The sequence below is a fragment of the Malus sylvestris genome, chromosome 1, assembly GCF_916048215.2.
Source record: "Malus sylvestris chromosome 1, drMalSylv7.2, whole genome shotgun sequence".
Lineage (NCBI taxonomy): Eukaryota > Viridiplantae > Streptophyta > Magnoliopsida > Rosales > Rosaceae > Malus > Malus sylvestris.
In genome coordinates this window covers 9,205,275-9,277,363 of record NC_062260.1, presented here as the reverse complement: position 1 = coordinate 9,277,363, position 72,089 = coordinate 9,205,275, and the positions used below count along the sequence as shown (strand labels likewise).

Below are 72,089 nucleotides of genomic sequence, written 5' to 3'. Positions count from 1 at the left end.
ATGTGGCATCTTAAACTTGGACATGTGAACCTTGATAAGATTCACAAGATGTCGAAAGACGGATATATCCGCCCATTAGGTAATGACCAGATGGGTACTTGTGAATGTTGCTTGAAAGGGAAGATGACCAAATCTCCATTTACTGGAAAAGGAGAGCGTGCCACTGAAATTCTAGGGTTGATCCACACTGACGTATATGGACCTATGTCTACTACGTCGAGAGGAGGCTTCTCATACTATATCACATTCACCGACGATCACTCTCGGTTTGGCTATGTGTATCTTATGAAGTACAAGTCAGAATCCTTTGAAAGGTTCAAGGAATTCAAGAATGAAGTTGAGAAGCAAACTGGGAAACAGATAAAGATCCTAAGATCGGATTGAGGGGGTGAATATCTGAGTAATGAGTTCCTAGATTATCTCAAAGAGTGTGGAATAATATCACAGTGGACTCCACCAGGAACTCCACAACTTAATGGAGTTTCTGAAAGGAGAAATCGAACCTTGATGAACATGGTTCGTTCTATGATGAGTTCCGCTGATCTACCAGTAACATTCTGGGGATACGCTCTATATACAGCAGCTTACTTACTTAATAGAGTACCTTCCAAGTCAGTTTCACAAACGCCCTATGAGTTATGGCATGGAAGAAAACCAAGTCTTAATCATATTAAGATTTGGGGTTGTGAAGCATATGTCAAGAAGCTTGAAGCTACTAAGCTAGAAGCGAGATCAGTAAGGTGCTATTTTGTGGGATATCCTAGAGAAACTATGGGATATGAGTTATACCATCCAGACAACCAGAAAGTCTTTGTCGCCAGAACTGCTAAGTTTCTAGAGAACGAATTTGTTCTTAAAGGAACTATAAGCAAAGAGATGGAAATTAATGAGATTAATAATGAACCACAAACAAGCACTCGACAAGTTGACAACCCTGTTCCTGAACCCTTAGCTCCACGTGGATCTGAACGGGTTAGTAAGCCACCTAAGAGGTATGGCTTAGACAATGACTTTGCGGAATTGCACCTTCTAGGTGACAATGACACAAAGGAGGACCTAGGGACTACACTGAAGCAATGTCCGACATTGATTCAAAGAGATGGCAAGAGGCCATGAAATCCGAGATGGATTCCATGTATCAAAATCAGGTCTGGACTCTTATAGACCCTCCAAAAGGTATTGTACCTGTTGGAAACAAATGGGTCTTCAAGAGGAAGATAGGCGTTGATGGGAACGTGGAGACTTATAAGGCTAGACTAGTAGCAAAGGGTTACAGGCAAAGAGAAGGGATTGACTATGAAGAAACTTTCTCTCCTGTAGCCATGATTAAGTCCATTCGGATTTTGCTTGCTATAGCTGTGTACCATGATTATGAAATCTGGCAAATGGACGTGAAGACGGCCTTTCTGAACGGCTACCTAGAGGAAGAGCTCTATATGACTCAACCCGAAGGTTTCGTGTCCAAGTCTGAAAAGACTAAGGTATGCAAGCTTCAAAGGTCCATTTATGGACTTAAGCAAGCCTCCATGAGCTGGAACATTCGTTTCGACACTGAAATCAAAACGTTTGGTTTTACTCAAAACGAAGATGACAATTGTGTTTATCAAAAGGTCGTTGGGGAAGCAGTAGTATTCATAGTGTTATATGTAGATGACATATTACTATTCGGGAATGACACTGCAATACTTTCATCTGTAAAAGTGTGGTTGTCCAAAACCTTCCACATGAAAGATTTAGGAGATGCATCTTATGTACTTGGGATAAAGCTCTATCGTGATAGATCCAGAAAATTAATTGGATTATCCCAATCTATGTACATTGATAAGGTGCTAAGTAGGTTCCAGATGGAACAATCTAAGAAAGGTTTTCTTCCTGTGAGACATGGAATTCACCTTTCTAAGTCCATGGACCCTAAGACTCCTGAAGAGATACGGCAAATGAATATGATTCCTTATGCTTCCGCCATAGGGAGTCTCATGTATGCCATGATATGCACAAGGCCTGATACCGCATATGCTGTGAGCATTACTAGTCGATATCAATCTAACCCAGGACCAGAACACTGGGCAGCTGTCAAGACGGTCCTTAAGTACTTAAGAAGAACTAAGGACATGTTCCTCGTATATGGAGGAGCAGCAGAGTTGCGAGTGGAAGCCTATACAGACGCAGATTTCCAATCTGACGTCGATGATAGAAGTTCCAACTCCGGATATGTATTCACTCTGAATGGTGGGGCTGTCAGTTGGAAGAGCAAGAAACAGAGTGTAATTGTTGATTCCACAACAGAGGCTGAATATGTCGCTGCAGCTGAAGCCGGCAAAGAAGCGTTCTGGATGAAGAAGTTCATCACTGAACTTGGGGTGGTTCCAACCATTACATCACCAGTAACTTTGTACTGTGATAATAGTGGGGCGATAGCTCAAGCCAAGGAACCCAGGGCACATCAAAAGAACAAGCATTTTGACAGGCGCTTTAATATCATTAGAAGATATGCTGCCGAGGGGAAAGTCAACATCCTCAAAGTTGCTTCAGCCGATAACGTAGCAGATCCACTGACAAAGCCAATGTCTCAAATCCAGCTTGATTGTCATATGGAAAAGATGGGTATTAGATACATGGGAGGATGGCTTTGAGTGCAAGTGGGAGATTGTTGGAAGTATGCCCACAAAGCCACTCATTTGATGTAATAGCTTTTTGGAATACTTAATGTATTAAACTTTTATATGTTTAATGAAGGGCAAAACTTATTGTTGATCACTATTTATTGTATCATGTGTTTAAGTAATAAGGGAATCCAAGGGATGTATTTGATCTAAGAGATAAGTTATCTAAGTGAGTTAGATTATCGAGACCATTCTCTTATGTTCATTCCTAAAACGTTCCTAGCCATAGGATTGCCAATTGGGTATTAACAATCCGCTAAGGTTAGTATGTGTTATGTCGACTCAAGCTTGAGTATGACTAGTCTCAAGTCATTTGGTGTTGGACACTAAGACAAACACATAGGTGCTCAAAAGAGTAATCGAGTACACTGAACAACGATCGAAAGAGAGTTCGAACATACATGTCATGTAAGAACTCGAAAGTTGCAGTATGCAAAGTAATCCTTTGACCTGAGGCATCATAGATGTCTAATGGTTAGGTCCTTGATCTTTGATCATGTCAACGGCATTCCATCGGAGTGTCCACGGCATTGTTGGGGTCAAGCTATCTAGTCATCCAGGCATTGTTGGGCTTTTAAGTTGGTTTTGGGTTTCGGGGCCCAAAAGTGTTTTGGTCCATAAGGCCCATTATGTTTAAGTTGTATGACAACTAAAACAAAATGGGCAATGTGCCCAATCACAACATATAGGCTGGCCATGGTGAAGAGATGGTGAAAGTTTGCTTAATTGCAAGTTTGCCACTCACCAAAGAAAAGTGTTATAAAAATAACTTTATAGCTATTTTCTCATTAGGGGTTTTCTTTGAGGCAAATAGGTGAAACATTTTATCTCTTTCTCTCTACAAAGAGGCCGGCCACTTAGGGAGATTAATCTAGCAATCTCTTCTTCCCTAAGTCATCCATTTCATCTTCACACTTAACCCTTGGTGTGGAGACTTAGAGACACCAAACTTTTGGTGTTTTGGAGATCCTTTCCTTACATCCACAAAGTCCAAAGGAGCACAAAAGGAGAAGGAAATCACAAGCAATATCCAAGGAGCTAGGAGGTGACTTGAAGGCCCTCCACTTGGGTGAATCCCTTGTGTAAACAAGGATGAGCTTCAAGGGTAAAGAAACTCGAAATCTTTACTTCTCTTTAATGTTGTTAAAGAGTCTTTTGGTTCACCATATACTAGGCTTTGAAAGTCATGGGTTTTATGAATTGTTTTTTAATGCATGCCTACTTTAAAGTGTTAATAGTTTGCATATGTATTTAAATGTTCTTACTTGTTCTTAGCTAGGACAAATTTTTTCCTTCAATAAACACCAAAGCTAACATAGCTGACTCAGCATTCCCTAACTAACACATAAACTAAAGGTCTAATCTAGTGCTATACACCTCTGATAACCTTGTGAACCTTCAATACTCCTAACACACCCACTCAAGCTAAAGGTAGAGGAGCGAACTGAAAGCTTATCAGTCAAGGAAGAAAAACTATCAGTCGGAAGAGACTTGGTGAAAATATCAGCAATCTGTGACAATGTACTAACATGTTGTACACAAATATATCCCAAAAGAACCTTCTCTCGGATGAAATGATAGTCAATCTCAATATGCTTTGTTCGAGCATGGAAGACTGGATTGAAAATTAGGGCAATAACACTATTGTTATCACATAATATGACAGGTTTACGGAGAAAAGGGAATGAAATATCAGAAAGAATTTTGGTTATCCACGAAATTTCTACAGCAATGTTTGCAAGAGATCGGTACCCGGCCTCAGTGGATGACCGAGCCACTGTGATTTGTTTCTTAACACTCTAAACAACCAAGTTTAGTCCCAAAAACACACAATGGCCACATGTAGAGCGTCTGTCAGCAAGACAACCAGCCCAATTAGCATTTGACCAAGGTGTGAGATGTTGAGCACCCTTTGTAAACCATAGACCTAAGTCAATGGTACCTTTAAGATATCTTAAGATATGCTTAACAGCTTGCAAATGAATGGTTCGTGGAGTTGCATGTGGTGGCACACTTGATTCACTGCAAAAGCTAGATTAGGTCAAGTCTAGGTAAGATACTACAATGCATCAACAATGGACCTGTAGGAAGTAGGATTCAGAAGTGGACTTCCAGAGTGATATAGTTTAGAATAACTGACTAGAGTGTTGCAGGGTTTGACTCCTAACATATCAGTTTTCTTAAGTAGATCCAAGACATACTTTGACTGATGTAGAAATAGACATTTGGAAAATCGTTGCACTTCAATTCCTAGAAAATAGTGAATATTGTTTATACCATACTTGACCAATCCCGAAACTACCAAGCATCGGTCAACGTTATACCGTCAAGGATCCAGAAGAGTTTCCCTCCAACCAGAAGGCCAATCACAGCGCGACACGTGTTAACATCAGAGGCCAATCATAACACGACATGTGTCAACATCAGAGGCCAATCACAACACGACACATGTCAATGTCAGAACAAAGCTAGAAACTCTCTTCTATAAAAGGAGATCATTCTTTCACAATATTTCCTAATGTCATTTGTACTAAATCATTCACTAGTACTCACTAAAGGAGAGCTTGAACCTGTGTACTTGTGTAAACCCTTCACAATTAATGAGAACTCCTCTACTCCATGGACGTAGCCAATCTGGGTGAACCACGTACATCTTGTGTTTGCTTCCCTGTCTCTATCCATTTACATACTTATCCACACTAGTGACCAGAGCAATCTAGCGAAGGTCACAAACTTGACACTTTATGTTGCACCAAAGTCCTCACTGATTTCTATACATGACCAAGTCATAAAGACCAACCCGGACGAAGCCAACTTGGATCTTCACGGTGGCAACAATCAACCCAACAATCATTGAGATGACTCTTTCACCCAGCAGGCACAACCCGCTGAAGAGTTGGAGAATGTCTCTATCTCAAAAGATATCTGGATCGCATGGTGAAGATTGGCACCACCTTATCACTACCCATTCGGTTGGCATTGATCTCTTTTTTGCAAGAGAACACTAAGGTTTTCGCCTGGTCATACGAGGACATGCCAGGCATCTCTCCCAATATCATCTGTCATTGCTTAAGTATTGACCCCAAGACCAAGCCAATGAGACAGAAGTGAAGATCTTATGACGCTGAACGATATGAGGCAATGAAAGCAGAAGTTGAAAAACTCAAAGGCATCGGCTTCATCCACGAAGTCAATTATCCAACGTGGGTAGCAAATGTTGTCCTTGTTAAGAAGAATCCGACCAAGGAAAGTCTCCTGCTCTAAAATGTCTTGTGGAGAATGTCTGTCAACTACACTGACCTAAACAAAGGATGCTCGAATGCTAGCCTTCATCTTTCTCTTATAGACAGACTTATAGACTCTATGGTAGGGTGTGAACTTCTGAGCTTCATGGATGCTTACTCAGGATACAACCAAATCCTCATGAACCCTCCGGACCAAGAACACACAGCTTTCACTACTGCAGGGGACTATATTATTATAAAGTCAAGCCCTTCGGCATAACGAATGCAGGGGCGACTTATTAGAGACTAGTCAATTCAATGTTCGCCGAATAGATTGGGAAAAGCATGGAAGTTTACGTTGATGATATGCTAGTCAAGAGCAAACATGCTGACCAACACATCACCAACCTATTTGAAACTTTCACTATTCTGGAAAGGTATCGAATGAGGTTGAACCCCAACAAATATGCCTTCGGCGTAGGCTCTGGAAAATTCTTAGGCTTCATGATTAGCCAACGAGACATTGATGCTAATCCCGAGAAGATCAAAGCAATCCTCGACATGAAGGAATCGGAAACTTCAAAAGACATCCAGAGCCTTACTGGCAATATGGCAGCCTTAACCAGGTTCATCTCTAAGGCCATAGACAGATGTGCTCATTTCTTTAAAACACTTAAGGGAAGTAAGAAGTACATTACATGGACTGATGAATGTGTCGAGGCATTCAAGAACCTCAAAGACTACATGAGTAAAGCCCTTTTGCTCTCCAAACCCGAGGTTGGTGACACTCTCATTATCTATCTATCGGTATCAGCTTCAGCAGTAAGTTCTATTCTCATTCAAAATGATGGTAATGTTGAACGGCCTGTTTACTACACTAGCAAGGTCTTACAAGATGTAGAGACATGGTACTCCAACATTGAGAAATTGGCTCTAGCATTGGTCATGTCTGCTTGAAAAGCTTCGCCCTTACTTTGAAGCACACTCCATCATCGTGCTTACCAATCATCATCTTTGACAGATACTCCAAAGTCTTGACATTTCAAGGTGAATGATCAAATGGGCGATAGCATTGGGTGAGTTTAACATCTCCTACCAACCAAAGCCAACTAAGAAGGGCCAAGCAATGGCAGACTTCATCACCGACTTCACATATCCTGTTGACATTGCTTTTGTGCCTAAAGAAGTGGTTTCATTACCCTTGGAAGCTTAGAAAATAAAACCAACAGCCCCAGCATGGAGTCTATATGTTGATGGCTCGTCCAACCAACAAGGTTGTGGAGCAGGACTAGTCCTTACTATCCTTAACAAAGTGGCGCTAGAGTATGCTATTCGTTTCAAATTCAAGGCGTCGAACAATGAGGCCGAATATGAAGCCCTCCTAGCAGGCTTACTTTTGGAAAACACCTTGGGGTTAAACGAATTGACATCTTCAGTGACTCCCAATAGGTGGTTAACCAGGTCACCAATAACTTTGACGCTAAGGATAGCTCCATGGCAGCATATCTGGCACAAACACAATTGTTGCTCAAGCACTTCCACTACCAGATCACCAAAGTCCCTCGAGTGGTAAACAGTCATGCAGACGCTTTAGCTTGCCCGCCTTAGTAGTGGAAGACAAGATTGGGAGAAAAATTCAGGTCGAATTGTTGGCAGCACCAAACACCATGGCTGTGGAAGTGTGCACCTTACAACAGGGGGATAGTTAGATTACCCCGATTTATAAATTCCTTGCTCATGGCACCCTTCCAAATGACAAAGTCCAAGCTAAACAGATTCGACACAAGTCTACTCGTTACTTGATCATTAATGACCAACTCCATAAGCGGGGTTTTATCCTACCATACCTGAGATGCATTACACCCGCATAGGCGGAAATTGTCCTTTGGGAAATACATGAAGGAGTCTGCGGAGATCATGCTGGATCTCGATCCCTCACACACAAGGCTTTTCACCAAGGATATTATTGGCTAACACTCCACCAAGATGCCATCAGAATATCCCGCTCATGTAATAAGTGTCAACACTACGCAACTATTCCTCACTCCCTTCCTGAGCCGCTTACTCCTATGATCAGCCTTTGGCCTTTCGCCCAATGGATACTGGATTTGATCGGCCCAATGCCTGCAGGGAAGGGTAAGGTTCGCTATGCAATCGTTGCAATTGACTACTTCACAAAGTGGGCCGAAGTAGAACCCTTGGCAACCATTACTGAGGCAAAAATAAAAGACTTCGTATGGAAAAACATCATTTGCAGATTCAGCATTCCAATGTGATAGTCACTGACAACGGGTGACAGTTTGACCACAATAAGTTCAGGATGTTCTACACTAAATTCAACATCAACTTATGTTTAGCCTCCCCAGCTTATCCCCAGTCTAATGGACAAGTTGAAGCCATCAACAAAATAATCAAGCGCACTTTGAAAACCAGCTTAGACAGGCTAAAGGTTGTTGGCCAGAATTTGTTCCCCAAGTTCTTTGGTCATACCGTACTTCGTATCGAACTTCAACAAGAAAAACTCCATTCTCACTTGCTTTTGGTACAGATGCAGTTGTCCCAGTTGAGCTTGAGCAAGCAACATTTCGAGTCCAGAACTATGTGCAAAGGGAAATGACAAACAACTTACCCTTAACTTAGATCTAGTCGAGGAACACAGAAACCAGGCTCACTTGAGGAATGTCGCCTACAAGCAGCGTATCTCCAACTACTATGACTCAAGGGTCAAACCTCGTTCTTTCAAAGTGGGGGATTGGGTATTGAAGAAAATATTAATTTACGACAGAGTCCCGAGTGAATGAACACTTAGTCCAAATTGGGATGAACCGTTTGAAGTTGTTGGCATTAGTCGCCCTAGCTCTTACAAACTCAGAAGCTCTGATGGCAAGACCCTTGGCCATCCATGGAACGCTGATCACTTGAAGTACTATTACAAGTAAACTTACATTGTATAAGTGTTAAGCTTGAACCGCTCGACATGTGGCACGAATTCAATAAAGAGGTGATTTCGACAACTCGGTCCTAATCTTCTTACATTTCTAGCAATGAAACACTCGGGTTCAAAGCTTTAACATGAATGCTCCCAATTGAAATAAAGTCTAAGTATATGTCAACAAGACTATACAAATAAACGAACTGCTGCACAGTATATTCATTCAATCTTACCCAAGTTATGGCTTATATCCAAACAAAAGATTTGCTCAAACATAGCCAAACATTCATCAATGATAGTGCAAATACTTGGCAATTAACATCAAACTATACGGCGCAAAGTCATAAACATCCATAAATAAAAAGCTTTTGGGCTTACAACATAGCACATGCCATATAAACAACAAACTCGTACATCCAGAGTACATGGCACGTGCCACACAAACAACAAACTCGTACATCCAGAGTACATGCAGAAAAAGAGGGCACTATGAGTCATCCTCATTTAAGGCCGAACTCCTGACAATATCACTCTGCGTTTCAACCCCATCACCATCACTACCATCCTCAGCATCTCCAGGACCATCCTCACTCTCCTGAGATTGCTCACCGATACTAGCCTCATTATCAGAGTTATCATCACTACTAAGATCAACTGCGACGATGAAGGTTTCACCTTTTTGTCGGTACTCATCCATCACATCACGGTACTTTTGGATAATGCTTCCATTGTCGAACGCTCAAGGATGGCCATCCATTTCCTTTTCTCAAAATTAGCCGTCCGGATGCAGTGAGGTCTAAAGGCATCATGAAAGGCCTGGGAACCTAAGAACTCCTGCACGGTAGCGTTCCTCTCAGTTAGGATACTTCTCTTCAGCCTAGAAACCTCAACCAAGGCACTATCCAACTCGTCTTTAACCTTGGAAACCTCGAGGATAGTTGTTTCCAACTATTTCTTAGTCATTTCCAATTGTTTCTTGAGCCTCACATTCTCACCATTCCGCATCTTCAAACTCTCAAAGTTTTGATCCTTAATGCGGATGGCATCAACCAAAGCTTTGCTCGTTTTTCTGGCATCATTCACAAGATGCTTATTCTCTTTAAACTTTGCCTTGTACTGCTCGACCTCTCGTAATTTGTCATCGTACTCGGTCATGACCTACATGACAATATGATCATCACTGCCAGGAAAAAGAGAGGAGAAAGTAAAGAAATGACAGAGTAACACTTACATAAAAAGATAGCCTCATCATCCGGTCACGATCTGATTCGTTCTCATCTAGCAGCTCACCAAGCTCGTCAACAGTGGATCGATGTCCTACCAGGCAATTATTGACATACCTAAAACTACTTGGTTGCATAGCAACCTTCAAGTCCTTTCAATGGATGCTGCCAACCTTTTCCTTGTACTTCCTCTTACGGCGGGATCTAGAGTCACCTTCTTGGTCAGTAGACTCCATGGTTGGAGGAAAGATAGGATTGATGGTTGGAAGATGAGGCAACAATCGTCTCTCCTCCCCTGCAATTATGGCAGCAGCACACTCGATGGCCTTAGCTTCAGCCTTCTTTGAGGCAGCAATCTTGAGGACCTCCTCTTGCGACTTAGGTTTAGGGGCTGGCCTCACCCGGTGCTTACGAGCTCCCTAGTGAAATAAAATGTCATCTACGGGAACTAACATGGGTGTTTTCCCTTTCTTGGTGTTAGTCTCCCCTTTCTTGCTCACTTTCTCCACTGAACAAGGAAGATAAATTAAGGAATACAATTTGTATATATATAAAAAGAAAGGGAAGAGCAAAGGTCAAGTGAAAGATGTTTTTGGAACAAACCCACAAATCTCTGATGGTCAATTAAAATCTGACCATCAGATTCCTGCAGCTGGTCAAACTTCCTCTTGTAGCATAGTTATGTGCGAGCCTGTGCAACTGTTTATTCTGGTGCTTGAGCCCTCTTATCTCTTGTTTGAGACTTACCACTTCAGCCGCCAATGATTCAACTTGGCGGGTTCGAGCAAATAGACGTTGGGCCATATTAGACACAAAACCTGCACACTGAACACTGAGAGCTAGAGAATCCTTAACAGCCAACTCATCAGACCGTTTGGAAAGTAGTTTGTTATCTTTGGGAGTGAGAAGGTTTCTGGCCACCACCGCAGCAGTCATATCATTCTTCATCACAGAATCCCCAATGGTAAGAGGACCAGTAAGGGATAAGAAAGATGGATGCCATATGTTGTCTTGAGGAGACATGGCTGCCTCTTCACCAAAGTTCAAGTCAAAACGACGGTCAAATGGGCCAGACATTTTCAGAAATGAAGAAGGAAAAATAAGTCCAATAAATTTTTGAAGTACAAAAATAAGGAGAAAATTCCTACAAGCAATAACTCTCTGAACGTACTTTTTGCACACAATTGGTACCCCTATAAAAGAAAGGGCAACCGAGCCGTTTGTTCAAAAATTAAAGAGATACCACTCTCTGGATTTCAAGAAGCAGATTTTCTTGAGTAAATATTGTCGACAATCTCAACATGCAACATCAGTTCTTCGGGTACCACGAATAACTTTGCCAAAGATCTCTGACAAAGTTTAGACACATAAAATTTAAAGGTCCAGCTACCCTACTATTACCCACAAAAGTAAAGGAACAACACCACTGCTTGATAACTGGAAAGTCTCTATGTGTGTCAACCTCAGTGCTCCGTGGCAAGACAGACTGACTAAAATGCCCAACCTTTACTCACATCCGAGAAAACACTCCCAATATGATTACTTGCTTAAAAATTGAAGAGGGACCGCTCTTCGAATCTCGAGAGCCAGACTCCCAACAAGATTGCTTTCTAAAAAATCGAAGAGGCACCACTCTCTAAATCTCGAGAGCCAGATCCCCAATAGGATTGCTTGTTCAAAAATTAAAAAAGCAACGCTCTCCGAATCTCAAAAGCCAGATCCCCAACAGGATTGCTTGCTTAAAAATCGAAGAGGCACCCTTCTCCAAATCTCGAGAGCCAGATCCCTAACAAGACTGCTTGTTCAAAAATTGAAAAGACATCGCTCTCCGAACTTTGAAAGCTAAATTTCCTTGGATAAAATTTATCTGCAATCTTCACACGCAACATCAGCTTTCCAGATACCACAAACCACTTTTTCAAAGTGCTCTGACAAAGTTAAAACATGTGAACCTTGCAGCTCCCACTTCACTGCTATACCCTAGAAGGGTAAAGAAACAATGTTACTACTCGATGTTGGGACAATTCCTATATATATGTTGACCTCCATCCTCCACAGTCAGGCAGACCTGCAAATAAATAAAAATGCACAACTTTTCTTCACATCCGAGAGGGCACTCCCAGCAGAGGCTCTCAAAATACCCAGCTTCTATTCCCCTCGATAATACCTCTGCAAACAAGCCACACCAGAGCAAGAGTATCTTATATTATCAGGGTTAAAAGCAAGAGTATCCCATATCATGTTTTTTCCCTATCTTTTCCTTTGCCTTTGCTCTTACTTATAGGACAAGGAGAAAGAACGCAATCAGTCGAAACCTGAAATCAAACTTTCAATCTGGAACTAATTGCCCGAAATCTTTGCATGGTTGCTTGCCTAACATTGATCTCGAGTACTTATCCTCAATTGTTGTCAAGGTCACGAATCCCTTCGGCAAATACCTTAGAACAGTTTATACGATACTGGCTATTTACACTGAAGCTGCCAAGTATGGATGAGTCGCTAATAAGTAGTGCTATGAAATACCATTTAAATGCAAAGGTTGCGCACGACTTCTACTATGCAAAAGATTGAAGCACAAGGTTCAACATGTGCTGGAACAGATTACTATAGCACGATGCTCTTCCTACAGAACCGCATAATCCAGACAGATGAGTTTAAATCAAATCTAAGCTCCGCATTGTTACCCTATCCGAAGAGCTCAAGAAACTCCAACAACCTTTCACTGGCACTGTCACCAAAGAGCAAAGCCTCACCATACCACATTCACTACTTTGTCAACAACAAAAGTATCCCATATCATCAAGGTCGAACGAACTCTTGATTTGATGGACTTGTTTTGACTCTCAAATTCTAGAGTCGGCCTTATACTCTTGAGGAAACCAAAAAACCCTCCAGCCCAGTTCAAGAATAAGCATGTGGAAAGTTACTTATTCAAAAGCAAAAGTATCTCATATCATTTCTTCTTATTTTTCTTCTCTTTATCCTTCTTGCTGCTTGCCAGATAGGGAGAATAAGAACAATTAGCCGGAACTCGAAATCAAACTTCTAATCTAGGACTGATTGCTTGGGACTCTGATTGCTTACCTTGTCTGTCACCTCATTCGGCAGATCTCCTCACTCAGAGACTTGGGGGACTCCTACTATAAGGTTTGTATCGCACTTGACCAAGCCCGAAACTACAAGTAAGCTTCAAGTGAAATTGATACATTACCTTGTGCATCTCCATTGGCTAAAGATAACACCCCTTAATGGAGAAAAAGTAATTCCAGAGAAGATGCCACATCTACCTCTGAGATAGATAAGGGAAGTGAAAACGATACCACACTTCGGTACTTAGAAGTTTCGTGATTACTCAGTGGCTTGGATCTTGCAAGTCCCCAACCGAGGAGCTTCCCTCACTCGAGAACTTAGGGGAGCACTGTTTGTACCATACTTGACCAATCCCGAAACTACCAAGCACCGGTCAACGTTATACCGTCAAGGACCCAGAAGAGTTTCCCTCCAACCAGGAGTCCAATCACAGCGCGGCACGTGTTAACATCAGAGGCCAATCACAACACGACATGTGTTAACATCAAAGGCCAATCATAACACGACACGTGTCAATGTCAGAACAAAGCTAGAAACTCTCTTCTATAAAATGAGATCATTCTTTCACAATATTTCCTAATGTCATTTGTACTAAATCATTCACTAGTACTCACTAAAGGAGAACTTGAACCTATGTACTTGTGTAAACCCTTCACAATTAATGAGAACTCCTTTACTCCATGGACGTAGCCAATCTGGGTGAACCACGTACATCTTGTGTTTGCTTCCCTGTCTTTATCCATTTACATACTTATCCACACTAGTGACCGGAGTAATCTAGCAAAGGACACAAACTTGACACTTTCTATTGTACCAAAGTCCTCATTGATTTTGTGCATCAACAAATATCACCAAGATCTTTAACATGAAAAATAGCTTGCAGATGAGAAGTAATAGTTTGGCAGACTTGAAAAGAGCTGCCAATGATGATTATATCATCGACATAAACGAAAATGAAAGTAATAGTGGTGTCTTTCTTTATGAAAAGACTTGTATCAGATGAGGATGAAGAGAATCCCAAGGATAAAATAGCTCGATAAAAAGCTTCATACCAGGCTCTAGGAGCTTGTTTAAGACCATATAACGATTTCTTAAGTTTGCAAACATGAATGGGCTTGAAAGTATCAATAAAACCAGGGCCTGCACCATACAAACATCCTCTTTTATATGACCATGTAGAAATGCATTGCTAACATCTAGTTGATGAATAAACCAATCATAATGCACTGCAATGGAAAGCAAAATCCGAATGGTTGGTGGTTTAGCCACGGGACTGAAAGTTTCTGAGAAATCTAATCCCTCTTGTTGATGAAACCCCTGAGCAACTAGACGTGCTTTATACCTTTCTATAGACTCATCTGCCTTGTGTTTCACTTTGAAGACCCATTTACAACCAACAAGATTGTAAGAAGGATGATGAGGCACCAAATCCCATGTACCAGTGGAGTGAAGAGCTTGAAACTCAGCTTGTATTGCTGTCATCCGAGGTGCATGTTTAGAAGCTTGGAGATAAGTAGTTGGTGTTGATGGTATTTTGGTGAGAGTATCAACTGAATAAGGAAGAGGTGCTTTGTAGCAGTGAAAACTTTGGGCTTATGAATACCAGATTTAGCTCTAGTAATCATAGGATAAGTGTTGATATGTGCTGCAATATGTTGATTTGAATATGGTGCTGCAACATTATGATCAGAGACATGGATTGATGAATTAAATGTGGAAAGAAGAGATGTTGGAACATCCATTGGTGGTGTAAAAGAGCTATTAGGACTTGTAAAGATCTAAGCTTGAAGGTCTGCAATTTAAGAAGAAGATGGCACAGGTATAGTAATTAAGACTTGAGGAGTTGGAGAAATGGAATTGAATAATGTAGAAGATGGAAAAACTAAAATGTTGTGTTGAAGATAGGGAAAAACACCTTCATCAAACACAACATGCCTTGAGATATAGAGTTTCTCAGTTATTGGATCATAACATCTATAGCCATTGTGATTCAAATTATAGCCCAGAAAGATTCACTGTTTACGCTTGAGTTCCAACTTGTGACTAGAATAAGGTTTCAGCCATGGATAGCATGCACAACCAAAAGGTTTCAATGTATACTACTTTGGTGGAGCTTGAAATAATTGTTCCCATAGACTCAAAGAGGAAGTCTGTGAAGGCAACCTGTTAATGAGATACATTAATGTTTGAAAGGCTTCAACCCAAAATTTGGATGGGAGATCACTCTGAGAAAGTAAAGTTCTGCCCATTTCAACAACATGGCGATATTTTCTCTCAGCACACCCATTTTGCTCAGGTGTATGAGGACAACTCAGCTGATATGTTATGCCTTGAGCATTGAAGAAACTTTGGAGTGTTTTGTTTAGAAACTCACCCCCTGAATCAGATCTGAGGCATTGAACTTTAGAGGCAAACAGTGTTTTGACTTTGAGAATAAAGGTTTGAAGTATTGAAGCAACATCAGATTTAAGATACAAAGGATATAACCAACTGTATTTTGTGAAATCATCCACAAGTATTAAGTAATATTTGTAACTAGTACAAGAGGAGGTAGGAGAAGGTCCCCATACATCTGCATGAACCAAATGGAATTGTTTAACTAAGTTACAAGGCAACATAGAGAATGGAAGCTTAGAAGCTTTGCCCATTTGACAAGCTACACAAACTTGCAATTTATTTACTAAACCAAGTACATGTAAATGGTTATTACGTAAAACGTAATGTAAAACTGCACTAGAAGGGTTTCTAAGTCTTCTATGCCAGAGATGAATATCAGCCTTTGCAACCATCAAGGCACGAGGAGACACTATGATTCTAGAAAATCCATTTGAAGTTGTACAATAGAAAGGATAAAGACCATCTTCACTGAGGCCCTGTAAGAGCACCTTCCCAGTTCTTAGGTCCTTAATATAGAATCCAAAAGGGTCAAACGTCAGAGAACACCAGTTATCATAGACAAACTTGTACATAGATAACAGATTATGAGATGCTTGAGGTACAAGTAAAACATCATTAAGATGAAAAACAGCAGTAAGTGTGCATGTAAAGGTATGACCAATATGAGATATACACTGACCTTTACCATCGCCCACAAGTAGTTGTTCACTGCCTGTGTATGGAATAGCAGAGTTGAAGAATGAAGGATCTGGAGTAACAAGATAAGAGGCACCACTGTCTGTTATCCAATAATTTGGTGTAGAAGTGGTTGTTGCAGACATAGCCATAGGTGAATAACCTGAAAACTAAGGTGAACCAGAAACCTGATTATGGCTAAAAGTCATTGAAGAAGCAAATTGAAATAGACGACCATAAAAAATGGTTTGATGACTATGCTAATTGCAGAGCTGACATGGAATAGATTTACTAGAGAGGAATGATGATTGACCAGATTGAAAGTTAACAGATCGAGATGGACCAGCACCAAGAATACCACATGTTTATACCATACTTGACCAATCCCGAAACTACTGAGCACCGGTCAACATTATACCGTCAAGGACCCAGAAGAGTTTCCCTCCAACCAGGAGGCCAATCACAACGCGACACGTGTCGACATCAAAAGCCAATCATAGCGCAACACGTGTCAACATCAGAAGCCAATCACAACACGACACGTGTCAATGTCAGAATGAAACTAGAAACTCTCTTCTATAAATAAAGATCATTCTCTCATGATATTTCCTAATGTCATTTCTACTAAATCATTCACTAGTACTCACTAAAGGAGAGCTTGAACTTATGTACTTGTGTAAACCCTTCATAATTAATGAGAACTCCTCTACTCCGTTGACGTAGCCAATCTGGGTGAACCACGTACATCTTGTGTTTGCTTCCTTATCTTTATCCATTTATATACTTATCCACACTAGTGACTGGAGCAATCTAGCGAAGGTCACAAACTTAATACTTTCTGTTGTACCAAAGTCCTCACTGATTTTGTGCATCAACATTTGGCGCCGTCTGTGGGAACGACACTTATTCCCACTCTCTTCAGCTTTGTCAAGCTGGTTTCCACCATTCGTACACTTTCTTTTGACCAGGCATCCCTCCCCAACATGGGGAGCGAAGGAAGCTACAACACACAGAATGACACCCCTCTTACACCTAGTGTGAAGCAACGAAAGAAAGAAGGAAAGAGTGTTGCTCTTCAAGCTAAAGTCGATGAGCTAGAAGCTCAGAACAACAAGATAGCAATGAAGAATGAGATCTTCCAGGAGTAGTATGAGAAGCTCTTTGAGACGCTCCACGAAACTAGGCGTACTCAAACACGCGAGCTCGTTACCCCTGTGGACATCAACCATCATCTGAGTGCCCCAACACGGAGTGTCACCTTCCTTCGACATGGGTATCCCTGATGAAGAGCGAGCTAATCATCAAAACATTGATCAACATGAGACTTCTCTCAACCCAGCTGCTTCGACCCGAAGTAGGAGAAGTGGAGGAAGACACCTCATTGCAGAAGGGTTGAAATGATCGAAAGCCGTTTATCGTGACTGCCGAGACTTTCTAAAGCAACGTCGAGACAATCCCCTCCACATATGCTCGAAGATCAATGACCCAAGGGTTTCTGAAAGACTCGGTCCCCTCCCACGACCCAGGCCAGTTGCCAATCTAGGGAAGGAATGACAGGTCCCAGAGGAACATGAAGGTACAGGGGACTCTGAGGCATTTCGACAGACTTGCCCTAGGAGTCAGTACGGCGAGTCCAAGGAAAATCACATGCCCTTGTTCAAACTTTCTTACTTCCAAGAGGCGATAGAGACTTATGAAAGAAAATCCCAATGGTACATGACTTCACTCAGGACCCCATTGTCCTACAGCTCCTTGAGGAAGTAAACAAGTTGAAGGCCGAATGTCAAGCCGAGATACCTGACTGGAACCAACCCAGGCATGGCCCTCTCACAAGGAGGATCATCGACACCCCCTTCAAGCGAAGACAAAACAAAAGCTTGATTTACAACTCTATACTGGAAAGAATGACCCAATTGAGCACCTTAACCTCTTTAAGTCTACCATGGCATATCGGATGCACACCGACAAAAAGCAATGTCTTCTCTTTCCTTCCACCCTCTCTGGCGGAGCTCTAAACTGGTATTGCCATCTTCTACCTGAGACGGTAGACTCATTTGAGGAACTGAGGAAACTGTTTGTCTCTCAACGCATCTTCCAGACCGATCGCTTGCATTCTGCAGATGACTTGTACACTATTCGTCAGAAGCTGGACGAGTCACTACGAGAGTATACCAATCGTTTCAACCATGAGTATTCTCGCTGCGCTGAGGCAGATGACAAGACCGCCCTCAAGGCCTTCACAGTAGGCATACGTGATTGTTTCTTCAAGTACATGATCAATGCTAACACTTAGAAGACTTACTCTGAGGTGATGGCACAAGCTTACAACCATGCCTCCGCCGAGGCAAGGACATATCAAGGAAAACCCCCCATAGCCACCCCTTATCAACAAGTAGGGAGTGGAAGCCAGATCCAACCAGATGAGAAGACATTGACCTTCCAAACGGCAGCGGTGCCTTCCCTTGCCTTACTTAATACTTTGTCAAGTCAACAGACATATCAATCTCAGGGAAAAAGGAAAGATTTCAATCCTCACCAATCTCATTTTAGTAAAAGGAGTAAGGGACACTACCGCGATAACTAAGAGCATCGCCATGATAATCCCCAACCCCAGGCAGTCAACACAGTGGGTTAAGCACTTGTCATGACAACCCCTACCCTGAGGTATGAGGCATACACACATTTGAATGCCACATGCATGGCCATTTACCCTAGCATAGCACACCTGATACCGAAGCCAAAGCCGAGGCACTGATAGGAGCATATTTATGCGCCTTAGTTAGCTAGTTCTTATGCATTTCCATGGTGTTTTCTTAGTTAAAGTAGTCTTTTAAGCTAGTTTTATGTGTTTTCAGGTTTTAAGGCCAAAGGATGCAAGAAGATGCATTTTGGAGCTTTTTGGAGCAAAATTGGGCTTGGAATGATTATCACATCATTGGAGCCAAGGTTTGGACGAATTTGAAGACTTGAAGATGATGATTCCTACTTGAACAAGGTTTCCTAGTTGAAGTAGGAAAGTGCTTACATGAAGAAGGATTCCTAATCGACGAAGGATTCCTAATCGACGAAAGATTCCTAATCAACGAAGGATTCCTAATTGAAGATGGATTCCTAATCACATGAGGATTCCTAATTGAAGATGGATTCCTAATCACATGAGGATTCCTAGAAGAACAAGGATTCATCCTCCAACAAGGATTCCTACTTGAAGTAGGAAAGTTAAGCCAAGGTTTCTTACTTTGGTTTGATTTTTCCTAATTGTCCCTAAAAGTTCCAGCAATTATGAAGACTTTCTAAGCATTCTAGCACACAAAACAAAAGCCTAGAACCCTTTTGAACCCTTGCCGCACCCCCCTTTGCATTTCCTCTTCCTTATTTCCTGTTTTTATGCTTTAAAACACCTTCCTTTTGTGTTTTAAACCCTAGCCGAATTTCCCTTGCTCTTTCCTTTAATTTTCTGATTTATTTCCTAATTCTAGAATCCTTAGACTTAATTTCTGATTTCCTAATCAACCTAGGGTTTTAATTTCTGTTTTCCTTTAAATAAACCTCCTTGTTGCAGCCACAAAACATTCCACACACATCCATACAACTCCATTCACGCCAGATTTCATCTCTCACCTTTGCCGCGCCCAACCTTCACCCAAATCCATATTTTCTGACCCCAAACCTTCCTAGCCGTGCCATACACCCATCCTAGACACTTTCCCACCATTCTCCATCATCCAAAACCCATCCAAACCATCTCCATACCTTATGCCGCAGCAAGAAGGAAGAAGGAGTGCTCTTGAATGTGCTTGCTAGTCTATTGCAGATTGCTGGAACTTTTAGGTGTAATCTTTCTTATGTTTTCAATGTTTCAATTCAATAAACTTTGTGTTGTGAGTATGAGGAACTAAACCCCCTTAGTTGGGGGGTGATTCGAAACCATGTACATGCTTGCAATATGATTTGATTACATTCAGTTGTTGTTTCATAAGTTGTGGATTCAATTCGTTCATCTACTTGATTGATAACTTATTTGTGTATGTTGATTGAGAGTGCACGCTTAGTTTTCATGCATGAATATGATGCTAGATTATGAGGGAGTTTCACCTAATAGTTACAATCTTATAATCACAAGTAGTGAAGGTCGCTTGAAAATGATCGCGTTGAATGAATTCTTGGCACTAGTTTCATGCTCATCATAGTAACGAATGCCTCGTCAACACTTATAGTTCTCATTGTGCTTCATGATTCTTGATTGTATCTTTATTGTGCTCATCACGTAAGGAACCTTTGAGGAATGCTTTGAATTGTTGTATGCGCTTTCCCATCCAATTCATTAACTTAAGGAGAACTTGAAGGTTAATTTAAGCGTATCTAATTAACTTGGGGTGTTGAGTTGCATAATTTATTAGAAGAACCTCCTAACTAGCCTTTTATCCATCCTTTTCATCCAAAACGTTTTACAATCTGTTTTGTTTTAAAGTTTATGTTTTGTTTTCAATTTTCGTCCAAAACAAATCCCCCTTTATTTTGAAGTCTTAGATTAGTTAGAAAGTGTTTTGATTTGTGTTTCTAAGTGTTTTGATTCAAGTTTTCATTCAACTTCGTCCAAGTTCTTGTTAGGTTCTCAAAACTGCCCAGAAAGTGGTTTTTAGGCAGTTTTGAGTCATTAGGTTGTTGTTTTGAGTTTTATGTTTGTTTAAGTGTTTTAAACTTTAGTTTTGCATTCTTTGAGTCTAGTTTAGTGTTTTAACCCTTGTTTTTATGTTTTTAAGTCAGTTTTCAAGTGTTTAGCAATCCCTCCTAATCCCCGGTCTAGAACGATCCCTACTTACATCTTTACTATAATTTGACAAAAGAGGGTTTAATTTGTGTGCTTAATATATTTCGCATCAAATTTTTGGCGCCGTTGCCGGGGATTAGCAAATTTGCTAATCCCTTGGATTGTCTTTTGTTTCTGTTTCTTTTATTTCACTTTGTTTCTGATTTTGTTTAAGTTCCTGACCTAATTTTGTTTCTTGTTTCTTAGGTACTAGTTTATGACTAGAAGCTCTCAAACGGTTCGTGCAAACATCTTGGACTTTGACGACGACTTTGAGAGGAATTTGAGAAGAGCGAGAAACCAGCAAGAACACAATCCACCCAATTCCGAATCTGACCTTGAAGAAAACATACAAGAAGAGGAGGAGGCCACGACAAGGATATTTGAAGAGGATCAAGGCATGGCGGTGGACAACCGTACACTCAAAGAGCTCTCGGCCTCGGGATTGGATAATGCCGCACCCTTGTGCATCCAATACCCCACGGCTGCCCAAGGTAAGACGGAAGAGTTTGAATTAAAGTCAAGTTTGCTTCATCATATTCCTAAATACCATGGCTTGTCCATGGAAGATCCTAACAAACATTTGAAAGAATTTGAAGTAGTTTGTTCTAGTATGACTCCCGTTAACGTTGACGGAAGTATTTTGAAGATGAAGGCTTTTCCATTCTCTTTGATGGATAAAGCCAAGGATTGGTTATACGAGTTAGCTCCCGGCACTGTCACTTCTTGGGAGAGTATGAAGAGAGCGTTCTTGGAGAAGTTCTTTCCAACTTCTCGCATCATCCTCCTACGCAAAAAGATAAGCGGAATTCAGCAAGAAGAAGGTGAGTCTTTTCCTACATATTATGAACGATTTAAATCACTTGTTGCTTCTTGTCCACAGCATCAGATGAAGGAGAAGTTGCTTTTGCAATACTTCTACGAGGGTCTCCTACCTCTAGAACGTCAAATGCTTGATGCTTCAGCAGGGGGAGCATTGGTGGACAAAACACCCATGGCTGCCAAGATCTTGATCTCTAATCGAGCGTTGAACGCTCAACAATACGAAGGAGTAGGCCAAAGGGGACCCCCACGGCACCAAGTACATGAGGTAAGTTCAACTTCTGATCTTCATTCACAATTGGCTAATCTTACTTCTATTGTGTCTCAGATGGCCGAGGGCATGAAGATGCAAGGACCAATTGTATGTGGCGTATGTTCCATCCAAGGACATGCCTCTGAAAAGTGTCCACAGTTGATTGAAAATGGTGGATGGGAAAGTGCCCATGCAATTGGGTTTCAAGGTCAAAACCAACCAAGGAACGATCCATATTCAAACACATATAATCCCGGTTGGAGAGACCACCCAAATTTCAAGTGGAGGGAGTCCCAGCAACCTCAAAACCAAGGAGGCTTTAGGCAACAACCCCCGAGGTTCTTCACCAAGCCGTACACACCCAATCAAAACCAACCACAATCTGACCCAACTGCTTCAGGTACGTCCCTAGACAATGATGCACTTCTTAAGATACTGACCAAGTTGACTCATGGGCAGGAAAAGCAAACCCAAGCAATGCAAAGCACGAACATTAGGGTAGATCAATTGGAGAAGCAAATTGGGCAAATTGCGGAGTTTGTTGGGCAGTTTAGAGAACAAGGAAAGCTTCCTAGTTCAACCATTGCGAATCCAAGAGGAGGCTTTGAAACCGCAAATGCAATCATGCTAAGGAGTGGAAAAGAAGTTGGGGCAAGTCCTACACCACCAAAATCAGGTCCCAAAGAGAATGAAACGTTGAAATCTGAAGAGGAGACACCAAGTCCACTCACGGCAAAGGTAGCACCACCTTTGCCGCAAGCACCCATGGCCCCTAAGTCATCCAATCCGTCCACCCTAGGTAAGATGAGTCCAAGTTTGGTTAATTCTAACATTATTCCACCCAATGTGCCCTTTCCTAGCAGATTTTTGCAATTCAAGAATGAAGAGGAGGAAAAAGATGTTCTAGAGACATTTAGGAAGGTTCAAGTTAACATACCTCTCTTGGATGCAATCAAGCAAATCTCGAAGTACGCCAAGTGTTTGAAGAAGCTTTGTACGACAAAGAAACGTTTTCGGGAGAAAGAAGTGGTACAGGTAAGTGAGAATGTGTCTGCCATGATACAACGTAAACTACCTCCTAAATGCAAAGATCCGGGTAGTTTCACCATTCCTTGTGTCATTGGTAATACTAGGTTCAAATCTGCCATGTTAGACTTAGGTGCATCCATAAATGTTATGCCATATTCAATTTATGCATCTATGAACCTAGGCAAGTTAAAAAATGATGGTGTAATCATACAATTGGCCGATAGATCTAATGCCTATCCAAATGGAGTTGTGGAAGATGTTTTGGTGCAGGTTAATCATTTGATCTTTCCGGCGGATTTCTATGTTCTTGAGATGGATGAATCGGACCATGCTCCTTCATTGCCCATTCTCCTTGGACGGCCTTTCATGAAAACGGCTCAAACCAAGATTGATGTAGCCAAATGAGAAGTAACTATGGCATTTGGTGGTGATATGATTTGTTTTAAAATTTCTGAATCCATTGAGACTCCTAACGTTGTTCGTTCTTGTTGTGTTATTGATACAATAGAAAAGATAGGGACGGACCATTCAGCCCCTAACACAAAGGTTGCATCAAGAGCCATGCAAGACGAGGGAATTGGAGTAGAGCATAAGGACCCCACGGTCAATGCCCTTAAGATACCCAATGTGGCCGAGAACACCATAAGGAAAAAAGTTCATGTTGCTGCCACTTCATCACAACACCAAGATAAGGCACCTAGTCCAAATCCAACTCCCATTAAAATTAAGAGGTGGTTTCCTTCGTGGGTGCAGGTACCCGCGCAGATCCCCGATGGTGGCCTAATTCACATGGATTGTAGGATGCTCAACACCCCAATCAAGGAGGATTACTATCCTCCTCCATTCATAGAGTTAGAGGATGAGATCCCACTAGATGCCGTGGGCTCCAATGGGGCATGATTATGTTCTTCGTCCGGCTGCAAGACGTAAAAGAAAGCGCTAGTTGGGAGGCAACCCATGCAATTCAACAAAGGAAGACCAAGGAATCACTCCAATTCCAGATTTGCGTTCCTAAAACCCTTCACTTTGTTGCTTGTTTCTAATCTGCCCAGTTTTGTTATTTACTTGCTGTTTGTGTGTTTCTTTTTGTTTAGTGTGGTTTTATGCTTGAAACATTGAGGACAATGTTTGAATTAAGTGTGGGGGGGTAACTAAGTGTTTTAGATGCAAATTCGTGGGATTTTATCACCCTTAACTTGGAGACTTGTTCCTTGCTGTTTTTAAGTGTTTTTTAGCAGTTTTTGTGTGTTTTAGTGTGTTTTGATGCAAAAATCCGAAAATCACATAAAATTTTGAAAAATTTGTTTTAAAAACCCAAAAAGAGTTGTTTTTGTGTGTTTGTTTGTGTCTTAGGGTACCTTCCAACACAATGATGAGGATTCGGTTTGTAATTACATGGCTGTTAAAGAGAGTGATTAACATGGATAAAAGTTTGATTTACTCTTTGTTTATGCTTAGTTGTGGTTATAACTCATGAATTCACATGCAATCATAAAGGAAAAATCAGTTTTTGTAACATGCTTGAAGGAAGGAACTCAAACTAACGCTACAACCTTGTGAGACTTGAGCCTAAACGTTTATTTGGAGAGTTAAATTCTGTGCATTCTTTGTTTTCTAAGTCGTTGCATGATCTCATTATTCCTTGCTTGGTTACTATTTAGAAGGCGTTTCATCATTTAGTTCCAAATGCTAGAACTCATGCCCATTTCATTCAAAGCATGTTATTGATTTGCATAACACATATTCAAGATGAAGTTGTGTAGTGACCACCACCTTAGCCAAATGCCGTGTGCCCTATGTCATTATGTTTTGTAGGTTTTTAACCCCGTTGAGCCTTGTTAGCCTTCATTATTTGTTAACCCATGTTTTCCTCACCTAGCCTAGTTTAGGACCATCCATACCCTTGTTCTTGAAGCATAGTAAAGCATGATTCAAATTGAATTCCTTTTGATTTATGTTGGCAGAAAACAAGTGTGGGGGAAGTGTTTTTCATGAGGAATTGTGTGCCATAGGCACGGCAAAGAAAAGAAAAAAAGAAAAAAAAAATTTCGTGGAAAAAGAAAAATTGAAGAAAAAAATATGAAAAGTTTGAAAAAAGAGTTGAAAAGTTGAGAAAAAGAGTTCCAAAGTATTGTTTGTTGAAGTAAGGGTCCAAAACAATGAATTCGGCCCTAAGGAGTTGTTTAAGTCTTCCCCTTGTGTTTTAAAGTTAATTTCTGCAATCTAAGTGAATTCTAAGTCTCAATTTCATTGCTTTGCTTACTATTGCTTGAAGAACGTTTGTTTTCCCTATCCTTTCCTTGTTAACCAACACCCCAAGCCCCATTACAACCCTTAACTTCTATCTTGAGTGTTATGTGTTTCAATTTGTGGAGTTTGAATTTTGTATGAGCATATGGTGTCACTGGTTCTCGCATCTAAGTAGTAGCATTCCATTCATGAGATCATATCTAAACATGCTTCTTAACTCTAGAAATTGCGTTCTTTGTGAAACATATATGTGAGCATTCGTTTTCATATCTACATCAATCTTCTCACATATGACTAGTGTAGGGTGTGGAGTTAGAAAATCTGAGTGAAAATAGAGTGTATATCTTGTAAGGAATTGAGGGAATTCTCTAAGGCATGTTACTACATTCAAAGCATTGTTTTAATTGATTACTTGTGAACTAGTAAGTGGTGGCTTTAATTAAGTATGTGCTTGTGTAAAGATGACTCAAATCTGTGGGGATAACAATCTTTAACATGTCATGTGCATTGGAAATCCCTGAGGCAAACGTTGGAAGGTTTAGGTTTTGTTTTGGTTAGTTTGTTTCGTTTTGTTTCCTTTCTTTTGTTTGTTTTGCTCGAGGACTAGCAAAAGCTAAGTGTGGGGGAATTTGATAGGAGCATATTTATGCGCCTTAGTTAGCTAGTTCTTATGCATTTCCATGGTGTTTTCTTAGTTAAAGTAGTCGTTTAAGCTAGTTTTATGTGTTTTCAGGTTTTAAGGCCAAAGGATGCAAGAAGATGCATTTTGGAGCTTTTTGGAGCAAAATTGGGCTTGGAATGATTATCACATCATTGGAGCCAAGGTTTGGACGAATTTGAAGACTTGAAGATGATGATTCCTACTTGAACAAGGTTTCCTAGTTGAAGTAGGAAAGTGCTTACATGAAGAAGGATTCCTAATCGACGAAGGATTCCTAATCGACGAAGGATTCCTAATCAACGAAGGATTCCTAATTGAAGATGGATTCCTAATCACATGAGGATTCCTAATTGAAGATGGATTCCTAATCACATGAGGATTCCTAGAAGAACAAGGATTCCTCCTCCAACAAGGATTCCTACTTGAAGTAGGAAAGTTAAGCCAAGGTTTCCTACTTTGGTTTGATTTTTCCTAATTGTCCCTAAAAGTTCCAGCAATTATGAAGACTTTCTAAGCATTCTAGCACACAAAACAAAAGCCTAGAACCCTTTTGAACCCTTGCCGCACCCCCCTTTGCATTTCCTCTTCCTTATTTCCTGTTTTTATGCTTTAAAACACCTTCCTTTTGTGTTTTAAACCCTAGCCGAATTTCCCTTGCTCTTTCCTTTAATTTTCTGATTTATTTCCTAATTCTAGAATCCTTAGACTTAATTTCTGATTTCCTAATCAACCTAGGGTTTTAATTTCTGTTTTCCTTTAAATAAACCTCCTTGTTGCAGCCACAAAACATTCCACACACATCCATACAACTCCATTCACGCCAGATTTCATCTCTCACCTTTGCCGCGCCCAACCTTCACCCAAATCCATATTTTCTGACCCCCAAACCTTCCTAGCCGTGCCATACACCCATCCTAGACACTTTCCCACCATTCTCCATCATCCAAAACCCATCCAAACCATCTCCATACCTTGTGCCGCAGCAAGAAGGAAGAATGAGTGCTCTTGAATGTGCTTGCTAGTCTATTGCAGATTGCTGGAACTTTTAGGTGTAATCTTTCTTATGTTTTCAATGTTTCAATTCAATAAACTTTGTGTTGTGAGTATGATGAACTAAACCCCCTTAGTTGGGGGGTGATTCGAAACCATGTACATGCTTGCAATATGATTTGATTACATTCAGTTGTTGTTTCATAAGTTGTGGATTCAATTCGTTCATCTACTTGATTGATAACTTATTTGTGTATGTTGATTGAGAGTGCACGCTTAGTTTTCATGCATGAATATGATGCTAGATTATGAGGGAGTTTCACCTAATAGTTACAATCTTATAATCACAAGTAGTGAAGGTCGCTTGAAAACGATCGCGTTGAATGAATTCTTGGCACTAGTTTCATGCTCATCATAGTAACGAATGCCTCGTCAACACTTATAGTTCTCATTGTGCTTCATGATTCTTGATTGTATCTTTATTGTGCTCATCACGTAAGGAACCTTTGAGGAATGCTTTGAATTGTTGTATGCGCTTTCCCATCCAATTCATTAACTTAAGGAGAACTTGAAGGTTAATTTAAGCGTATCTAATTAACTTGGGGTGTTGAGTTGCATAATTTATTGGAAGAACAACTGAAAATCGTTTTGTTTGCAAGTGTGTCATGTGTGGAGAAGAACCTCCTAACTAGCCTTTTATCCATCCTTTTCATCCAAAACGTTTTACAATCTGTTTTGTTTTAAAGTTTCTGTTTTGTTTTCAATTTTCGTCCAAAACAAATCCCCCTTTATTTTGAAGTCTTAGATTAGTTAGAAAGTGTTTTGATTTGTGTTTCTAAGTGTTTTGATTCAAGTTTTCATCCAACTTCGTCCAAGTTCTTGTTAGGTTCTCAAAACTGCCCAGAAAGTGGTTTTTAGGCAGTTTTGAGTCATTAGGTTGCTGTTTTGAGTTTTATGTTTGTTTAAGTGTTTTAAACTTTAGTTTTGCATTCTTTGAGTCTAGTTTAGTGTTTTAACCCTTGTTTTTATGTTTTTAAGTCAGTTTTCAAGTGTTTAGCAATCCCTCCTAATCCCCGGTCTAGAACGATCTCTACTTACATCTTTACTACAATTTGACAAAAGAGGGTTTAATTTGTGTGCTTAATATATTTCGCATCAGGCACCCGGATTACAAGCCCACGAAGAACACGAGCACGTTTTGCTGCTACCACGAGCATAACGGCCATGACGGCGAGAAGTGTATCACCCTTAGTGATCATATTGAAGCTTTGGCACGTGAAGGAAAAATTGATCAATTCCTCCTTCACCCTCCAAGGGGTAACCGTAACCAACGCTAGGTGAATGTGATATATTCCATAAGTGATGGCACACCCATATCTAAATCTTCCAACAAGGCCATGAAATATAGTGAACGAGCTTTAAGGTCTGGCCACCACGTGTTTCACGTGGAAGACATCAGGGGAGGTAAGTATCAAAAGCCTAACTGGGATCCAATATGTTTCTACCCTGAGGAAGAAAAAAGTATCATCTACCCTCACAATGATCCACTGATCATGGAAGCTCACATAGCCAACTTTGAAGTACGACGAATCCTGGTAGACACAAGAGTTTCGGTCAATATCATGTTTGCTGAAGCTTTCAGGGCACTTAATGTAGCTGAACACTTGCTCGATCGTTCGATTTCCCCTCTAATAAGCTTTTCTGGTGATATCGTGCAACCCTTGGAGAGCATACACTTACCTTTCACCATTGGTATAGGCTCTTACACAACTACCATTACCACTAACTTCCTGGTGGTTGATTGCCCACCAGCATACAATGTCATCTTCGGACGCACATGCATCAATGATCTCAAGGCCATGGCATCCACATATATGTTGTTGATGAACTTTCCAACCCCTTATAGCAATGGTTACATCAGAGGAGATCAACTTAGTGCACGATCATGTTACAACACTTCATTCAAACAACAGCACCTGCCCCCAAGGAAACCCTTTCTATACATAACCAAGTCATAAAGACCAGCCCCGAAAAAGCCAACTTGGATCTTCACGGTGGCAACAGTCAACCCGACGATCCTCGAGATGACTCTTTCACCCAACAAGCACAACCCGCTGAATAGTTGGAAAAGGTCTCTATCTCAAAAGATTATCCGGATCGCATGGTGAAGATTGGCACCACCTTGTCACCACCTATTTGGTTGTCATTGATCTTTTTTTTGCAAGAGAACACTGAGGTCTTCACCTGGTCATATGAGGACATTCCAGGCATTTCTCCCGATATCATCTGTCATTACTTAAGTATTGACCCCAAGACCAAGCCAGTGAGACAGAAGCGAAGATCCTATGACGCTGAACGGTACAAGGCAATGAAAGCAGAAGTCGAAAAACTCAAAGGCATAGGCTTCGTTCGCGAAGTCAATTATCCAACGTGGGTAGCAAATGTTGTCCTTGTTAAGAAGAATCCGACCAAGGAAAGTCTCCTGCTCCAAAAGGTCTTGTGGAGAATGTGTGTCGATTATACCGACCTAAACAAAGGATGCCCGAAGGATAACTTTCCTCTTCCTCTCATAGACAGACTTATAGACTCTATGGCAATGTGTGAACTCCTGAGCTTCATGGATGCTTACTCAGGATACAACCAAATCCTCATGAACCCTCCGAACCAAGAACACACAGCCTTCACTACTGACAGGGGACTATATTGCTATAAAGTCATGCCCTTCGGCCTAAAGAATGCAGTAGCAACTTATCAGAGACTGGTCAATTCAATGTTCGCCAAACAGATTGGGAAGAGCATGGAAGTTTACATTGATGATATGCTAGTCAAGAGCAAACATGCTGACCAACACATCACCAACCTATCTGAAACTTTCACCATTCTGAAGAGGTATCGAATGAGGTTGAACCTCAACAAATGTGCCTTCAGTGTAGGCTCTGGCAAATTCTTATGCTTCATGATAAGCCAACGAGGCATTGAGGCTAATCCCGATAAGATCAAAGCAATCCTCGACATGAAGGAATCGGTAACTTCAAAAGACATCCAAAGCCTTACTGGCAAGGTGGCAGCCTTAACTAGGTTCATCTCTAATGCCACAGATAGATGTGCTCCTTTCTTCAAAGCACTTAGAGAAAGTAAGAAGTATATTACATAGACTGATGAATGTGCTGAGGCATTCAAGAACCTTAAAGACTACATGAGTAAAGCCCATATTCTCTACAAACATGAGGTTGGTGACACTCTCATTATCTATCTATCGGTATCGGCTTCAGCAGTAAGTTCTGTTCTCATTCAAAATGATGGTAATGTCGAACGGCCTGTCTATTACGCTAGCAATGCCTTACAAGATGCGGAGACACGATACTCCAACGTTGAGAAATTAACTCTAGCATTGGTCATTTCTACTCGAAAACTTCGCCCTTACTTCTAAGCACACTTCATCATCGTACTTACTAATCATCATTTTCGACAGATACTCCAAAGTCCTGACACTTCCGGGCGAATGATCAAATGGGCGATAACATTGGGTGAGTTTGACATCTCCTACTAACCAAAGCCAGAGGAGAAAGGCCAAGCAATGGCAGACTTCATCGCCGACTTCACATATCCTGTTGACATTGTTTCTACACCTAAAGAAGTGGTTTCATTACCCTCGGAAGCACAGAAAATAGAACCAACAGCCCTAGCTTGGAGTCTATATGTTGATGGCTTGTCCAACCAACAGGGTTGTGGAGCAGGACTAGTCCTTACGACCTCTGACAAAGTGGCAATGGAGTATGCTCTTCGTTTCAAATTCAAGACGTCAAACAATGAGGCCGAATATGAAGCCCTCCTAGCAGGCTTACGTTTGGCCAAACACCTTAGGGTTAAACGAATTGATATCTTTAATGACTTCCAATTTGTGGTTAACCAGGTCACCAACAACTTTGACGCTAAGGATAGCTCCATGGCAGCATATCTGGCACAAACACAATTGTTGCTCATGCACTTCCACTACCGGATCACCCAAATTCCTCGAGCGGCAAACAGTCATGCAGATGCTTTGGCTCACCTCACCTCAGTGGTGGAAGACAAGATTGGGAGAAAAATTTAGGTTGAATTGTTGGCAACCCACAAGTGGGGTTTTAACTTACCATACCTAAGATGCCTTACGCCCGCAGAGGCGGAAACTGTCCTTCGGGAAATACATGAAGAAGTCTACAGAGATCATGCTAGATCTCGATCCCTAGCACACAAGGCTTTTCGCCAAAGATATTACTGGCCAACACTTCACCAAGATGCCATCAGAATATCCCGCTCATGTGATAAGTGTCAACGCTAAGTAACTATTCCTCACTCCCCTCCCGAGCCGCTCACTCTTATGATCAGCCCTTGGCCCTTCGCCCAATAGGGACTTGATTTGATAGGCCCAATACCTGCAGGGAAGGGCAAGGTTTGCTATGCAATCGTTGCAGTTGATTACTTCACAAAGTAGGCTGAAGTAGAACCCTTGGCAACCATTACTGAGGCAAAAATAGAAGACTTCGTATAGAAGAACATCCTTTGCAGATTCGGCATTCCCAATGCGATAGTCACTAACAACGGGCGACAATTCGACAACAATAAGTTCAGGATGTTCTGCTCTAAGTTCAACATCAACTTATGTTTTGCCTCCCCAGCTCATCCCCAATCTAATGGACAAGTTGAAGCCATCAACAAAATAATCAAGCGAACTTTGAAAACCAGCTTGGACAAGGCTAAAGGTTGTTAGCCAGAATTTGTACCCCAAGTTCTTTGGTCATACCACACTTCGTATCGGACATCAACAGGAGAAACCCTATTCTCACTTGCCTTTGGTACAGAGGCAGTTGTCCCAATTGAGCTTGAGCAAACAACGTTTCGAGTCCAGAACTACATGCAAAGCGAAAATGACAAACAACTTACCTTCAACTTAGATCTAGCACAGAAACCAGGCTCACTTGAGGAATGTCGCCTACAAGCAACGCATCTCCAACTACTATAACTTAAGGGTCAAACCTCGTTCTTTCAAAGTTGGGGACTGGGTATTGAAGAAAAGATTACTCTGCGACAGAGTCCTGAGTGAAGGAATACTTAGTCCAAACTGGGATGGACTGTTTGAAGTTGTTGGCATCAGTTGCCCTGGCTTCTACAAACTTAGAAGCTCCAATGAAAAAACCATTGGCCATCCATGGAACGCTGATCACTTGAAGTACTATTACAAGTAAACTCACATTGTACAAGTGTTAAGCTTTAGCCGTTCGACATCCTATGTAACGAAGACTATTTGGCATGAATTCAATAAAGATGTGATTTAAACAACTCGGTCCTAATCCTCTTACATTCCTAGCAATGAAACACTCGAATTCAAAGCTTCAACATGAAACAAGTCTAAGTATATGTCAACAAGACTATACAAATAAACGAACAGCTGCACAGTATATTCGTTCAATCATACATTCCAACACATTCATACATAAGCCAACTATGCTTTGAAAGGATTCAACATACTTTGTGTCATTTGACACTTACTACAATGTGCCTAGACACCTTGCCCTTATTCTTACCAACCAAGTGATGAAATGTACAACCCGTACTCTCCTTCATGCCACCAACCAGGTGATGAAATGTACAACCTGTACTCTAATATCATTTGGCAACTTGCCACTCATGCCACCAACCAGGTGAAGAAGGAACTCATCTTCATGCCACCAACCAGGTGATGAAATGTACAACCCGTACTCTAATATCATTTGGCAACTTGCCATTCATGCCACCAAGCAGGTGATGAAATGTACAACCCGTACTCTAATATCAATTGGCAACTTGCCACTCATGCCACCAACCAGGTAAAGAAGGAACTCATATTCATCCCACTAACCAGGTGATGAAATGTACAACCCGTAATCTCCTTCATGCCACCAACCAGGTGAAGAAGGAACTCATCCTCGTGCCACCAACCAGGTGATGAAAGGTGATGAAAGAACTCACCTTCGTACCACCAACCAAGTGATCAAAGCAACTCATTATTCATTCCACCTCCTAGAAGACGAGTGGTACAACTTGTACATGTGAACTCCTAGCATTCACAAATAATCAAAAACCCTCAAGCTTGACAACTCAACTAGGGGAGCACTTATGCCCAACAAGAGTTATAGTCACCAACAAAGTCTTATTGCAAGCCAACAACAACTTCAGTGCATGGCATACGAAGATCAAGCTATCCAGCCCTCTTGCATCTGCTTCAAACATTTCCCCTCTATAACAATGCAAACACTACAACTCGTAGAAAGCTTCACACATTCTTGATCAAGACAATGTGAAGCAAAACCAATTTATGGTACCAACAAGAGCTTCATCAAAGGAATTCAACCACAATTCTCAAAAGCTTCACACACTCTTGATCAAGACAGTGTGAAGCAAAACCAATTTATGGTGCCAACAAGAGCTTCATCAATGGAGGGCAACCATAATTCTCAAAAGCTTCACACACTCTTGATCAAGACAGTGTGAAGCAAAACCAATTTATGGTACCAACAAAAGCTTCATCAAAGGAGTTCAACCACAATTCTCAAAAGCTTCACACACTCTTGATCAAGACAGTGTGAAGCAAAACCAATTTATGGTGCCAACAAGAGGTTCATCAATGGAGAGCAACCACAATTCTCAAAAGCTTCACACACTCTTGATCAAAACAGTGTGAAGCAAAACCAATTTATGGTGCCAACAAGAGCTTCATCAATGGAGGGCAACTACAATTCTCAAACCTTCGAAGCAAATTCAAGACTGTTCAAAGCAAATTCAATTTATATGGTTCATCCAAACCTTCGACTACTACAAGGTGTGGCTTGCATCACAATCTCTTGCTCAACAGTGTGGAAGCAAAATTTGTATATGTTGTCTCTCCCACATTTTCGAATTTCTAGTTTCCAAAAAAAAAAAAAGGAAATTCAACAAAGTTTCATCAATAGAGGACAACTACAAATTCTCAAAAGCTTCACACTATCTTGATCAAGATAGTGTGAAGCAAAATCAATTCGTGGTACCTAACAAAGCTTCACCACAAAAACTTCACCAACAAAAGCTTCTTCGATGGAGGATAACTACAAATTCTCAAAAGCTTCACACTATCTTGATCAAGATAGTGTGAAGCAAAATCAATTCATGGTACCCAACAAAATCTTCAACTCCAAAGCTTCACCTACAAAGCTTCAACTCCAAAGCTTCACCAACAATAGCTTCACCAACAAAAGCTTCACCCATAAAAGCTTCACCAACAAAAGCTTCACCCACAAAAGCTTCACCCACCACAAAAGATTCACCCACAAAAGCTTCACCCACCTATAAAAGCTTCACCCACAATAGCTTCACCTACAAAAGCTTCACCCATAAAAGCTTCACCCACAAAAGCTTCACCCACAAAAGCTTCACCCACAAAAGCTTCACCCACCATAAAAGCTTCACCTATAAAAGCTTCACCAACAAAAGCTTCACCCACAAAAGCTTCACCCACCATAAAAGCTTCACCCACAAAAGCTTCACCCATAAAAGCTTCACCAACAAAAGCTTCACCCACAAAAGCTTCCCCCACCAGAAAAACTTCACCCACCACAAAAGCTTCACACTATCGTGATCAAGATAGTGTGAAGCAAAATCAATTCATGGTACCCAACAAAGTTTCAACTTCAAAGCTTCACCTACAAAGCTTCACCTATAAAGCTTAAAATATATATATATATTTTTTTTAGGAAATTCAAAAATTCGAAAATTCGAAAATTTGAAAATTCAAAAAAAAAAAAACAATCGAAAATTAAAAAAAAAAAATATTGCCTAGGCCTCCTCTTCTTTGGGCCTAACAACTTTCATAACAAATATATATGAATGAGGAGTTTTGGGCTACCACTTGGAAAGGAAAATGGTGAAGTTTTGTTACTTTGGAAACTTGGCTACTAGCAAGACACTTCCTTCATCAACTCCCTCGACCGGAGACTTGGGGGACTCCTACCATATGCTACTGCACCTTGATACTCGGAAGTCTCACGACTACTCAATGACTTGGATTTTTTCAAGTCTTCAACCGAGAAGTTTTCCTCACTCGGAAAATTAAGGGAGCACTACCTCAACCTACATGCTTCACTCACAAAGCTTCAACATACAAGCTTCAACAAAAGGAAAAATTCAAAGAACTTAGTGAAGAAAGCCTTGGTGTATTTAACACAATGCGTTAAAATGAAGCAAAACTTGTTTATTGATATCTCCGATAAGTTACAAATATGTACATATACATGAATCAAAATAAACAAACCAGAAAGAGCCTTCACAAAGGTTGCTCATGAGAAGTCTCAGCAGTCGGCAGAGCCCCAGAAAGAGGAGGCACCAGAAGATGATTATTTAGAGCCTCAGTACTAGGCAGAACCCCAGAAGGAGGAGGCACCAAAGGTTGATCATTTGGAGCTTCATTACGCGGTACAGCCCTAGAAGACGAAGGCAATAAATGCCTTTGGAACAAACCCACAAACCTCTGATGATCAAGTAAAATTTGACCATCAGATTCCTACAGCTGGTCGAACTTCCTCTTCATGTTTGTAGCATAGTCATGTGCGAGCATGTGCAACTGTTTATTCTCATGCTTGAGCCCTCTGATATCCTGTTTGAGACTTATCACTTCAGCCGCCAATGATTCAACTTGGCGGGTTCGAGCAAATAGGCGTTGGGCCATATTTGACACAAAACCTGCACACTGAACACTGAACACTAAGAGTCAGATAATCCTTAACAGCCAACTCATCAGACCGTTTGGAAAGTAGTCTGTTATCTTTGAGAGTGAGAAAGTTCATGGCCACCACCGCAGCGGTCATATCATTCTTCATCACAGAGTCCCCAACGGTAAGATGACCAGTAGGGGATAAGAAGGATGGGCGCCATATGTTATCTTTAGAAGGTATGGCTGCCTCTTCACCAAAGTTCAAGTCAAAACGACGGTCGGATGGGCCAGACATTCTCAGAAATGATGAAGGAGAAATGAGGTGCAATAAATCTCTGAAGTAAGGGGAAAATTCCTACAAGCGATAACTCTCTGAATGTACTTCTTGCACACAATTGGTGCCTTTATAAAAGAAAGGGTAACAGGACCGTTAGTTCAAAAATCGAAGAGGCACCACTCTCCGGATTTCAAAGAAGCACCACTTTCCACACGCAACAGCAGCTCCTCGGGTACCACAGATAACTTTGCCAAAGATCTCTGACGAAGTTTAGACACATAAATTTTGAAGGTTCAGCTACCCTACCATTACCCACAAGGGTAAAGGAACAGCACTACTGCTTGATAACTAGAAAGTCCATGTGTGTGTCAACCTCCGTTCTCCATGGCAAGGCATATTGGCAAAAATGCCCAACCTTTACTCACATCGAGAAAACACTCCCACCAAAATTGCTTTCTCAAAAAATCGAAGAGGCACCGCCCTCCAAATCTCGAGATCCAAACTCCCAACAGGGATTACTTGCTCAAAAATCGAAGAGACACATCTCTTCGAATCTCGAGAGTCGTACTCCTTACATGATTACTTGCTCAAAAATCGAAGAGGCACCGCTCTCCGAATCTCAAGAGCCAGACTCCCAACATGATTGCTTTCTCAAAAATTAAAGAGGCATCGTTCTCCGAATCTCGAAAGCCAGATCTCCGACATGATTGCTTGTTCGAAAACCAAAAAGGCACCGCTCTCCAAACTTCGAGAGCTAGATTTACTTGGATAAAGCTTGTCTGCAATCTTCACACGCAACATTAGCTTTCCAGATACCACAGACCACTTTTTCAAAGTGCTCTGACAAAGTTAAAACACGTGAATCTTGCAGCTTCCACTACATTGCTATGACCGAGAAGGGTAAAGGAATAGCGTTACCACTAGCTATTGGGACAATTCCTATATATGTCGACCTTCATCCTCCATAGTCAGGCAAACCTACAAATAAATAAAAAATGCTCAACTTTTCTTCACATCCGAAAGGGCACTCTCAGCAAAGTCTCTCGAAATACTCAGCTTCTTTTCCCCCCGATAATACCTCTTCAAACAAGCCACACCAGAGCAAGAGTATCTCATATCATCAGGGTTAAAAGCAAGAGTATCCCATATCATGCTTTTTCTCTGTCTTTTCCTTTGGTCTTGTTCTTACCTGCAAGACAAAGAGAAAGAGAGCAATCAGTCAACACTTAGAATCAAGCTTCCAGTCAGGAACTGACTGCCTGGAACCCCTTGCCTGACTACTTACCTGGCATTGCTCTTGAGTACTCATCTTCAACATCTTATACTTCCAGAGAAGAAACCACATCTGCCTGAAGAACAGATATGGTAAGTGAGAAAGATACAAGGAAGCATGTGGAGACAAGCGTAACAGAACACGTGCCGATACATCCACTACTTTGTCAACAGCAAAAATATCCCATATCATCAGGGTCGAACATACTTTAGATTTGATGGACTTGTTTCGACCCTCAAATTCTTGAGTCGGCCTTATACTCTGGAGGAAACTAGAAAACCCTCCAACCCAGTTCAAGAATAAGCATGTGGAAAGTTACTTCTTCAAAAGCAAAAGTATCTCATATCATCTCTTCTCCATTTGCTTCTCTTTATCCTTGTTGCTGTTTACAACACAAGGAAAAGGAGAACAATCAACCAGAAGCTGAAGTCGAACCTCCGATCCAAGTTGCTTGCTTGGAAGTCTGATTGCTTACCTTGTCTGTTACCTCATTCGGCAAATCTCCTAGCTCGGCGACTTGGGGGACTCCTACTATAGGGTTTGTATCGCACTTGACCAAGCCCGAAACTACAAGTAAGCTTCAAGTGAAATTGATACATTACCTTGTGCATCTTCATTGTTTAAAAATACCACCCCTGGATGGAGGAAAAGTACTTCCAGAGAAGATGCCACATCTACATATGAGACAGATAAGGCAAGTGAAAATGATACCACACTTCAGTACTTAGAAGTTTCGTGATTACTCAATGGCTTGGATCTTACAAGTCCCCAACTGATGAGCTTCCCTCACTCGGGAACTTAGGGGAGCACTGTTTATACCATACTTGACCAATTCTGAAACTACTGAGCACCGGTCAACATTATACCGTCAATGACCCAGAAGAGTTTCCCTCCAACCAGGAGGCCAATCACAGCGCGACATGTGTCGACATCACAAGCCAATCATAGCGCGACACGTGTCAACATCCGAAGCCAATCACAACACGACACGTGTCAATGTCAGAATGAAACTAGAAACTCTCTTCTATAAATAGAGATCATTCTCTCATAATATTTCCTAATATCATTTGTACTAAATCATTCACTAGTACTCACTAAAAGAGAGCTTGAACCTATGTACTTGTGTAAACCCTTCACAATTAATGAGAACTCATCTACTCCATGGACGTAGCCAATCTGGGTGAACTACGTATATCTTGTGTTTGCTTCCCTGTCTCTATCCATTTACATACTTATCCACACTAGTGACTAGAGCAATCTAGCGAAGGTCACAAACTTAACACTTTTTGTTGTACCAAAGTCCTCACTGATTTTGTGCTTCAACACCACATATTTAGTTAGTAGAGCGATTACCACCAAAATTGCGATTACCCCCAAAATTGCGATTGCGATTTTGATTGTTGCAACCTCGATAATTCCCTCGGAATACAGACTGAGAACCAGAATTATTAGAGGATTGAGCAACATAGGCATGGAATTGAGCAAATATATTGGATATTGACGATCGGCTTTTACGCTTTTGAAGAGAAATGTCCTTGCTCAAAAGTAAACCATGCAGTTCATCAGAAGTAATTGACTCATTCCTTGTTTCAATAGAATCAACAAAGGATTCGTAATCATCAGGAATACCAGACATAATATAAGCTACCAAATCAGACTCAGAGATCGGCTTACCCACAACAGCCAACTTATCAGAAATTTCTTTAATGGAATTGAGATAATCAGTCATCGAAGAGTCATCTTTTTTTATTGTCTAAATCTTAGCTCGGAGGCTATGAATGTGTGTGCGAGAGGCTCTATCAAAACATTTTTCCAGAGAAAGCCAGAGAGACCTGAAATCATCCATTCTAACACTTAGAGGGAGAAAATCTTCAGAGATAGTCGAATTGATCCAAATCATCAAGATTTGATCTCGCTCATACCAAATTTCATGTGCGAAATTAAGAACACGAAGTCCAGCAGAATCACGAATAAATTGAGAAGTGCATATGTCGGTGCCATCGATAAGCCCTAACATCTTAAATCGATTCAAAACTGGAAGAAATAAACTGCGCCAGGTGATGAAGTTGTGACGATTCAACTTCGTTGGAACTATACCGACGATGTTCTGAACAGTGACAGAGGTAATCAGAGCCAGTTCAGGATGAGAAACTTCAGCATGAGGAGCAGAAGTTGAAGAATTAGCAGGAGAAAAAGAATTATAGGAGTTTGTTGCTGCAGTCATGGGGAATCACATAGAAATTCAAAGAAAATATGAAGGTAAGACCTGTTTGGTAGGAAAGAAAAGGCAAGAAAATCAAGAACGCGGAAGCGGGAGATCAATGTCGATGGACTCCAGCGATGATACCATGTTGAAAACAAAAACTTAGTGAGTAAGGAATCATAATTTTAGAAAAAGAGAGAAATGTAGAGAGAGAAGGAATTGTGTAAATGTATTCTCCATTACATGAGTGTACTTTGTACATTGCGTATTTATACATAAATACCAAAGCTAACTTAGCTAACTCAGCATTCCCTAACTAACACATAGACTAAAGGTCTAATCTGGTGCTTTACACCTTTGATAACCTTGTGAACCTTCAGTACTCCTAACACTTTTAATCAAACAAGAAAATGCACAAATTCTAGAAATTAAAATCCCATCATTTCAATTTCTGTCATTTTAAAATTCCTATAATCTTAAATTTCTTCATCTAAACATAATGTTAAGGAAATCCTCAAAGTGTAAGGAAAGTTTCTTCCTCAAGAACTAGGGTTTCCTGCACTTAGTGAAAGCTTGCTCTGCTTGGTTATATCTTGCCTTAGTTCACTCTTTCTTCCTTTATCCCTCCCTCTTTCCATCGTGCTAACTTCTCTAATTTATAAGTGCAAGGATTCTTTTAAGTTCCAGTTAGGGAATTTATAAGTTTTCTTTGTCTTTCCTATTTTGCTAAAGTCTTCCCTTCTTTTTTCCATGGTCATGGCTATAAAGTCATTCTTAGGTATAACATTGCATAGGGTTACTAGCCTTGTGAAGCTTGGGTTCAGCACACTACGCAGAGCGTCTTCTCCAGCACCAGGTTCCACAAACTCCCATCTTTTGGTAAAGCTCCTCCTTATTTTTCCTGTCATTCCTATATAATCTTGGAAGGGCAATGTTCCTTCTCTATCTATTAATGAGGAGCACGGCTCTAGGTTAAAAGTGATCTTGTTATGATTTAGGCATCTCAGCTTTGTGCTTTGGTTGCTTCCTAAGTGTCCTATTGGTTTGGAAAGGAAAATGAAGCTGGTTCTTTTCTTTCTCAAGCATTCCGATGTGAAACCAAAAATCATGGGTTCGGACTTCTGGTGCTCCCAAGCAGCCCAAGGTCTTCCACAACCCTAGTTCCACGTTAGCCTAGTAAACTTTTGTAACCGTCCACACTACGATCCACTTAGCAAGTCACGTTATGTGGCTTGAACTTTCTTTAACATGTAGCATGATTTATTTACAATGTTAATGTTGTAACATGGCTTGACATGATAATATGCATGAATTGTATGGGTTGGCACAATTATACAAACATCCAATTTATATTTATTTTATTGAGTGGCATAATCGTAAATCCACATACCTCTTGTTTTTGCACTTTTGCATGAATTTAACCTTGGCTTGTGACGCAGTTACAATAATTGGGCTTGTAGGTGAGATTTTTGAACCCTAACAGATGGCTTTTATTTTTTAAATGGTTGTTTGTTAATAATTTTGTTTGCAAATTTTAGTTTTTATTAATGACGTTTGGTAACTTGTTTCAATTTTTAATTTTCAAAACAAAAATCGAAAAGTGAAAGTCAAAATCACTCTATTGAGTTTTCAAAATTTAGCTGTAAATCTTTATCTTTTGGCTTTCAATTTTTCATCCTTTTGAAAATTGAAAGTTGAGAGTATTAAATGATTTTTTTAGTTTTTAGTTTTCAGTTTTCAAAAGCTAATTAAAATAGTTATCAAAAGACTAGTGTTTTTTAAGACTTTTTAGATAAAATGGTCCATGAGTAGGGATGGGCAATGGTTATGCGGGCGGGTAACCACGGTTAATTTACCCATAACCGTTTATAAACGATTAACCATACCCATAACCGCATACCTATTTAACCGTAACCGTTTAATACTCGTTTACCCATTTATCATCTTTAACCCATTTATCTTTTTTTTTTTTTACCATTACCCTTTTTTCACCCGTCTACATGTTTTTTAACAACTTGAAAATTAAAAAAAAATTGTCTTGACAATTAAACACCATTATAGGTACATTCATCATAATTTTAAGTCCTTATACAATTCCAATAATTGAAATAATAGTTTACGGACGATATTTTTAATTGTTACCAATGAAGGTAAATATAATATTTGCTAAGTATTATTGGGTTACAAAAATTGTTTAGAAAACATTTCTGTCAAAGTATTTCTGTCAATTTCACAGTTATCCGCAAGGAATTTAAATTAATTTGGCCAATTCCTTGATGATGAGAATCATCATTTCTGTAGTAGTGTTATTGAGAGAATGACCGATGAATTCCTTGCTAATTTATTGGGTGCTAAGTATTATTGGATCGAGAACATGTTTTGTGTTAGTTTTACATATATAAAATAAATGAGTAAACGGTTACTCGTTTATAACCGTGATTAATACCCATAACCGCCCATTTAAATTTCACGGGTAAACAGTTATACCCATAACCGTTTATTTATTTAAACGGTTATCCATAACCGAACCGTTTAATTTAAATGGACGGATAACCGCGGTTACCCATAACCAATAGGTATTTGTCCATCCATATCCATGAGATTTGCATAACTCCTCACTTTGGTCTCTGAGTTTATCCACCATCAATCATTTTGGTCATTTCATGAAAAATCTCCATTAAATAAGAATACAATGACCAAAATACCCTTTATTTTTTTAAAATCAAATTGGCCCATAGTTTATTAAATTGTGGGTATATTTGTCATTTTGATCTTTGTTTAACATAATTTTGCACAGAATGACCAAAATGATAAATGGTGGACAATCTCAATGATCATTTCTATTGATTTCAAATCTCAAGTTCAAAATGATATATTATGCAAATCTAAATGACCATTTTGGATAAAAAAAAAAACCATTTTTTAATTTTGCACATAAAATTCCAAAAGAAGAAAAGATTTTATATTTATGTGCTAGGGAACGACGCCGTATTAATGGTGTAGCCTCCAAATATAATCCAACGGCAAATACGAGTGAGAGACGAACGTCTCTTCCTTCGTGGAAATCAGAGGTCGCAGAGAGGTAGCGCAATGGAGGAAGAGGAGCATGAGGTGTACGGAGCAGAGATCCCAGACGAAGGAGAAATGGACGGCGACATGGATGCCCTCCATGCCGACGTCGACATGTCCACCGCCGACGACGACGCCGTAAAGGTACTAATAAAAAAACCCTAGAAAACTCAATTTGTTTCAGCCACCAAATCATAAAAAACAATTGTCAAATTATTTGGGTGTATTTTGATTTTGGATTATAGGAGCTGGACGAGATGAAGAAGCGGTTGAAGGAGATGGAGGAGGAAGCTGCTGCTCTTCGCGAGATGCAGGCCAAGGTTGAAAAGGAAATGGGCGCTGTTCAAGGTCCCCCCTCTCTCTTCTGAAAAAGTAATTAAGTTTTGGTTCTTGATTCCTGCGGTTCCTGAAAAAGTAGTGTGTGTGTGTGTATATATAGATATATGTATATGTATATTGTAGAATGCTGTATTTGGCCATGTTCTATTGATTGTTTATTGAAAAGCTGTAGTGCATGACATGAAATTTGAAAAAACAGAGCACAAGTTATGCGCTAAGTTAAGTGTTTTTGGAATTGTTATGTTGATAAATTACACTCTTATTGTCCTGTGGACTTTAACATTTTATGTTTGTTTTTTCGTCTGATGTGCAAGGAATTTTGGTTCAATTTATTTTGAGTAACACGCTCATTTACCTATGTGTTGTTATTGTTTCCACATAGATCCTGCAATTGCTGCTGCTTCTCAAGCAAACAAGGAAGAGGTGGACGCTCGATCTGTTTTTGTTGGCAATGTGAGTACCAGAATGTTGAATTCTCTTATTCTTTCTAAACTGTTTGCATTGTGTGTGTTAAGCTTAAACATGTCCAGTCCTAATGGTCATGTTGCCCTGCTTTCTGCATTTTTTGATGTATGTCGACAGCCCACTCATAATCCTGACACTCGGCTGTGTATAAAGAAATCCTCCAGTTTGTCATGTGATCTTTGTGTGAAGTTGCATAGTGTGAGTAAACATGTGGTTTTGGCAAGTCCACTACTAGATTTAGATTTAGTTTTTCAGTATCAAATAGAAGAGGATATTTTTATGATTTGACCACATATTTTGATCTCTATCTAGTGGAAGTAATATTGATAGGCCGTTGATATCTGCATTTTTGTTTAACCTTTGTATGTAGTATTGTTAATATTTATTGAACTGCAGTCATTGAATTAAACTAGGGAGTTGCTAATTGCAGTCCAAAATGGCATCATGCCTCTCTAGTGTAAAGAAGTCAAGAAGGGAGGAGTATAGGATGACTATTTTCAAGTGCTAATGACGATTCCGTAGATTATTCACTTGTTAAGTAGATGATTATGGGACGTGCATTAGTAGGAATGCTTGCCTGATTTTATTAGTCACCTCCAGATATGAAGGGAAGGAACTTGTTACTTAAACAATGCTTGGCTTTGAGTATAAAATAACTTTTATATCAGTTAGAATATGAAAATGTTTTGTGTTGGGGACTCATACATCACTGTACAATCCAAAGGTACCCTCACATTACAAGCTATCTAGAATTTGGAAATACAGCTGTAATGTCAAATGAAGATTAAGTCAGAAGATTTTTAAACTTTCTAGATATTTAATTCTAGAATCTACATATCAATGTGTGCCCAAGAAAATAACAAAACCCACTACCTAACATTCTGTATGAACTTGTAGTTTATACATTAGTTGATCAACATGCCATGGTTTGACATTATTTATGCGCCTCTTTATATTTACCTTGTCTTCAATGAAAGCATGCTTATTTTTCCATGAGATAAATGGTTTTAAAAAGAAAAAAAGCTTGGCACCAATGTATGAAGGATGTGATGAGAAACTTGAGAGAGAATAGAGTTGTAAAAGAGAAGAAAGACAGAAGGAGAATGAGGGGCAAGTAGGGTGAACTCAATTCTTTTTTATTTTCGGTCACAAGGGTAAATTCAATTCTTCATTATCAAATCAATGGGCCAAAACCGTATACAAAGCAGTTGGAAAACCTGAAAAAACAAGGATAACAAACTACTGTAATAGCTTAATAATTACATTCAGACCTGCTATTGCTTCGCATCCACAATGTTTCATTTCTTAAATAGGTTCTTTTTCTAAATTATTAGTTGTCTAGGCTTTACCACTTCTGCATCACTAAGATTTCACTTCAAAACATCAGATATTGCTGTGTCTTTGTTGTTTTATATTACAACCCCTAATCATAGACCATGATGGTAGTAAGATTTCACTTCAAAACACCTGATATTGCTCTGTCCTACTATGTTTCTATTTTACTTTTATGTGGATGCGGATGATATGCAACTTCAGAGTCATGGTTTGACTTTGTGTAGTACTATGATCGCAGGGTCAGTTATTCATCAAGTTCTGTGTATATGAGCTGGACATGTTACACTGTAGTTTGAGGGTGGGGCATAGTATTCTGATGTATAATTAGGCTGTCATTAAAGGGGAGAAATTTGCATGTTGAATAAAAAAAAGAGAAGAAAAAAGAAATATCAAATAAAAAAAGAAATAAAGAACAAGTTTCGAAAATGTGAAAAAAAAGCATGAAAAGAAAAAAAAAACAAGAATTGGAAAAAAGAAATGTAATTTTGGAAATTACAACAGTTAGGTGTAGGTGGTATGATGTATTAAGGAGGAAAGAAGGGATGCAGTTTGCTGAAGATATTCCAAGTGAATGGTGGGGCACACGTTAGGATGTGAATTAAGATGCTGGATCTTCAGTACACAAGAGGGCAGCAACTTCTGTTTTCAAGAGCAAAGGAAAGCCGGGTATTCAATTGTAGTTGCAGAGCTTCTCTGCTGCTGGAATGGTGTTGGTTGGTGGCTCAGGAATATGTGCTCATGTACTTATGTGGTGAGGGGTACATGATTCTGCTTCCCTATATTGATTAAGGTTGATTTTCTTATCTGTCGACTGCGTTCACCCAAATTAAAAAAAAAATGACTATATACTGTCACTGATTGAGTGTGATTTCTTCTACTTGTAATATTTTTATAAATTCTGTTCACCTTAGAAACATTTCCTCACTTGCTTCTGTGCACTCACCCATGGTTCTATATTATAATTTTAGTGGAGGCTGTTACAGATAACAGCTTTCTGTGTTACATTGATAAGTCTTACCCATGACTTTTCTTTGTCTCGTGTAAAATTTTGTTGGAAGTAGTAATTGAAATAATACCGGGACTGTAGGATGGAGACAGCTCCGTCTTCCCAAGTTCTCTGAGACTTACAGGGACCAATAAAACCTTCATTGGAATGTTGGGATATCTCATTGGACCAAATTTAAAAATTGGTTCCAGTATTTGATAATGTGTAAAAATGTGACAAGTGTTGAAAAACGCCCACTAGACCTTGTTCTTTAATGTAACCAATGGCAATAGACTAAACTAGCAAATATAGAAAACTTAGAAACACATAAGAATTATACTGATTTAGTAGAACTTTTGCCTACGTCCAGTTGTGATTTATCTGGGTAGAGAAATCACCGCTCCTTTGATTAATAATAGAGATTACAGAACTTTTGCAAACCCTAGAACTAATCTCAAAACTCTCGGCTATCTCTGGCTGTTTTTCTCTCTAAAAATTAAGCCTTGCTGCATAGGGTCGGTTTACATGTCCCAAGGCTGATTGAATTCCTATTTCTAAGTGGACTAGGAAATGACACTTATCCAAATCCAAATAGACTTCTAGAAATCCAAACCTAAATTGAATAAGAACAACTGAAATTCTTTCCTAATCCGTCTAGGACAAGAATCGGTATACCTCTAATTTTCGTAAAACAATCCTAAACCCATTAGGACAGAGGTCGCACTTGGTGCGATGGCAAGTGCCTTCGCCCATAAGCGGTAGGTCTCGGGTTCGAGACTTGGGAGCAGCCTCTCTATAAATGGAGGTAAGGCTAGCCGACATTCACCTCTCCCAGACCCTGCGTAAAGCGGGAGCCTTGTGCACTAGGTACGACCTTTTTAATCCTAAATCCATTAGGACATATTTGACAAGCCAAAATCCTAACAACAAGGGATTGAATGGGATAAGCGGGTTTGCTCAGGCCTTAAAGGGATCAATATGAAGTTTGATTTTACATCAATAGTAGATTGCTCGTGATGTGATTTGTTTTTTACAATCTGAATTGGCAAAGTTGGATTTATTGCCAAGTCGAGTTTACCGAAGAGAAGGTGATGTTGCATCAGTAGCAAGTTCCTCATGATATGATGGGTTTAAAAAACTGGATAAATCATGTTTTGCAGGTGGATTATGCATGCACACCTGAAGAAGTGCAGCAGCATTTCCAATCATGTGGTACGGTTAATAGAGTGACTATACTGACAGATAAGTTTGGCCAACCGAAGGGTTTTGCTTATGTGGAATTTGTTGAAACTGAATCTGTTCAAGAGGCTCTCGGCCTAAACGAATCTGAGTTGCACGGCCGGCAATTGAAGGTAACTCATTCAAAAGCTGGGTCTGGATGTTCTTATCCATTATTTTTGCTATCGCGCTTGTTCATTTTCTTGTTAAATATGTGTATAGGTTTTGCCTAAAAGGACGAATGTTCCTGGTATGAAGCAATACAGACCTAGACGCTTCAATCCTTATATGGGTTACCGCTTCAGGAGGCCATATGTACCTCCTTACTTTTACTCGCCCTATGGGTATGGGTATGTTCCTTCCAGTGCTCTTACTCTCTATTTATTAGGCAAAATGAGATGCCAGATGCCTGATTTATCTTGCTTTCTTTTTCCCTTCATTCATCTGCAGAAAGGTTCCGAGGTTCAGAAGGCCAGCTCGATACATGCCGTACTACTAAAAGATTGGTTGCATAATCTAATACAAGGCCTGTCATTTCATATTTATAGTTGGTTTTTAGTTTTAATCTGGTAGTTGTATCGATGTGCCCTTACTGCTAAGTACACTATGAACTGGATGAATAGCCACCTACCTATATTGCTGTTGAAGTAGCTAATGAAAGTTTCTTATTGGCCAAGCAGTGCGTGGTTTCGTTTCTGTTGTTTGGTTTATAAAAAAATTTCCTTCCATCCATGCAAGCAACATTTTTGGTATGCCTCTAAAATTGTGTTTTCAAGGGTCGAGCATTATTAGAGATGTACTAGGCTCAGTCGTCCATGTGCGTACTGGTGGGTTACTGAACCGTTGATGCATATTGGCCCATCTGTAGCTCTCAGTCATTGACGTGCGTGTGGGCGATTGAACCTAGCACTGATCGGCATTTTGGTGAGAGCATTTAGTTCTTGTGAGCTCGTAGTCCATCTGTGTTTGAGTATGTGGGACTCGCATGTCACTTTTAAAGGCCCCTGGTATGACTTTGTGGTGTGTACGTCTGGTGTATGTGTGTTATTTCAAACCATACGCTACCTGCTTCTTCACTCCAGCTTCCCTTTCCCTCTTTAGGTGTGGGGCCCTGCCTAAAGTTTTAACCTATTTTTTGTCATTCCTTTGATGTGTGGTTGTTGTAACTTGTATCCTGTCAAAAAGCACCCGGAAGATGAGGAAGGAAATGAGGTTAGTTTGTCGTCGGTTAGACCGAATCTTGACTCAGGGATATTTTTTCACGAATTGTTATTGGTATTTTAAAATTTTCATTCTATATTTTTTGTAAATGTATTTTAAAATATAAAAAAAAAATTAAGAGTGTCAACAATATTTACTTCTTTGATTCTGTTCATTTCGGATCAAAATTTCACTTTTAGTCTATGTAGTATGTTTCACTTTTGCATGTGTAGAGGGCCATTTTAGTCCATAAGCATCTCCAGCTGTATAGATAATTGAGTACGAAAATAAAATTTAATGAGCCAACGTTATAGGCAATTCTCAGTAGGCATATTTTTGCCCCAAGTACAATGTTTGAGTAGATTTATCAAGTTCACATCTTTTTTAATAAAAAAAACATTTCATGTGTCCCACAATTTAATTTTACCATTTACTTTTTTTAATAAAAGATGAAAGAGAATCATACAATATATTTTCGCGTACTTTACTTGTTTGGTTCTTTGAAGTAGAATACATTTTGCCTACTCAGAGCATCTTTATTAGAGATGTTAAATATGAATTGTTAATATTTTGTCTGAAGGTTGATGTCAAAATTTTTTTTAATTTAAGAGGTGTGTTAAAATTATCATTTTAATATATATTGGTCCCACAGCAACGGTTTTTTTTTTTTTTAAAAGGAAAATTTAAAATAGGTAAAAGTTGTAACCTGTTGGTGAATTATGGACTGCACACATTAAATAACTCAGCTACCATGTCAATTATGGAATTTCCCTGGAAGAAAACCTTAATGTCTTTTAGTCTTAGTTGACGTATTTGACATCTCTTTTGTAGATGGTCTCAGGTTGTATACTACTGAAGATGCCTTAAAGGTAGATATGTTCTCCCCTAATATATATGCCCTTTTTACCTTGTCATGTGATTGTTTCGTCAAGAAAATGAACATGAAATCGAAACATGCAAGTGTAAAACATGATAACAAACCATTAGAGGGGATAATGTTGAGATAAATGTGTGCTTATTATTTTCTTTTAAAAGGAGATTAGGTGGTGGTTTTGCCACGGCAGTCCACTCTTCAATGGGTTGGGAAAACTCAGAAAGACATTTTAGCCCCCTCTTGGTACCATCAAACAATTCACCAACTCCAAAAATCGAACCTAGTACGTACCCTGTGAAATACAGGCTTATAATTCATCTTCAAATCACTGAACCATCGTGTCGTGGTTAATGTGGTTTATTTAATCATTTAATTGTGGGTGAATGATGGATAGCCAAAACAAATATCCTTAAATAATCTATCTACAATAAGGCCCAAAAACCCAGAATATATAATTAGATGGGCACGTGAATCATGTGCAATTATGCATATGGCGGTTTCAAGTTGACCTAACTGTTTGGGGTTTCATCCACCTCTTCTCCTCGTGGCCACAACAACTAAATTTTACTAGATCTCTCGAGTCTTGAAGGGTTCCATCTATATGACCGACCAAGAAATCTAGTTACATATTTATAGAGAGTGACTATACTTTACAAACATTTTTGTAGGGCTAACTTAGCACGGTATTTCAGTTTATAAATAATTTCAGTTGTTAAATATTTTTCTGAGTAATTTCTTGCAATGATTATTTTTTAATGAAGAAAACAATTCGAATCATTGGAACAAGATTCAGAACAGAGTCTTGACAACTAACCGTTACACGTCTTATTGACAAAGGAATCTAACATATACATGTACAGAGAGAGCATTTTGTAACGCTCACTCAACAATGTATTTCATTGATGGACACGGTTTTATATTTTTATATCTTATTCTTGAATAATTACCTGCAACCAAGGACCAAAATATCGGCGAAATATCGTAGATATTATCGATAATATCGCGATATGAAATCCAAAAATACTTGAAAATTTCTAAAAACTCTCAATTTTGAGCATAGAAGGATTCGAACCCCTCTCATTTGATTCCTTCAATATCTTAACCACTATATCACTTATATCTTTGTGATAATACGCTAAAATATTTATATATATGGTTTTGTTTTGAATTCTTTTTACAAGAAGCAAATTTGCACATATTACAAAATTTTTGTGGTATTATATTTTAAATTGTGTCAATTAATTACTTAGTCAATGGCATGTGGTTTTTAATTTTTCTATTTTTTATTTGGTCACTTACATGGTAGGGCTGGAAAAAAATTCCCGAAAATCCCAAACCAAACCGAAAAAGTCCCAAACCCAAACCAAAACCATCCCGAAAAATACCGAAATTTTCGATATGGGATTGGTTTCCAAATCCCATTTGTTTGGTAATCCCGAAATCCCAAAAAATACCAAAGTATTCGGTTTCCTATTGACTTTTGGGTTTTGGTTCTTAAAAGTCATTGCCATGGTTGCTGACTACTCTTCACAATACACTTACTCTACACATAGAGATGATGAAGATAGTGAAAATTTTGAATCTCATAGGAACTCTATGTGGTACTAAGTCACTCATGTATCTTACCATGCAGTGTAAAAAGTGTAAAATATTGTACTAATTCATTATATATAAATGATTATGGTGTGTTTAAACTTTTTTCATTAATTACTACATATTTTCTACACTCACAATGTTTGCCAACTCGCTATATAATCAACTTAAATCAGTTAAATCCATCATGCAATGCATTTCCTTCCAATTTTTTGTGATAAACTAATAGATAATTGACTAAATAAACATCCTGCAAAGTTTCAATAAAAATTTCCAAGTTTTACTTACAATTTCCGTGGTTTTTATTCAATTTTTATCGATATCGATACTATCCCGATATTTCAATCGAAATTTCCGTGTTTTTGGACTACCGATATTTCCGATAACATCGATATTTTATACCTTGCCTGCAACTATAATTCTTAAATGCAAAATAAATAAATAAATTCGGATTATTGAAAACGAAAATCGGAGCATTGCCCCCGATAGAAAGAGAACACGTATGTGTATAATTGTGTGTATTTTGAATTTACGTACCTAATGGCATTGTAGGCACTTCACAAGTGTACATGTGCAGTAGACCTGGCATTCGTGTCGTGTTTTCCGTGTTCGTGTCGTTTTTGTGTCATACCCGATAACTTAACGGATCGTGTCGTATAACACCCGTTAAAATAAACGGGTAAAATGACCCGACCCAAAATCGACCTAATAATATTAATAGGTAATATGACCCGACCCGTTACCCGTTAAGGAAAATATATTTTAAACCAAAAAATAATCAAATGAAAAATATAATACTAAATAAGTATACACATTCCATATTATCATATCCAAAACATAAAAACGCAATTTTGTTTTAAGTATATTTTCGCTTACCTAAAGTCTTTAATAGTTTTTTAATTAATGTAAAAGTGTAAAAAAATATAGAAAAAAATATATAAACACTCGTAATGACAAGCTTTATAACTTTCATGAAGAGCTTAACTTCGAAATTCGCCACTATAATCATATAAATCATAGATCAAAATTTAACCGTTGATTGTTGTTTACATTTATGCTTCATTGTTCTCATCAAATTTCATTTTTTTAGATTTTCTTTTTTGAAAACATGATCTATTAGAGGGTGCAGGTAGATGAACGGTTTGGATCGTTGATATTATATTTAGAGTTTTACAGTTAGTGAAAATATTGCTTGATGTTTATAAAGTTTCTACAAATTATATGACATTGACTCATATTTCAGTTAACCGTAAATATCGAAACGTGATATCATCTTCTTACATCCGCCAGATGATCATGTTTTCAAAAAATAAAATTTTAAAAATGAAATTCAGTAAGAAGAATAAAGCGTAAATGACAATCGACGGTTAAATAAATTTAAGGTTTCACTACTACAAAATTATCTATTGCTGGCGGTCCAAAAACTTTTTTCAACAATCCAACCATCAAACTTATTTGTACACATTCCAAGATTGCATACGTAAAAAATCGTAAAAAACAAACATTCAGAGATTACGTAACGGAACAAAAGTTTTCGACGGTTATAAACGAAAAATCACAATTTAACGGTTATTTTAGCTCTGATTTTGATGATTTTTTACAGATACACTCCTCGACTCTATAAGAATGTAATAAATAAATTTGATCTTTAATTTAAAGTATTTACACTAGTGGATACCACAAAAACTTATTTTATACTTAATAGAAGTATAATATTAACTCTAAGTGTTTGTTTAATCTACTGTTTTGACGCAATATGCATTCTACGAAACTTTTTTCAATGATCCAACCGTCAAACTTATTTGTACACATTCCGAGATCGCATACGTAAAAAATCGTAAAAAACAAACATTCAGAGATTACGTAATGGAACAAAAGTTTTTGACGGTTATAAACAAAAAATCACAATTTAACGGTTATTTTATCTCCGATTTTGATGATTTTTTACAGATAGACTCCTCGACCTATAAGAATGTAACGAATAAATTTGATCTTTAATTTAAAGTATTTACACTAGTGGATATCACAAAAATTTATTTTATACTTAATAGAAGTATAATATTAACTCTAAGTGTTTGTTTAATCTACTGTTTTGATGCAGTATGCATTCTACAAAACTTTTTTCAATGATCCAACCGTCAAACTTATTTGTACACATTCCGAGATCGCATACGTAAAAAATAAAAAAATAAAAACATTAAGAGATTACGTAACGGAACAAAAGTTTTCGACGGTTATAAACGAAAAATCACAATTTAACGATTATTTGAGTTCCGATTTTGATGATTTTTTACAGATACACTCCTCGACCCTATAAGAATGTAATGAATAAATTTGATCTTTAATTTAAAGTATTTACACTGGTGGATACCACAAAAACTTTTTTTATATTTAATTATTAACTTTTAAGTGTTTGTTTAATCTACTATTTTGACGCAATATGCATCCTACGAAACTTTTTTTAACGATCCAACCATCAAACTTATTTGTACACATTTCGAGATTGCATACGTAAAAAATCGTAAAAAATAAACATTAAGAGATTACGTAACGGAACAAAAGTTTTCGACGGTTATAAACGAAAAATCACAATTTAACGGCTATTTTAACTCCGATTTTGATGATTTTTTTATAGATACACTCCTCAACCATATAAGAATGTAATGAATAAATTTGATCTTTAATTTAAAGTTTTACACTAGTGGATACCACAAAAACTTATTTTATACTTAATAAAAGTATAATATTAACTCCAAGTGTTTGTTTAATCTATCGTTTTGGCGCAATATGCATTCTACAAAACATTTTTCAACGATCCAACCGTCAAACTTATTTGTACACATTCCAAGATCGCATACGTAAAAAATCGTAAAAAAAAAACATTCAAAGATTAAGTAATGGAACAAAAGTTTTCGACGATTATAAACGAAAAATCACAATTTAACGGTTATTTTAGCTCCGATTTTGATGATTTTTTACAGATACACTCCTCGACCCTATAAGAATATAATGAATAAATTTGATCTTTAATTTAAAGTATTTACACTAGTGGATACCACAAAAACTTATTTTATACTTAATAGAAGTATAATATTAACTCTAAGTGTTTGTTTAATATACCGTTTTGACGCAATATGCATTCTACAAAACTTTTTTTAACGATCCAACCGTCAAACTTATTTGTACACATTCCGAGATTGCAAACTTAAAAAATCGTAAAAAACAAACATTCAGAGATTACGTAACGGAACAAAAGTTTTCGACGGTTATAAACGAAAAATCACAATTTAACGGTTATTTTAGCTTCGATTTTGATGATTTTGTACATATAAACTCCTCGACCCTATAAGAATGTAATGAATAAATTTGATCTTTAATTTAAAGCATTTACATTTTTTTTATATATGAGTGATTGTATATATATATATTTTTACATTTTTTACACTTCTACAATAATTATTATTAATTTTATTAATTTTTCCCTCAAATAAAAAACATTATTCATGAGGGTTTGAAGGATTTTAAAAATCTAAACGATAATATAAGCGTAACAATTATTTATTCGTAGAGGAATAATGATAAATCACGAGTGTTTATATATTCTTTCAAATTTTTCATACTTGCATGTATGTCTTCTTAGTTCCTGTGACACACCCTGACCCAGAAATTAGGGCGTGCTGGCCGTCACGTGAGTGTGACGTAATTAAAAGTGCGATACGGAAGCAAAGGATATAATAAATATGAAGGAATAAAAAAAACCAACTACTAACAGTAAAAACCAACTAGCGTGCTAGAGTGAGTTATATAGTAAAACACACAATTCAGAGCGTAGGTACTAGGTGCAGTCAAGTAGGACTATAATTAAATTACAACACCCGTAGGTGAGTCCTACATGCAGGGTGTTTGTCAGAACGCCGAAGAGAACCTCGTGAGCCACCAACTGCTAGCTAGAACCTGGAGGGGCGCAAAAACAAAATTGAGTGGGTCAGTAAAACCAAAGCTTTCCAAAACATTACATTTAAAACGTATCTAACCCCTCACTGTAAAACCTGTATACTTTCCCAGAAAAATAGTATATAAACATATATATATCATCAAAAGCTCAACTCACAATCCTTCACCGCTTTTCAGAAAGAAGATGCCACGCCATGCCAAAATATAATATGAATGCATCAATATAAATCAGGTGAAATAATAAATCAACCGGAGACCCTACAATGGTCCTGTACGGCTGATTCTATAGCTCAATATCTCATCCAGCCGGAGTCACCCACTGTGACCTGTACGGCCCTGCCGGAGTCACCAACTGTGACCTGTACGGCACTACACTGCACATAAGTCGGAACTACTTATAGTAGTCTGTACGACTATGATGGTGAAATAATACGCTCTAGTGCTTCTCTCATCAATCATCTGCGCGTGTAATCTAGGGTCACCTACTAGTCGGAACCACCTCTAGTGGTCTGTACGACTAGCATGTCGGAACCCTCTCGGGGTTTGTACGACATGCACCTACTTGGATCCAAGGTGAGCGTGCGGTGCGGTGAATAATATAAGCACTAACACCAAGGGTGCAGATTATGAGTTCTCAACACAATTCACATTATCGATGATTCACATGATTAACATAAAACTCACCTGATACTCACCTGTGAGTCCACAGCACCAATTCACACATATATATGCATTAATATCAATTCATAATATTCATAATATGCATGCATGGCAATTGAAAACATACTTTCATATAAATTCAATTTCTGGGAAAATTAATAGTATATAGGTATATACGAAAACAAAACTGCCCACTCACTGGTAAGTCAATGGGTCGTAGCCCCCGTGACGTCCCTGGATGCGCTCATCCTCGGGATAGGTGTCACCTATATGCAAAACAACTATAAAAACGTTAATTAACGCACATAACCGACAATTCGAAATAACTTCTCATACGGTGCTCAATTTGGGTATATGAATATACCACATTGACCTACTCGACGTCACGGACGTCGAGAAATTTTTAGAAATTTTTTTTGACGTGGCACAATCCCCCACGCGCCAGGGCAGGCACGGGTACACGCGCCCCCCACGGGCGTCTTCTTCCTTGGTTCACCGGACTGTGTTTTTCGGTGGCCGGAAAATTGGGGATTTTTCAATCCCCTTATTCTCCCTCATTTCTCAACCGTTTTCTTCGTATTTTATATCAATTTGAAGCCCTCAACATGTAGAATCACGATAGACTAGTTTCAAGGTCTAAAATCCATTAGATTTTACCTGAGAAAGCTCGATAATCTGGCCAAATTTGAAAAACTCCGTTCTTAGTCCTCCGATGTCCAAATTCTACCAACGAAGTACCCCGAAGCTCGTGAGGATCTCCTTAAGCTCACTGTGAGCTTGAAATTCCCTGAAATGCAAGATTTTACGTGTGCATGAACAGTGCGCATTTTCGGGGTTAGGGTTTCACGACGATTATGAGGGTTTTAACTTCCACAAATCACATATACGAACTCACAAGCTTACTAGGAGTTCAAATCTTACCTTAGAACCTTCGATCCGTGAAGAAATGGGAGGTTCCTAGCTTGTTCGTACAATTCGAGAGGGAGAGAGAGAGAAAGCCGTGAGGGAGGAGAGAGAGAGACACGGGGGAGGGAGAGAGGGAAGGAAGTGTGTGTGTGTGGTCCATCACAACCCCTCACCATCCATTTCTTTTTCCTAACTCCCTAACCACATAAATTACAAACCAACATTTTAATCCCACTTAATAATTTTATAAAAACTTATGAAATAAATGTATTTAGTCCAAAAGATATGTCACACATACACATACCTTAATACCCGTCAAGGGTCATTTCATCATTTTACGTCCCTGATATATAAAATCCCAGAATGGGCTGTGACATCTTGCATATACAAATACTATACTAGTATATTTCAATTTTTGACAAGAATATGTTATGTAAAATTTATCCTAGTAATGATAATAAGGAACTCTCATAATAAAAATAAATAATGACTAAAATTTTTTTTTTAATTTTTTTATAATTTATATAGAACAATAATACAAAACTATATATTTAATATAGAATATATTGTATATATTAATATGACTATTGTATTTTATAATAAATCTTTAGTAATTAAACTTTAAAATTATTAAAATAATTTTTTTCTTAACGGGTCGAAACGGGTTACCCACGTGTTACCCGCGTGTATACTTGTTAAGAACCCGTTATTAACGGGTTCTTAATGGGTCATCCGATAGTGACCCGATAAGTTATCGTGTTGACCTGAAACCCGTTATTTTCGTGTCGTTTTCGTGTTGTGTCACCGTGTCGTGTCAAAAACTTCCAGGTCTAATGTGCAGTGCAGATTTCTATAAAATTGTTTACGATATATCAAAACTTTGGTCCAACTACTAGGATGAAAATTCTTTTCGGATTATCTTTCCCCCTATCAAATAAAAACCGGGTAACGGCATTCTCGAGCTTTACTATTCGCCCAAAACTTAATATACCTTGACCGGTAATGTGAGGATTTTAGGAATTCTCACATTTTATCAGATATTTATATATTGTATGGCCAACTTTCGTCAAGTACTGTTTGTATTTAATTTTAAATAAAAAAAATTAAAATGATAGTTGCACAATATACGATAAACGAATATTATGTGAAGATCGGCCTTAATTATTTTTTTAGTCTTTTTAAGGATGCATTTGTTGCACTGGACTATCTCGGATTGGACTAGCTTCAAGGACTAAGCTGGATTGTCTTAGAATAGACTAAGTTTGACTAACTTAGTGAAGCGTTTGATGCAATGTCGGACTAAGAAGATGGACTAACTAAAAATTATTATTCTATTTTAATTTATTATTATCAAAATTAATATATGAATAAAAAAAGGGCATATCCTTCATCTTCTTCTCGAATTGCAGGTACCCTGCAACTTCGACCCCATCTATTCCAAAACCCATATGTTCCAAACCCATCGAATTGCAGGGCATATCCCCCATATGTTCCAAAAACCCATCCAAAATTTCTGAAAGTCTGAGAGGTACTACTTGCCTCAACTGCCAAAACCCAAGTACAAAAACCCACAAAACTTCACCAACCTAGACGCCAAAATCCCCAAATAACACAATCCAAAACAAACCCACAACAATTCAATCAACACAACACATAAAGAAAGGCAAATCCAGAAGATAATTGATCCCATATTCTGTTGAAACTGAACTCGGTTACTGGAGCTTTGAGAATACACAATATGAAAAATACAGATATGCTTGGGAGAAAATCTTATTCAACTGAAGCAAACATCTTCGGCTATTAAATAGCCTTACATCGAACAGGAAAACAAATAACAACCCACAACTATTCAGGACCTAAAATTGTGGTGAGTGACTAGATTGAAAACAGAAAAAAAACAACTTGTCCTTCAAGTCAAGGAGGGTTATTTGCACGTCCAGGATCAACCCTAGAACAAAGGGATAAACCCTAGAATAAAGGAAACCCTAACAGCTAGACTATTGAATATTTCAACATCCTCCCTTAAACTGAATACCATTGATATTCAGTTTATACCAGGATATTCACGAACACCCATTAATCCACGCAACTTCAGAAATGCTTCGAGCTTCACCGGCTTTGTCATAATGTCTGCAATCTGTTCTTGTGTAGAACACTGGTGCAGTTCCACAACTCCATCTTTGACAAGGTCTCGAAGAAAATGAAACCAAACATCTATGTGCTTACTGCGACCGTGAAGCACCGAATTCTTTGAAAGTTTAATGGTTGACACATTATCACAATAAACTGTTGTTGGAGCATCTTGCTTTACACGTAAACTTCCCATAATTCTTCTTATCCACACCACCTGACATGCACTAGAAGCTGCAGCTATAAACTCCGCCTCAGTAGTGGAAAGAGTGACCACTGGTTGTTTCTTCGAAGACCATGATACTGCACCTGAATTCATCATAAAGACATAACCTGAAGTATTCTTTCTCTCATCTTGATCACCGGCATAGTCACTGTCCGTGTACCCAATGAGCTTTTCATCTCCTCCCTTCTTGTAGAACATCCCAAACCCAACAGTGCCTTTTATGTACCTTAAAATCCTTTTTACTGCCATCAGATGAGATTCAGTAGGATGCTCCATATACCTACTGAACAAACTTACAATGAACATAATATATTTGGACGTGTAGCTGTTAGGTACATGAGACTTCCAACCATTTGCTTATAGAACATGCTATCAACCTTTACTCCCTCTTCATCACGGGTCAGTCTGAAACCAGGAACAATAGGGTTGTGCATTGAGTTGCACTGCTCCATATTAAATCTTTCCAACACCTCATGTGCGTACTTTCGTTGACTAATGAATATTCCATATGCTTTATGTACTACTTTTATGCCAAGAAAGTACCTCATTCTTCCGAGACCAGTCATGTCAAACTCATTCATCATGGATTTTTTAAATTGCTCAAACATTGATTCATCATTCCCAGTGAATATGAGATCATCAACATAGAGGCATACAATTAGAGTTTTACCTTCATTGGCTGCCTTAATGAACAATGTATGCTCATAGGGACATTTTTTGAAACCCTCCTTGATGAAGTATGCCTCGATCCGACTGTACCATGCTCGTGGAGCCTGCTTGAGTCCATATAGTGCCTTTTTAAGACTGTATACCTTGGATTCACTCCCTTTTTATTCATAACCCGGTGGCTGTTCAACAAAAACTTCTTCATCAATTGCACCATGCAAGAAGGTTGATTTGACATCGAGTTGGTAAATCTCCCAACTCTTCTGTGCAGTGAGAGAGATGACCACTCGAATGGTATCCATTCGAGCCACTGGTGCAAACACCTCAGAGAAATCAACTCCATATTGTTGGCTATATCCCTTTGCAACGAGCCGAGCTTTGTACTTGTCCACTTCCCCATTTCATTCAATTTCGTCTTGAACACCCACTTTACTCCAATGGTTTTTCCTTTTGGTGGTAGATCAGTCAACTCCCACGTATCATTCTTCTATATAGCTTCTATTTCTTGTTGCATTGCTTGTCTCCACTTCTCACTCTTCACGACATCATAATAAGTAGTAGGATCACCATTGGTAAACAAGGCTAGGTGAGCCAAGTTTACATTTTCTTCATCAGAGAGACCCTCATCGGTTTCATAATCTCTCATCCATATTGGTGGTATTTGAGTTTGTCTCTCTTGAGATGCACTGCCTTCAGTCGTGGCTCCTCCTACTTCATGAGACTCATCATCTTCAATGTCTTCAATATCTCCAGATCCCTATTCATTTTATGTGGTTGTTTCTTCATCAGTTTCCCACTCAAGGTCGGTTAAGGCAGCCTGCTCATAAACCTCATCCCAATTCCACTGTTCATCGTCCTAAAAAACCACATCTCGACTAATAATAATTTTCTGTGAAATAGGATCAAACAGTCTATAAGCTTTGGATTCTTCACTTACCCCTATTAGTATGCATTTGAGGCTTTTATCATCCAGTTTCACCCTCTTGCTGTCAGGAATGTGCACGTGAGAAATGCATCCAAAGACTCTAAAGTGATCCACCAATGGTTTGCGCCCACTCCAAGCTTCTTCAGGTGTCTTGCCTTTTACGGCAAGAGTTGGACTTCTATTTAATACATGCACTGCCCAGTTCACAGCTTCAGGCCAGAATGTTTTTGGAATTTGCTTTTCTGACAGCATGCAACGTACCATATTCATGATAGTTCTATTCTTCCTTTCTGCTACGCCGTTCTGTTGAGGTGTGTAGGCAGCAGTCAACTGTCTGTGAATGCCATTCTCATTACAGAAATTCGTGAATTCATGTGACGTGAATTCACCTCCTCGATATGTCCTTAAGCCTCTTATGAATGCTCTTGTCTATTTCTCCACTCTAGCTTTATAAATTTTGAACATGGCAAAGGCTTCTGATTTTTCAACCAAAAAATAAACCCATGTTCTTCTACTAAAATCATCGATAAAGATGATGAGATACCTCTTTTTAGTATTTGAAATGGGACTTATTGGGCCACATATGTCAGCATGTATTAACTGTAGTATCTTGGAGGCTCTCCACATACTTTCACGTGGAAATGAGTCACGATGCTGCTTTCCCACAAGACAGTCCTCACACACTTTCTGAGAAGCTTTGAGCTTTGGCAACCCTTCAACCATATTCTTTTGTTGCAGCACTTTCAATCCATTCCAGTTCAAGTGACCGTACCTACAGTGCCAGAGAGTTGCTTGATCTGTGGTTATCATGGTGAGACATTTTTGTTCCTTCAGTGGACAGTGAGCAATCAAGGCGAACATCCTATTGCACGTCATCTCAGTCTCAAGAATTAGACCTTTCTCGGGATGAAAGATCTTACACTTTCCGCGTTGCATGAGCACTGCGAGTCCTCTCTCTTGCAGTTGACCAATACTCAGCAGATTGTTTTTCAACTCAGGTACAAAGAAAACTCCTATGATGACATGCATGATCCTATGCACTTCTAGTCGTACCTTGCCTTTGCCCTTCACACTAAGACTGGAGTCATTCCCCAGCTTCACTGACTCTCGAAAGCTGTCATCCATCTCAATAAAAACTTCCCTTCTGCCACACATATGGTTACTGCATCCTGAGTCAAGAAACCAAATGTACTCCTTCTCAGCTTCCTTAACCTCCACGTGCACCATTAGCAACATTTCTTCCTTGGTTTATGCAAAATTCGCTTGTGAATCCCCAGCTTTCTTTGGACATTCCCACTAGAAGTGCCCTAGGCCATGACAATTGTAGCATTCGATGATAGATTTGTCGAACCCAGATCTACCTCTTCCTCTCCCTCTTCCTCGATAGGGGCCACGACCGCCACTTCTTCCTTCTTGTTGACCTCTTGAGGTGACTTGGAGGGCTTGTTCATCCACAACTTGTCGACTGACTCTTTGTTCATGCACAAGAAGGCTACTCTGGAGTTCATCAATGGATAATGCATCCAAGTCATTCGACTCTTCAATCGAGCAAACAACATAGTCGTATTTTGAAGTCATGGACCTCAAGATTTTTTCAATAATCACCACATCCTCCATTCGTTCTCCATGAAGTCTCATCTTATTAGCTATAGTGAGCATCATTCCAAAGTAGTCATTGACAGCTTCCCCAGCCTTCATATGCAGTAGTTCAAAATCCTTTCGAAGGGCCTGCAGTTAAGCACGTTTCACACGTGTTGTTCCCTGATACTTCTGCTTCAAGGAGTCCCATATATCCTTAGCTGTGTCCTTTTTCAAGATCGTCTTTAAGATTGAACAATCAATGGCCTGTAACAGATAGTTCTTGGCCTTCAAGTCTTTCAGTTTCTGCTCCTCCAGCGCCTTCTTCTGCAGGTCATTAGATTCAGCTCCTCCTGCTGCTGCAGTGATTTCTGTCTCCACCAGGTTCCAATATTCTTTGGAACGCAGAAAGTTCTCCATAAGCATACTCCAATGATCATAGTGCCCATCGAACCTTGGAATAACCGGTTGTACAAAGCTGTTCTCAGACATCATAGTTGTGTTTTCTCACGCTAACAACCAGTTTGGTCAGGCCCCGTGATGGGGCTCTGATACCAGATGTTGAAACTGAACTAGGTTACTGGAGCTTTGAGAATACATAATATGAAAAATACAGATATGCTTGGGAGAAAATCTTATTCAACTGAAGCAAACATCTTCGACTATTAAATAGCCTTACATCGAACGGGAAAACAAATAACAACCCACAACTATTCAGGACCTAAAATTGTGGTGAGTGACTAGATTGAAAACAGAAAAAAAACAACTTGTCCCTCAAGTCAAGGAGGGTTATTTGCACGTCCAGGATTAACCCTAGAACAAAGGGATAAACCCTAGAATAAAGGAAACCCTAACAGCTAGATTGTTGAATATTTCAACATATTCAACACGTTGAGGCAGTCGGCGAACCTAGATCCAGCGCGACGAGGCCACAAGAGCCGTGATATCGATCCAACCGTGGAGTCTCTGTCGAAGTGGAGCGAAGTGTGGGGGAGGGGTGAAGCGAAGAAGAAGACATAGATGGGAGGGGTGAAGGTCTTAGTAGTCCGCTTGATTTTGGGGTCTTTAGCTAAGACCAGTTAATGAAGCGTATACTCGGAGTGAGTCCCTGCTAGTCTCAATTAAATTAGTCCATGCAAGAAACAAACATGGGATTACACTGACTAGTAATCCTAGTCAATCCAATGAAACTTAACGAGGTCAAACAAATGCACCCTAAAATAATATCTAGATCTAGAAAGATTGCGATTTGCGTACCAAGTCAACAAAATCATTCACCTTACACCAAAAAATGAAAAATAAAATAAAACGAACAATAAGATGAGTAGGTCACGTGACTCACGTGAGGAATTGTATACATCGATTATATGAGGAACAGGTTCTTGCATATAATAATTCCTCTCACAAAATTGATTACACGAATGCGACCGAGGAATTCTATATCGATCATGACTCACGTGAGGAGTTTCGAAATACATCAAGTTTTATTTTCTACCGAATACACCAAGTTTCCGAACCATTTGAAATAATGCAGGGAGGATTTTGGAAGTTATGTTCAGAGGCCACCTAACGAGAGCAAACTTTGAGTTCCCATCCTTTTCTTCCTAAGTCGTTCTGCAATGATGAAGGATAGCTCAAGAGCCTGAGAAGCATTGAGCCTCGGGTCACAGTGCGTGTGGTATCGTGAGCTCAGATCGTCCAAAGTCACTGTTCGAGAGCCTCCAATGCACTCTGTCACATTCTGCCCAGTCATCTCTAAATGAATTCCTCCTGGGTGGCTCCCTTCTTGTTCGTGCACATCAAAGAATGCTCGCACCTCGGCCTGCAAACAAATACAATAAACCAACCATGGCGAAGATTAAATGATGTAGAATACACAAGGCATACAATGTTGCATATAATAACTTTTACGTCTAGTAGAAAACCGACATATTGGTTGAGTCTCTAGACGCTAGCAACAATGAATTGCCACCACAGGATTATGAGCACTTTTCAGTCTACCAGACATTTCTTAGATACTAATGACATGGCATGGAAAAATGATGCCGACTGTAAGAATATGTAGTTGCAGTATTGGTACGTTGATTTATATGTGCAGGTGGTGCAACAAGATTAAGCAATCAATCTACTACCTATAGCCAACTATTAGAAAGGGAAATACCAAGAGATTTTTCCGTTTCATGTTTCGAAAAGAAATAGGTAGAGAAATTATACCAAGATAGAATCAAATGGACGTGTTTTGAGTCCACAGGGTGCCTGGATAGTGTTTCCATGCATTGGATCAGAGACCCATGTCACAATCTGCCCTGCTTGGTGGACAGCCCTAATCAAATGAGGAAGCTTGACTTTCATGTTCTCAGCACCTATTCTAGCAATGATTGTGATCCTTCCTGGCTTGTTACTCGGGTTCAGGATTTCGATGATGTTAACAAGATCCTTTGGGTCCATTTTATTGCTTACCTGCATCACAAGTATATCATTGTAAGCCATTTAACACAACGTTACGGAAAAAATGAACCCACAGCTTAAATTACTGACACATTTAGTCACTCAACAACGACAAGTTTGATCTATCAGTGTACACACACCATGTGAAGCCACTAATAACACTCAAATTAGCCGGGAGTTCACAAAAGCCTACCTTGATGCCGATGGGATTGGCAAGTCCTCTTAGGAACTCTACATGGGCACCATCCAGTTGCCGGGTACGCTTACCAACCCACAGCATGTGGGCAGAGCAATCATAGTACAGACCGGAAGTAGAATCCAATCTTGTGAGTGATTGCTCATAGGGTAGATGCAGACATTCGTGGGATGTCCAGAAATCAGTTGTTGTCATGATAGGATGGTCAACTGTAAGTCCAGCAGCATTCATGAACCCTAAGGCCTCGTCAACCCTGCTAGCCAGTTCCTGGTACCTGTTGAATCAAAGTAACAATGCAAATAAGCGAATTGACACTCCAGTCAGATATTCAAATTTGATTTATCTTTGGAACTCCTATGCGTCTAAATTCCGTTTTTGTACTAGTTTTCTTCAAAAAATCTAATAGGTTTGTATAAATATTCAAGCACATTTTCTAGCATTTCATTTAGTCCTGTAAAGTAACATTGATATGGATATAAAGTTTGAAAATGTGGGTTGAGTGCACACCTCTCCATGCTCGCTGTGCTCAGCGAAATCCATATTCCATTGAGTAACCCTTTGCATAGCAGCATACCCTACAATGGCAAAGGCCCGAAGAAGGTTCAAGGTCGTCGCAGACTGGGAATAAGCTCTTATCAACCTCTGGGGGTCTGGATTTCTATTTTTCTCATCAAAAGCATCACCATTGATATTATCCCCTTTGTAAACTGGCAACTTTACCCCATCCTTCTCCTCAAACTCCGCTGATCTTGGCTTCGCGAACTGGCCCGCCATTCTTCCCACCTAAATCAACAAACGCCACATTCAACACCCTTCAAAATTAATCAAAACAAAAACTAAATGACGTTTGATGTCCATTTCGTTTCCAGTTACTGAAAGTAGTTGCTAAACAAAAATCAAAGATTTGTCAAAAACCCATATGAAATCATTAAAAACACTACCTTGATAACAGGCATTTGTCATCCAAACATCAGAACAACGCCCATCTGAAGCATAATTCTGAAGGTGTCCCTAATGTTGTTGGCGCTAAACTCCTTGAAGCTCTCAGCGCAGTCGCCGCCCTGCAAGAGAAAAGCATTGCCCACGGCTGCCTCAGCTAGCTTCTCCTCCAAGTGCCTGGCCTCTCCGGCGAACACAATCGGAGGAAAAGACTCGATGGTCTTGAGTACTGTCTCTAGCTTGTTCACATCTGGCTATTCCGGAAGCTGCATGGCCTTCTTGGATTTCCAGCTGTCCAAGCTCCATTTGCCGGAAAGAGGCTTCGTGGGCGCCGAAGTCGACTTGGGAGGCTTCTTGGCCACTACGGAAGACTTACCGGAGTCGGCGGCGCAGATGGGGTGGAGGGTCTTTTTTTTGGAAGGGAATGGGGAGAAAATGGGTTGGTGAGATTGAGGGGTGGGAGGGGAGAGAGAGTGAGTGTTGAAGATTGATTTGGAGGACAGGGTTGCTGGGTTTGTAAGAGCCATTGTTCTTGTCTCTCCTACTCTTCCTGTTTCTCTCTCCTACCGTCTGAAAACTGGAATATCTAGGAGTTTGGCGAGTAGGCTCTGAGAATGAGGTGTTGGTTTCAAGGAGTTTATATAAGCTTTTTGGAGGGGAGGAGGACTTCCAACAACTCCAAAACAGTTAGGTGGATAGTTGCGGGTGGAGATATTTTTCAATGTGATTGGCACACGGTTGCTATATCATGTGTTATTATACAAATGATGAAATATATGTGTTAAAAAGTTAATAATTTAAAAAATAAAAAATTTCATCACTTACATAAAAACACGTAATGTATCATCTGTATACATTTTGACATAAGTCATTCTCGAGAGAAAGAGGTAGATTGGTAAGTATGAAATAGAGAGAGGGGTCAGTGGGTCACATGGGTATCCAGAAGGGAAATTTAGGTGGCGTAAAGGGGCAATTGAGTCAGTTTGGTAGGTAAGCGAGGGATGAGAATTCTCTCCGATTCTCTTGGAGTATTCCAAAGATCACTTCATCTTCATTATGTTTGTTTATTGTATATTGTATAATTAATCTTTACACGAATGGTTTGTGTTTAATTTTGAATAAAAAAATTCAAATAACTATTATCATAAAATAACAGATAAACGGACATGATAAAATTATCCTGAAATTTCTGATAGTATCCTATTTCGATAGGGAGGATGCAATCCCCCCAAGCGTGGGTTCGGATGCTTGCCCTTATTATTTATATTTATTTTATTTATGGCAATAATTCATTCATTAAATTCAGCTACCAAATATAGTATGATACGGTCCTATAAGCTATGGGTGTCGATCACATTATTGCTCCAATCATTTTTCTTTTTCTTTCCAATCTCTACCCTTCCATCAACCACCGCACAGTCGCGAGACATTGTTAGAACAAGTTTTAAGTTTGTGTAATAATATTTTATTTTATTTTATTTGTAATTGAGAAGTCTTAGATTTAAATATATGTCACTTAGTACTACAGTTCAGTAATATTTTTCTTCACTTGTAAGTTATAAGTGTTAGGTTTGATTCTTGTCAAACACGAATTTAAACCATATTATTGCTAATTCATTGTGAAGCTTAACCAAATCACTCATCCATTTAGTGTAGATCATCGTTTGTTCAAAAAATAAAAAATAAAAAAAAAAATTTGAATGTCTGGACGATGAATTCGATATTAATTTATTCCTCAACCTTTTACATAGACACCTTGTTATATTAAAAAAATAAAAAATTCAAATAGTCTTTCGTATGAAAACGTATAGCAAATGTCTTTTAGTGACCAAATTGCTTTCGTCTCTATGCTTGACCATTTGATCATTCAAATTTATTGACATGAGCAGCGGCCACAATTGCATTGAATAATATTATTTTTATTTTAAATAGGGCATATTTAAAAATGGAATCATTAAACGGATACTAATTATAAAAAAAAATATCAAATAAAAGTGTGAATTATTGAGGAATATCCTGGATCCTAACACAATTTATGTGTCCTGTCACACGCTTTTCTTATGACACGTGCTTTTCTTAAGTTAGTTGCCTCAAATCTTAAATAACTCGAGTTTTTTTCTCATTCTTTGTTGTGCCAACTTTGTGATGATATTCCTCTCACTTTTAGGCGCATGTTTAATTATTTGTAACCGACGAGAAGAAATGTATATCAAAAAAGTCGAGGATGAGTGAGAAAGAATGGACATAGAACGCATTAATAATTTTCATTGTTATTCCATACTTAAAAATTCATTTTTCATGTATGTTATTCCCAAAATCGATGGGATCCACCTACATTGTTATTAAAAGCATAAATAAAATGATACTCATTCATTGCAAATTCATTTCTTATAAATAGACATCTACTTAAAATAACCTTATGTTCTAATTTCTATCCGGAGATGTAATTTTAAATGAAGTACTCATCCTGGTTAGTTGAATTCAACTTTCTGTACATTTGACTAAGAAAAACTGAAATTTGAATAGAAAACAACATGAATCAATTCATAATCAAATTCGAATACCTCGACGAATCAAGACTATGTTAGAATACTTCTGACATCTCATTCATCAGTTTCCTCATTTTCTATTAATCACGTATACAGAGAGAGACAAATATGATTGTTGATGGATTAATAGTAAATTTAGTGTTGTGGTCTACATTGTTAAAGGGAGAGAGAGAGTGCGGCAAAGAAAGATAGAAAAGGGCTTGAGGAATTTCATGTATGTTATTTTTCATGCCTTGTATCTTTATTTATAATACACATGATAAGATTCTTTGCCTTACAAGTAATACGATCATAAGGGGATAAAATCTTATACTATCATAAATACAATCTATTAATGATTTACACAACCACAAGTGTAAATACTCAAGTAGATGTCGCATTAGATCTTTAAGCAAATGTAGAAGCAATTGATGAAGTCGTCTCGTCTGGTCAACAGAAATAGCAAACACGAGTCTCTAATGGGGATTGCATCTAGGAGTAAGTCTCACAAAAATTTGGTTATGGTAAAACCTAATGAGCTTAACGCATAGTCTGAGGAGAAAAGATTAGTTAATGCAACATGTTGATACTTAACATCTTCAGGACATAAGCACTAGAAAATGCACATAAGAGTATGACCAACTTAGGATAGGTGTCTCGTTAAAACCTCGTCAGGTAGCAAAAATCCAGTGGGAAAATGCTTATGGTCTAAGGAAAAAAGGGTACATTAAGGTCAAGTAAGTATACTTCATGATACTACCTTAAGTTCAACAAAACTCCTCATGAGAACTACAAGTGTTGCAAATGAGATAGTTAAGCATACCAATTCCTCGAAACGAGTTTCTGGATGGTTGACTTCGACTATGACTACGTGAAGAGGTTGACAAGGTTGTCTTGGGATAAGATTAACTTGACTTCAATCTTTGCTGATGTGAGAAGGGCGGAATATGCTTGGTGTTAACTTTTTTTTTTATGGATTAAATCTACAGGTATTTCGAATATGCTCGACACGAGCTCTCAACCATATATCTCACGTGTGACGTAGTGAGGTCTGTTTAGCTTGGAAAGATTCAAGGATTTCGCAACTAAGGTCTATTTTGCAGATTTCCAAGATACTGCGACATTCCCTAAAGGTAAATACAACTATTTGGGAGTGTGCCTTGTGCGGGTTTGATAAGACAATTATGGTCGTTCGAACGCTAAATGCTAAACGAGATCATTTCCGTCCTAAAGGGATGAAGAAAAGGTTTTGAAGTTTGAAGTTCCATACCGAAATGCAATTAGTGCTTTATTGTATTAAGCTCAGTGCATTACACCGGACATCTAATTCGCTAGTCAAATTGGTAGTTATAAACTTTGTTGATCGAGTTGAATTTTCTATTACAAACTAAAAAATGCGATGAGTCCAAAACCAAATGGAGGCCCATTTTATTTCATGTATTGCTTTGTGTTTATTAATCACTCTTCTCTCTCCTCTCTCTTTGTGCAACATCAAATAAACCAAAATCCAAAACCCTAACTGAACCTAACCGCATGATCACAAAGTAACCCACCTCCCCAAAACAATGTCATTCACTTGCCACCGGCTCTTCATAAATCCACCTCCTCGAGCTCGATTCACCCTTTACATTGCCTCCACCTGATAAGACCCAATTCTCAATTCCCTTAATCAACCTGCAAGTAGCACAAGAAAGCTATGGAAGAAGAGGGAAGGAGAGATGAAGGAGCAGAGCTCCAAATATTTTTGTATTTAATTTCTTTGTTGTAAATTCTGATCTTCCTTTTACATCCAAAGCATGAGCTTATATAAGTTTCCACTAAAACAAATTGCCAGCTGGCAATAACTAATCACTCCCTAATACTTATATTTAGTATGCTATTACATCACTAATTATGATCGAAATATAGGATCATAACAATACTTCCCCCTTGAAGAACAACCTTGTCCTCAAGGTTGAAAATTGAAAAACTTATTTGAACGAGCAGAAACTAAGGAGTCTTGCAACAAAAGGGAAGCTGCAGGGACTGCAAATACAATTTGCAGGTAGCTCACAACTTGAGGAGATAAGCCTGACAGCACTCCTGAACTGGTTATGGCAGCTCCCCATAACTTGGTAAGTGAGCACTTGTTACCTGTAGCCTCTTCATAAATTTCGACCCACAATATCATTTCAATTTCCATGCTAGTTGCCAAAAAGCATGTAGCATCATCAAATGGAGAAAATGGGCAAACTCCCAAGGAACTTGCCAGAAGATTCTCAACCAATGCAACTACTATAGCAATTGGACCATTGCCAAGAATTATAGCCTTAAAGATGGTTCTGAGCTTGATATCCTCAAGAGCAAGACGAGCAGTCTGATTGAGAAGAGACTGTCGAAGATTAACTATCCTCTTCTTAGGTCCAACACACCATTCATTGCTCCGAATGTAGCCATCCTTCACCACACCACAATGAGGGAAGCCACCATGGGAGTGATGTCTTTCTCAATCATCTTCCCCTCGAGGAAGCACATCTCATAGCCTTTTTCAGTGATACCGGGACCACCTAATGTCTGATTGTCATAAAACTCCATTTTCTGAAATAAGCTAATGGATGGGACCAGCCTATATAGGATATTGAAAACTGCCATTCTTTTGAATCATTGAAATCATTGAACTTTAAAACGTCATAAGCAACACCGATATTATACATGGAAGATTTAGAGGACCTAAGCAAACCCAAAGCTTCAACCATGTCCTTCATCACCTCTGTTAAGGTGTATAGTTGGCATTTGAATACATAAGGTTGATAAGCTCATATTTATATATATTTTACATCAAATTCACTTGTCTTTTCTTAGTTAGTTCCTTATATTTTTGAGCTATTTACTTTGTTTTTGTGTTTTGTGGGATTTGTCAAGCAAATAAAAGAAAAATAGCACAAGTAGGATTTTTAGTAACAAATTCGTCAAAACTGCCTATGCAGATCAGCTGACTTTGGAAGCAAGTTGCGAATAGCTCAGAATGAATTAGAGAATGAGCCTTATATTCTTGGAAAGCTACGGATGTCTATTTTCTGGAGCATTTCGCGGATTATTAATATCATTTTTCTAGAAGAAGTTATGGCCGTTTTAACACTGAAAGGTTCCCAAGAGGCTGAGCAGTTTGTAACTGCAATGGAAGCAATAAACCCAATAAATCTAGCAGCCAAAACTAATGCAGCCAAGAACAAGCTGAAACTTATTCAAATATAAAAGGGAATGGAAATAAGGATGAGAATTAAGAGGGAGTAATTGGCATAAAGGCTACCTAAAGAGTTACAATTGTTTTACCACATTTCCTCTCACTTATTGTCATCACTAAATGGCTATTAGTGGGTGAGTTAAGGAGAAGAAAATGATGCAGCAATAATTGGTTTAAAAGCAGCGTTGGGGAAGGAGGGAAAAGAGGAGGAGGCCTTAGTCGATTTCTTTCGGTTCTATCTTCTCAAACTCATGTCTATCTTTTGTTTTAACTTAAGAATTGTGTGCAACTAAATTTTTAGAAGTTAGGGGCTGTTTTGAAGCCCCGAATATGATTGCAAGTTTGTTATGACATTTCGTTTGAATTACTTTTATGAATGGATGAAAATTGGTTCACTACTTGTCTCATTGATGAATTCTTTATTTGTTTTCTATGGATGCATACGTAGTAAGCATATCTAGGATTCTAATGCTATGAATATGTGTGTGCTTGCCCTTGTCGAATGAGGGCCTACATATATTCTAGAGTAGTACTTGTTAATTGCGATTAACATGTGAACCAATTTCTAGGATAAGTAAGACAACGCTAGTACTTACGATGCCTTGTGATGACTCAAACTCTTTTCGTTCTTAATGATTTCTTCTTGTTAAATCTATGAACACGCCATTCTAGATTGCATGCTAGGAACTAAGTTAAGTTGAAAACGCCATTCTCTTAACATACTACGTAAGAAAGAGTAATAGGTTGAGTTCTAACATTGAGCCAACTTGAGCATCTTCATCAGGAAATAAAAGAAATTTGAATGAAACATAACATGTTTGCATGATTATTTGGTGGTGGATAGCAATACCCCTAACTCGTTTTTCTTAATTTGTGAACTACTTAATATCTGTTTCTGTCCTGTTTTTGTTCGATTTAATTTAAATAGAAAATCAATTCCAAAAATCCCCAAAATTTGTGTGAGTGTATCTCTTTGTGTCTAGTATCTGCATATAAAATTTCGTAGAATTTAGATAAGTGTAAGTCGGTTTAATAATTATTTTTCGGTGGCTGGTCAGTAGGGACAACAACCAGTTTTTGTGACATTTTAAGTAGTTAGATAAAATGATCTTCTGCGGGAAAGACCCTTATTTTCATATGCTACAATTGACAAATCTTA

The 72,089-nt window shown here is 39.0% G+C and overlaps 1 protein-coding gene, 1 long non-coding RNA gene and 1 pseudogene across 6 annotated transcripts; 1 reads left to right on the top strand and 2 right to left on the bottom strand.

Annotated features, from left to right (window-relative positions):
- Window positions 1–42,503: 42,503 nt before the first annotated feature.
- Window positions 42,504–47,560, top strand: LOC126628198 (polyadenylate-binding protein 2). 4 transcript variants are annotated; one of them, XM_050297798.1, is made up of 6 exons: window positions 42,504–42,686; window positions 42,788–42,890; window positions 43,264–43,334; window positions 46,827–47,018; window positions 47,107–47,228; window positions 47,335–47,560. In XM_050297798.1, exons 1-6 carry the CDS (start codon window positions 42,564–42,566, stop codon window positions 47,381–47,383), a joined length of 660 nt encoding a protein of 219 aa, XP_050153755.1. In that variant the 5' UTR covers window positions 42,504–42,563; the 3' UTR covers window positions 47,384–47,560. The 4 variants fall into 4 exon arrangements, with proteins under 4 accessions (XP_050153755.1, XP_050153746.1, XP_050153774.1 ...); XM_050297789.1 differs by having other exon boundaries at window positions 42,505–42,686; window positions 47,107–47,234; XM_050297817.1 differs by lacking the exons at window positions 42,504–42,686; window positions 42,788–42,890; window positions 43,264–43,334 and adding an exon at window positions 45,007–45,432.
- A 7,820-nt stretch (window positions 47,561–55,380) lies between these two features.
- On the bottom strand, window positions 55,381–56,441 carry LOC126628188 (uncharacterized). 2 transcript variants are annotated; one of them, XR_007625312.1, is made up of 3 exons: window positions 56,087–56,441; window positions 55,823–55,952; window positions 55,381–55,431 (listed from the first exon to the last, which is right to left on the bottom strand). It is a non-coding gene; the product is annotated as an uncharacterized LOC126628188 (long non-coding RNA). The 2 variants fall into 2 exon arrangements; XR_007625314.1 differs by having other exon boundaries at window positions 55,405–55,446.
- Window positions 56,442–62,919: 6,478 nt separating this feature from the next.
- Window positions 62,920–65,773, bottom strand: LOC126628179 (phospho-2-dehydro-3-deoxyheptonate aldolase 2, chloroplastic-like; annotated as a pseudogene).
- Between the last annotated feature and the right edge of the window lie 6,316 nt (window positions 65,774–72,089).

Excerpts from the sequence above, each read along its gene's own strand:
- LOC126628198 (XM_050297789.1), top strand. The coding sequence starts at position 42,564 with ATGGAGGAAGAGGAGCATGAGGTGTACGGAGCAGAGATCCCAGACGAA. Across the intron at positions 42,891-43,263 it reads GGAAATGGGCGCTGTTCAAG|ATCCTGCAATTGCTGCTGCT; the intron begins GTCCCCCCTCTC and ends GTTTCCACATAG. Across the intron at positions 47,235-47,334 it reads TACTCGCCCTATGGGTATGG|AAAGGTTCCGAGGTTCAGAA; the intron begins GTATGTTCCTTC and ends ATTCATCTGCAG.